General features: G+C 42.1%; 1 protein-coding gene and 1 long non-coding RNA gene across 2 annotated transcripts; one reads left to right on the forward strand and one right to left on the reverse strand.

The window, feature by feature from the left end:
• Window positions 1-43,506: 43,506 nt before the first annotated feature.
• On the reverse strand, window positions 43,507-53,038 carry ADAMTS1 (ADAM metallopeptidase with thrombospondin type 1 motif 1). Its single transcript, XM_047876036.1, has 9 exons — window positions 51,827-53,038; window positions 49,814-50,160; window positions 49,344-49,476; window positions 48,894-49,061; window positions 47,927-48,213; window positions 47,492-47,678; window positions 47,226-47,401; window positions 46,121-46,296; window positions 43,507-45,959 (listed from the first exon to the last, which is right to left on the reverse strand). Exons 1-9 carry the CDS (start codon window positions 52,512-52,514, stop codon window positions 45,260-45,262), a joined length of 2,862 nt encoding a protein of 953 aa, XP_047731992.1. The 5' UTR covers window positions 52,515-53,038; the 3' UTR covers window positions 43,507-45,259.
• A 151-nt stretch (window positions 53,039-53,189) lies between these two features.
• On the forward strand, window positions 53,190-57,813 carry LOC125175310 (uncharacterized). The gene is made up of 3 exons (XR_007155751.1): window positions 53,190-53,300; window positions 55,215-55,314; window positions 57,030-57,813. It is a non-coding gene; the product is annotated as an uncharacterized LOC125175310 (long non-coding RNA).
• The last annotated feature ends 14,276 nt before the right edge of the window (window positions 57,814-72,089 follow it).

Consider the following 72,089-nt stretch of genomic DNA (forward strand, 5'->3'; position numbering starts at 1 on the left):
ACACATTTTTCTCCTGTTATTGTCCCTTCCCCTCACTTCCCACCCTTGACCTCTTTGTAGCATCCACCATGTTGACTGACCCCTTCTGGTTGAAATCACTTTTAGGACACCAAGCTCGCAAGGTTGCCTCCTACCTCTCAGCCACAGCCCTTTATTTCTTATTGCCATTGCTGCTTTCTCCCACTTCCTCAAGGAAGGTGTAATACAAAGCGCAGTCTTTAGAATTCCTGTTTGTCTTTTCCATCACGATGACAATTCATTCACCCTCACACTTCTGTTTCTATCCCTCCAGAAACCCGTCTGGAGAGGGTGATTCCTCCAGAAAATACATCTCTAATCCTAAACTTCTCTAACAGCTCTTCTATTTTTTCTTTCATCTCTACTCCAGTATCACCTGTCCATGTACAGCCATACCAGGCCTGGTATTTAGGACATAAAGAATGATTGTGTGGTTAGTTCCCAAACAGCTCTTTTCTTTTTGCTTTGTGGAAAGATGTCAATATTTTATTTTCTTTAGAGAAGCTAATTATAATAAAATTTCATTTGGATATTTCTTAGAGGGAAGCAGTATGTTAAATGCACTGTTTGCTAAAAGTCCTGAAATAAAGATTATAATAGGAACCTTCACTTTCCAACAGACTCACTATCTGGTGGAGGAATATGAAGTACAAGCTTATTGCCTTGAAGAAATGAATGGTCATTTGAGGGAGTTTGCTTTGCAAACCTCACTCTTTTGCTTGTTTTTAAACTCTATTTTGGAGAGTTCAAACCGTGCAACGTATAAAAAATTAATGTAATGAATTCAATGTACCTGTTAGTGACTTTAACAATTATGGACACTTAACTAAGCTTGTTGCAATTCTATTCCTTCCTACTTCCCTTGCACCCCAAACTAGTATTCTGATCTGTTTGTACCTCCCTTGTTTTCTGTGTTCACTTTGCCCTGGCCCCTTTAATGTGATGCAATTATTGCTTATTTTATTAGCTTCTTGGCTTCCAACTTCCAATTTCAGTCACTGTTTCTTCCATCTGTACTGATGTTACATCTAATAATAGACCCCACTTAGGCACAATCCTTGTATCAATTAGGTCTTCTTTGTAACAAGCCATCCCAGAACTTAGGAGGCTTCGATCACAGCCATTTTATTTAGCTCTTGATCGTGTTCTTTCTCAAATCTGGGATACACCTCTCTCAGTCACTATCCTGCTCATTGCACAAAATTAAAATGTAATTTCACTTTCCAGACATGGGATGGTGAGATCAAGGACATCAGAGTTACAGTCCTCTCTGTTAGGAATTTTGTCTGAGAGTGGAAAGAATTACTTGATCATCTGGGATGATTTTGTCTAATACAAATTTCTGGGACTTCAGAAAAATGAAAGCCACAATGCTCTCAAATTATCTCTTAACTTTGAAATTGATGCCTTGAGTTTCAAAGCAATGAAATTTTAATCGCTACATTTCCAAGCCACTTATCCCGGTGTGCCCATTTCCTTTTCCTTCTCTTGTCTTCCAGGTTTTGTCATCCACTTCTTTCCTTGCTCTACCCAAGAGCTCCGGTGATGAGTTTCCTGTTGACGTAAGCTTACACGTGTTCCCATATGTAATGAGGATGATGGTCTCTTACAAGAATCAAAGATTAAATGGAGTTTAACACAGTTAGGTGCAGAGCTTCGGGTGCCATGTTGGAAGAAGAGGCAAGATAAAGGTATGTTCCTGCTCAGCTCTGTTCTGTCCCTGGTGTGGTAAGGTGGAGTTATGTTTGCTTTGGGCACAAGAGGACTCTTGTCTTAACAGAATTCTTTAGGGCATGGCGGGACGTGGGGCAAGGGGTACAAGAACTGGTTCTCCATGCCTGAATACCATCTAGCCTTTAAACAAGGATATTTTTATAATTAACCATTGTCCTCTCTAGCCTGTTCATCGGGTTGAGAAGCAAAAATATAAGGGGGGGGGGGGGGAGATCATACATTCTATCCAGAAGTAGTACGTGTGTGCTAATCTTGTTTCCTGATTTGTTTGTTTTTCTCAACACTCAATAAATATTTTTGAGTTCCTACCAAAATGGTTTGTAAATGAACCAGGTAATGGGACCAGCGCAAAATTTAGAGTACAACAGTCCATGAGAGTCAAAAGTGTATTCTTGGGGCACCTGGGTGGCTCAAGCAGTTAGGCGTCTGACTCTTGATTTCTGCTTGGGTCACATCTCACATTTCACGAATTAGATCCTGGCATTGGGCTCTGTGCTGACAGTGCAGAGCCTTGTGTGGGATTCTCTGTCTCCTTCTCTTTCTGCCCACCTCTCTCCAATAAACAAATAAACATTAAAAGTGTATTCTCTAATGAATACATTTTAAGGTAGTTTGAGCATATAATTCTTAATGGCAACGATTGCTAAAGAAAATACAAAAGCACAAAGCAGGGCACGGAGGAGGGATTTCATAATGCTAGTTAAGATACCTGAGAACATGGCATATAAACAAAGAACTAAAGAAGTGAAGGAATTAGTCATGCAGATATCTGGGGGTGATAGAGGAAGAAGCAGGGGCAAAAGACCTGAGGGAGGAACATGCTTGGCTCCTTAAAGGAAGAGAAACTAAAGTGGTAGCGGAGTGAATAAGGAGACAAAGTACAGAAGGTGAGGTTAGAAGAGTGATGAGAATTCTGATCAAATCAGGAGAAGCCTTGTTAGGTATTATAAGAACTTTGGCTTTTCCTCTGAATGAATCAGAAAGGAGGATTTTGAACAAAGAAGTGACAGGATTCGATTTGGGCTTTAACAGGATCATGCTGATTTCAAAACTGAGAATTGAGTGGGGGTCAGGGAGAACAGAGGTAGAGACAGGGAGACCCATATGGAGACTATTGCCGTAACCCGGGTGAGAGAGAATGCGGGCTTAGAACAGAATGGGGTCAGTATACATCGTAACTGTGGTTGGGAATGGAAACATTTGAAGGCAGCGAACGTAGAATTCGCTGATGGTCAATCACATGTGGAGTGTGTGAAAAAAGAGAGAAGTGAAAGTTGACTCCGTTGATTTTAGACTGAGGATGTGGAGAATGGAACTGCCATTTTCTGAGATGGGGGAGACTGTAGAGCAAGGAGTCTTTGTCTTTTTTTTTTTTTTTTTTCTTTAAGGAAGGATGGTGGTGATGAGGGTAAGGAGATAAGAACTCAGTTTTGGACATACTACGCTGGAAATGCTTTTAGACATTCAAATGGAAGTATCTAAGTGGTAATTGGATATAGGAGTCTGGAGTTCAGAGGACAGCTCTACCCTGCAGATGTAAATTTTAGAGTCCTCAACATAATGATGGTATTTGAAGACAAAATAAAACCAGGGAGAGAGGTAGTGAAGACACAAAAGAGGAAAGACACAATTTTTATAGACTAGGGATGGGAGAATGAGAAAGGGCAGCCATTAGGTAGGAGAAAAATCAGGAGCGTGGTTTTCCGGAAGCCGAGTGAAGACATACTTTCAAGAAGAGGGGAGTGATCGAATGTGTGAAATTGTTCCTGATGAATAAGGAAAACAGGAACAATGAAGTGATCATTGGCTTGTCTTTCGGGTCACGTCTCTAAGAGTGCTTAATTAAGGGTCACGTAGAGGAATAGAGATTTGCAAGATGAAGGTAATTTGACTGTGCATCTCTCTCTTCTCTTCTGTTGTAGATTTGCCTCATAAGGCTGCATGAAACTACAGTGAGACCTCCTTTCTCCCTCACAATTCCATGAGGGACCTTCCAAATTTTGGCTCAGGAGGATGGCTTTCTCCTGAAAAGAACTGTCCTCTGGGATTAATGCTTCTCCATTAGTGTCTCATGATTTCGAGGGATGCGTTTTTTTTCCCCAAGACTTCTATCTTGGGAATGCAAGCTGGTGCAGCCACTCTGGAAAACAGTATGGAGGTTCCTCAAAAACTAAAAATAGAACTACCCTACGACCCAGCAATTGCACTAGTAGGCATTTATCCACGGGATACACGTGTGCTGTTTCAAAGGGATACGTGCACCCATATGTTTATAGCAGCACTATCAACAATAGCCAAAGTATGGAAAGAGCCCAAACGTCCATCGATGGATGAATGGATAAAGAAGATGTGGTATATATATACAATGGAGTCTTACTCGGCAATCAAAAAGAATGAAATCTTGCCATTTGCAACCACGTGGATGGAATTGGAGAGTATTATGCTAAGTGAAATTAGTCAGAGAAAGACAAAAATCATATGACTTCACTCATATGAGGACTTTAAGAGACAAAACAGATGAACATAAGGGAAGGGAAACAAAAATAATATAAAAGCAGGGAGGGGGACAAAACAGAAGAGACTCATAAATATGGAGAACAAACTGAGGGTTCCTGGAGGGATTGTGGAGGGGGGATGGGCTAAATATGTAAGGGGCACTAAGGAATCTACTCCTGAAATCATTGTTGCACTGGGTGCTAACTAATTCGGATGTAAATTAAAAAAAAATAAGAGATAAAATTAAAAAGAAAAGAAAAGAAAGGCTAGCGAGCCATGTTCATGTTGAATAAATTTTGTTAATAGGATTTATAATAAAAATAATTATTCTCAAAACCTAGGATGCCTACATCCAAATATTTATATCCATCATGTAAATATGTTGGGTCAGATGACAATAAGAATTAAGGTTGTACATCGAAGGGAGGTTAATAATTCTCTCACTTTAAGGTGGAGACATTTTGCCTAATTGTCAGGATTCGCCAGATGTAATCATGATGGGCCATAAATGTGGAAGGAGGAAGAGAAAATGTCACAGTATGTGATGGAAAACTCGCTTGGACATTACTGTTTCCCAATTGTTTGGTAATTCTTTTGATATTGCCATAAAATTTACAATAGTTCAAGCATACAAACACCTGTGAGTCCTTCATGTGACTATTAGCATTCTTGGCACTGACTGTGAAGGAGAAATGCAGATCAGGAGAACAAAACTTTCTAAAGAAATGTATGTACCAGAGGAGTATGGGGAATGGGTACAGTATCCTAGCATGATTGGGGATATATTGCTGAACATCTGTCTCTATCTCCCTGTGTCTCTCTGTCTCCCTCTCTCCTACCCTTCTTTCTCCCTCTTTCTCCCTATGTAGGTGATAGAAAAATGAATCGATGAAAACTAGATACGTTTGTAAATGATATACACACTGTCAAACTGGTGTAAAAATAACATGGAGTGTATTTCTAAAACTTTATACAACATCAGTTTACTGATTAATTGGTTGTAATAAAAACTGTGTCAAATAAAGACCGCGGTGTTTTGATGAGGTTGACCAAAAAAAAACAAAAAAAAAAAAACAAAAAAAAAAAACCACTTCTATCCAACCTCTCAACCATCAAAGTGGACCTCGGGACTTTGGAGAGATGAAAAATTTCTCCTTAGAAAAAGGGTTATTGTTGAAGCCGTTGTGAATATGTTTTAAGCATTTAAAAAGTGGCCAGAAAGCAATTCTAGACTGGAAGCCACCGGTTTATGAGGCAATAGCCATACCAACAAGGGAGACCTGGTAATGAGCAGGCAGCTGTCACAGTATTTGAAGGGAGTAAGGCTGGCATGGGTATAGGGGAGCAGCTGTTTTTTTTTTTAATTGTCGTTTGTTTATCTTTTGAAATTTATTTGACATATGACATTGTATAAGTTGAAAGTATACAGCATGTTGACTCGATATATTTGTATATTGCAATATGATTGCCATTCTAGCCTTAGCTACAACCTCTATTGTGTCACATAATTATTACTTCTATTTTTGTGGTGGGTAATAATTAAGAGCTGGTCTCTTAGCACGCCTGATGTTTATAACACAGTATTTTTGTCTGTAATCTCTAGGCAGTGTGCTAGATCTCCAGGACCAATTTATTACGAGTTGCAAGCTTGGGCCCTTACACACCATCTCTCCTGTTCTCCCATCTCCTGCCCCTGGTGATCACCCTTCTGCTCTCTCTTTTTACAAGTTCCATTTTCTGAGATTCCGCATGTAAGTGATATCAGACAGCCCTTGCCTTTGTTTGACATCGCACTTAGCATAAGGTCCTTGCGTGTGGGCAAGCGTGCGTAGTTGGAGGAGGCTGACGGAGAGGGTTATGAGAAAGTAGTGGGAAGGCTGCCAAAGGAATTCTTTCTCTAGAGATAGCTAGAAAGAGAACATAAATAAATAAAACAGTGATTCATTCTTTGTGATGCAGTAAACCTTGTTCGGCAGGCCTTATTTACGTAGGAGAGGGGCCTGTGATGACTTCGGTTGTTTGGAAAGCATAGAAGAACCAGTGGACTGAGTCCTAATTTGGCCCAGGTTGCCAGTCCCTAAGATCCTAAGTTTTATTCTCTTTGGGAAACTTAAAAAAGTAAACAACAGATGCTCAGGACAAACAGAAACTAATATGAAATGATGGGCAATATCCAGAAACTGGCATTTAACTTGTCAAGGAAATGCTTATCAAACTAATTCCTAAATCTGTGAAACACATGGGGTTTCTAATTGAACATTGAAGATTTCTGAATGAAGACATATGTCTTTTATTCACTCAAATAAATCATATACAAACTATATCCTAATGGACATTGTGTTTTTAATAAAATCGTCTACAATGTATTCCATCTCCCTCTCTCTCTCTTTCCCTCTCTCTCTCTGAGAGTATTTGTCAAGGACTATAGAATATTTTGAAATTTTTCTTTATAAATAAATACGGCATATATTTCCATTTGTTTAAGACAATCTCTGTGAAACTACGCCAGAAACAGATCTTGGAATTTGCGCAAATAAGAAATCGAATCATGATCGCAAATGCTTTCGTCTACTGACGTTTATTCTGTGCTTTCACGGGATGACGTTTGGAAATGGCAGCTTTCTTTCTACCAAGCTAAGCAAAAGGTGTCCTTTCTTTTCCCGAAATCCTTGCTTAGAACTATGCCAGATTCGGGGCACCTGGGTGGCGCAGTCGGTTAAGCGTCCGACTTCAGCCAGGTCGCGATCTCGCGGCCTGTGAGATCGAGCCCCACGTCGGGCTCTGGGCTGACAGCTCAGAGCCTGGAGCCTGTTTCCGATTCTGTGTCTCCCTCTCTCTCTGCCCCTCCCCCGTTCATGCTCTGTCTCTCTCTGTCCCAAAAATAAAATAAAACGTTGGAAAAAAAAAACATTAAAAAAAATTTAAAAAAAGAACTATACCGGATTTTAAGACGAAAAAAGTCACAGATGTACCCTGCTGTGCACTCACTGATACACTGATTTAGGGCTGATGGTGCACTCCTTTCCTTCCTTTGGCCAGGACTGGAAATCTGAAATTACACAGAAGTTCAAGAAAGGACTCCAGTGGTTGGAGGCAAAGGTCCTTTCCAGGAAAGAAGCACAGGAAATGCTGGCAGTGAATTCCACTCTGACTTTGTCCAGAGTTGCAATATGAGTCTATAAATATAGTGTGACTCCTATGGCCTCTTTCCACCCCAACTATAAACCGATGCTTGAAATTCCACCTTAGAGATCGTGTTAAAAAATAAAGAGCGGGGGGAGGGTGTGTTTTAAACCCTGAAAAGCCTGATGAATTTTTTTTAATTCTTTTTTTTTTTTTAATTTTTTGTCGGTCAGTCGCTACCACGATGTGCTCTGTTGCCCAAAAGGGATGTACTATTCCAACAAATAGTGACCTTGGAATCCATAAGTCATGTCCTTAAGCTTTACAAGTTGTCATTTTTTTTTTCTTTTTGTGCTTAGCACCAACCTAAGCTGACGCAGACCTACCCACAGATGCCTAGACAGCTACACAGGTAAACACACGGTTCACAGAAGCACAAATACGTAAATTCGCCACATGTGTTCACGTCCACACCCTCCACAGTAAAGGTTCAAAAACTCCTGTCTAACTCTCTGGCCGGAGTCGTCATCATCTTCCCTAAAGTCTTCCCTGGGGATGTGCGTAATCCCCAAAGTCAGACTGGGTCATTCAAAGTTCCTACCTTGTGCTTTTCTGCTATGTATTGTTAATATGAGTACATGCCCAAAAGAACTCGTAGGGGTTGGTTTAATTCATGGAGAATGTTTAGAACAGAGCCAGCGCTCAAGAAATTTACCTACCATCACTGGGGAGTGTATTAGTTTTGTATTGTTGCAGTCACAAATCACGACAAACTCAGCTGCTTAAGACAACACAAATGTTGCTATCTTACATTTTAAGAGGTCAAAACTCTGACATGGATCTCCATGGGCTAAAGTCAAGGTATCAGGAGGGCTGCCTTGCCTTCTAAAGGCTCTGGGGAAAATCCAATTCCTTGCCTTTTTCAGCTCTAGAGACCACCCACATTCTGTGGTTCGTGGTTCATGGCGCCCTTTCTTCATCGTCCAAGCCAGCAACAATGTGTCCCTCTGGCCCCTTCTCCATCTTTATCTGACCACAGCTGGTAGAGGTTCTTGAGTTTTTAAAATCTCGCGTGATTTCATTGGATCCACTTGAATAATCTCAAACAGTCTCAAGGTCCATAACCTCAATCACATCTGCAAAGTTTCTTTTGCTTTATAAGGTAACATATTCAGAGCTTGCAGGTTTAGGACATGGACATCTTGGGGAGGGAGGGTATTCTTCTGCTCACCACAGTGGGAGATGTTACTGAGTATAAATCTGAATGAAAAAAATGCATTCTCAGCACATTGACTGTCTCATATGTTTCTATCCATTCACCCTTCCTTTAATGCGATAGTAGGCCAGGCCCTGTGGTGAGCACGTCCATGCCTCACGGAGTAGGCACCCCCATGGGGCTGTGCCACCATCACAGTCAAAAAGGGACAGCCAACTATTTTAAACTAGCCTTCGCTAGAAAGTAGATAAGGACCCGCAATTATAAGATCCAAATATGCCCACTTACTTCTTGTTTTTTCAATCACTCCACAAATATTTATCAAGTGCTTAGCATGGAAAGGCCACTCCACAAAAGGAAATCGTGATTTCTGACCAGCATTCAAAGCTACGAGCTATGACATCAGCCTCTCTCAAACAAACCGGCCATTATAAACATCCCACAAGAGGCTCCACAAAGGCTTCTCTAGACAAGGGTTCTTAACCTAGGGCCGGTGCGGGGGCTTCAGGAGCCTGGGACTTCCTGGCAAGTGCATGCCAAGGTGTGCACGTTGGTGCATCTGGAAGCAGGGCAGGGGAGAGGGTGCGTGGTCTTTATCCAGTTCATAAAGGAGTCGACACTCCACCAAAGTTTAAGCACGACAGCTCCTGGGTGTCAGTTTGGGTTGTCGAAGATCTTCCTGCTCTGTTTCCACGCTTGGCACAGGCAGCTTCTCCATGGGACTGAGTGCGTGGAAGGGTCAGAAGTAGACAACGCAGAACCTGAGGATGATCTCTGGAAGCCCCTTTGCTTTTCCGACCTGGAAAATTGCCCTTGTGATAGTCCTCCATCATTATCTACCTCCACTCATTGTAAAGCACCTATGTATCCTGCATTAAAAAACAAACAAACAAACAAAAACAAAACAAAACACTGAGACAAGAAGAAAATGAAATCACATCCTTCTATGTAGACTGAGTAAAACTCACTCCCTTCCACTGCCCCTTTCCCAAAGCGGCAAATAGAGACAAGCATTACCTCTTTCAGAGAATGCACCTGATTCCTGTAGGTCAAGGCCAGCTGTGGGTGGTTTGTTCTGGGCTCACCTTTAGGAATGCCTCCAGTCCAGACTCTCCAGACCCACTGGCTGAATTGCTTATGCCTCCCTACTTCCCTCTATTTCTGAGAAGAGCGTGAGGATAGAACATGGAGTCCCTTTTCTTGTCCTACATGCCAGGGGCTGTCACTCATTTGGGGCAACCCTTCCCCCACCAGGCCTGGAAGCAGAAGCAGCAGCAGAACTGACGGCTTTTGAAGAGCCTCTCCGGCTCTTGGAGAGCTAACCCTGTGGAAATCTAGAAGGAGGCGACAGTGTGGGATGTGTTGCATAGAGGTGTGGAGGCTCATGAGCTCATACTCATAGGACAGGTGTTGTGAGCTGGGCCCATTTATGGCTTTGGTATGTAGTTTTTTGCTGCTTTACTGAAGAGTTTCCTTGTCTCTCCTTCCCAGTCTCAGGCTTTACCCCTTTGCGCATCACTCCCTCCCCTTAAAGCCAGCCCCACCCGCTTGCATTTCCTGAACATGCCATGAGCAGACACCATGTTCTTTGTCCATTCATTTTATGACTTAAAATTCACTGGACTGGTATCAGGAACAGACAGAATGAGGGTGACAAGGAAAGTTAGACGATTATTGTCAAGCTAGAGCTTGGTTTCTAATGACCTAGTTGAAGACGACGAAAACAGTTTGTAGAAGCCATGACTCTACAGTGTTATGAAAATCAAAAGATGGGTTATATCCTGAATTTTTAAATTAGGAACCGAGAGTCCATATTGGATGAATTCATTTTTATAAAGGAGTTGGGACCACTATATATGATCTCTTTTTACTATCTTTCTTCTGTCTCTGGGGTCACGTGGTCAGGCATGACGTTACTTTCATTTTAATCCATCTGGAGAGTTTCCAGAAGACTGGGAAAGAGAAAATGCTAATTCGGGAGTTTACTCAACGTCATCTAGTTTTATAATCCACAGAATATGGATCTGCGCAAATGCTACACGGCCAGGTCAAGGTCCCACGCTCTGTTCAAATTCTGTTTCCTCATTAGTGGCCTTCTCAGGACAGGGCCCTGGAGAAGAAATGCATTTGAACAAGTTTCAAACATCATAACATCTGCTGAGAGCCAGAGAGAGAATTCTGGGAGAAAACTACTGCGAAGCAAGGTTGCAATTCTCTAAAATTAAAAGCAGTTACAATGATTAATTTAGCGTCCTGCACACCACAGCCTCAGGACATCATGGAATGCTCCGGTGATTCATTACCCTTCACATGTTCCATTTGAGAGACAAAACTTTTCAGAAGAAAATGCTACGGTGTTAAATTTTAAGACACTTTTTCCTACATGTTCACTTCTTGATCTGAAATAGTAGAAGTAAAATAAAAAACAACAACAACCAGGATCTCAAGCGAAAGTGAACGCCTGGGCAAACTAGAGATTAGCAAAAGAGAGAGAAAATTATGAGTCTTTTTACAGACGCTGGTGGGGAGAATTAAGCAATCTCCCACCGTGCAAGCTTTCAGAATTGTAACTTTTGATACCTTTTAAGGAGAAAATACCATCAGCCTGCAACTTGAGAGGTTTTATGAGAACCAGGAAAGGGCTTTCCTTTCACCCTCATCTGTCTTCATTTGCTGTGTGTATGCTGTGGATTTCATGCTGGTCAGCTAAATCTAAGAAGTCAAAGACTTGCTTAAATCAAGCACATGAATAATGTACCTTAGGCTCGAAATACCAAAACAATGTGACATGAGAAGAGAGTTGCGCTGTACTGTATGGTTTTTATTATTTGTGTCCAGTGTTCCCAGTAGCAAATGAGCAGGAAGATCGACGTATGCAAATTCACAGCCATTAAGTGGGGATCTGGGTTTATTTAAGTGGGTGAGAGAAAGGATTATATTTCAAGGGATGTTGTTAGACATCTTCGCCACATTTATGTTTCTAAGTAACTGGATGAATACTGGAAAGAGTGTGTGTTTTTGTTTTTGTTTGCTTTTGTTTTCGTTTCTGGTTTTTGGTCCTTTCCATACTCAGGCAGTTAGTATTATGGAATCATAGCAACTTTGATTCTATGACGATTTCACCAGGGTCTCAAATGTGTTTTTAATAATCACTTCTTGCACATTATCATCATCACAAGCATTGTTATTTCATTTTATTTGTTTATTGACTTTTACTCACCAACTAAATTTTCTAAAGTACCAATATTTCCAATAAGAATTCATCCGTTGGGGCGCCTGTGTGGCTCAGTCGGTTAAGCATCCAACATCAGCCCAGGTCACGATCTCACAGTTCGTGAGTTCGAGCCCCGCGTCAGGCTCTGTGCTGACAGCTCAGAGCCTGGAGCCTGCTTCGGATTCTGTGTCTCCCTCTCTCTCTGTTTCACCGCTGCTCACGCTCTGTCTCTGTCTCAAAAATAAACATTAAAAAATTTAAAAAAAAAGAATTCATCTCTTAACATAGATGCATGCCAGATTCAGAAGCAGAACCATGTGATGGACACATATTGATTTATCTTTGGTGAATATTCCATAGATTTCAATCTCGCAGGTGCATTTGATTTCTTTTCCAAATTAGACTATTTAACACACTAACCGCTAGGAATGAAAATTGAAAGATTGGATCAATTACCAATCAGCCAGGTCTTGGGTACCATGAAGGCCCAATCACAGATCCTTCTGGACCGAAGACATATTTTTGTTAGAAACTAGATTACAGATTAGTGGGTAATGCTGTTTGTAAGTAGGAAGATTCTTCTCGAGGGGTTATCATTTCTTTTTTTTTTTTTAATGTTTATTTATTTATTTATTTAAATTTTTTTTTCAACTTTTTTATTTATTTTTGGGACAGAGAGAGACAGAGCATGAACGGGGGAGGGGCAGAGAGAGAGGGGGACACAGAATCGGAAACAGGCTCCAGGCTCCGAGCCATCAGCCCAGAGCCCGACGCGGGGCTCGAACTCACGGACCGCGAGATCGTGACCTGGCTGAAGTCGGACGCTTAACCGACTGCGCCACCCAGGCGCCCCTAATGTTTATTTATTTTTTGAGAGAGCGTAAGTGAGGGAGGAGGAGAGGAAAAGGAGGCCAGAGGATCCAAAGCAGGCTCCCACTAACATCAGCCAGCCTCATGTGGGGCTCGAACTCACAAACCATGAGATCATGACCTGAGCTGAAGTCCGACACTCGAGCAAGTGAGCCACCCAGGCGCCCCTCATTTCTTTGTGTAGAAATGAAGTATCATTTAACATAAAATTGGCAATGGAATCTGAGTTTTGATATTATGAATTTGTGTGCTGTTTTTGCCCTTTAACTTATGTTAGTATTTTAATTATTTATTTATTGAATTGACATGCAATGTTACAAACGTTGTATTAGTTTCAGATGTGCAATGTACTCACTCAGCCATTCTCTACTCAGCGCTCACCATGATGAGTGTAGTCACTTGGTTTTTATATTTAGTATTAACATTGTTATTCATGGTGAAGCGAAGAAATATGTGTTCAATTGGATAATATTTTAGGCAGTTCTCTGCCCTTACTCCTCTGTGAATGTCTTCTAGAAGTTGCTTTTGTGATAGTACAGGGACTCTCTTTCGTTTCCTTTCCCGCACTGTCTTACCTTACCATTTCACACTTTTCCACAAGAAATCTCCCCCCAACTTAGCAAAGAATATCTCATAGGAGAAAAACCATAAAGGAAAAGGAGAATAATGAGTTTTAGAGGTGTATGTTCCAGTCAGATATTTCTTTTCTCTGTGAGTATAACTTCTGAGATTTTTTTTTCTTCCGATCTTTAGGATCCATTCTTCCCTTTTATTTCAAATATGACATCTATTGCACTTTTTCTCCAAAATGACCGAATCAAGAGTTACCCTGTGGACTTTTGATGCCACCCAAAAGTCTTTTCACAGACCCTAAGGTGGGAACTTATGCCTCCACCTTTTTGGCTTCCTTCCTTATAGTGGGAAGCTAAGGTCCTAAGTCACACAGTTAAGAAGTCTATTTAGTTAATGGGGCCCCTGGGTGGCTCAGTCGGTTGAACACCCGACTTCAGCTCAGGTCGTGATCTCATGGTTCATGGGTTTGAGCCCCGCCTCAAGCTCTGTACTGACAGCTTGGAGCCTGGAGCCTATTTCAGATTCGGTGTCTCCTTCTCTCTCTGCCCCTCCCCTGCTCACGGTCTGTTTGCCTGTCTCTCTCTCTCTCTCTCTCTCAAATAAATAAACACTAAAAAGTTAAAAAAAGAAGTCCATTTAGTTAAGCAAATTACTGCTAAGTATTCTAAAATAGAATGGTTTAAAAGAATTAATGTACCCAGTTGTCACCCACCTAACTCATTCAACTTTAGTCCCTGGTTGAATATCAACCTGGTAGGAAGGGCTCATTACATGAATAGCAAACGAATGAACTGATTCAGAACTAGTCATGGGAATAATTGAGGGGCACATCTAAGTGGTTCTGGCACGAGAGAGCCTAAGTTCTTGGGTGATACAAAATGAAGTATTATTAACTGAATATGTAGTACCTCCTACATAGAGAGCTCCTACAAAGCTCTGTGTGGTGAGCATTCCATGAGCATTTAATGGACGAAATTCATTTCTATTCCCATCCCATTTGAGATGTTTTCAGTTTATAGATTTGACCCACCTTTGGTTTACCCTGGAAATTGAATCCATGCCAATAATTCCGGATAAAAATCAGGGGTGATATTCAAAATATTTATCAGTTGGTACAGGGAGCGCCCCAACCAGTCAGCATTGGTGATGGCTATGAACCACGTGAGAGCTGTAGTGGGGCTTGCCTGCTGCACTTGGCCATGTCCAAGTCCCACGATCTCAAATCCTTCTGGGTGCCTCACAGTCTCTAAGAGGCTGCCCTTTCTTGCCATGAGAAGATCTAGCCCCTAAACACATTTCTTTTCCTTTCCTTTCCTTTCCTTTCCTTTCCTTTCCTTTCCTTTCCTTTCCTTCCCTTCCCTTCCCTTCCCTTCCCTTCCCTTCCCTTCTCTTTCCTCCTTCCCTCTCCTCTCCTCTCCTCTCCTCTCCTCTCCTCTCCTCTCCTCTTTTTAACCAGCCATCTTAGAAAAATTCCGGGGAAATTTGTCAGAATCTATGTAATCATCATTAATTTAGCAATTCTCAAAGGTAACCCAGAGTTCATCCAGCTGCAGTTTATTCCATTGATCACAATAACCCACCCCACCCAGAACTTTCCTCATGAAAGGATTCGTCTTGGTGTGGCCATCTGGATCATATTATCCTAATCAGTGTGTGGAACATACAAGGTGCAGACACTATTTCCACTGGAGAGTCGGGCTCACTGATTCTTGGATGAGCTTTTCCTTTTATTTTACCCCTCTCTTTCTTTTATCTCTGCTGAATGGGTATTTGATGGTTTTACTGAAATTAAAAAATAAAACTGCAATAAATTTTGTTTTTCTCCAAATGGCACATACGTCTGAAAACTGCTGTCCCCATTTATGTGTGTCAGGCCTGCAGAGGAGATGGGACTACAGCTTACTACAAAAGCCTTCACTTTGGGAGATAATTCTATAATCTGGAAAAGCCTTCAGCTCAAGCTGGCAAACCGCAGATTTTTGTGTTCATATAGAATAAACAACTTTGATTAACAATAATAAATGCGAGAGTACAAAGTTACAGGCAAACAGGAACAGAAGAGTGGAGTATCAAAATAGTTTCTTGGTGTTTTTAGTTTAATATCACTAAAGCCATGGAATTTTGACTCTTTTATTTACAACTTAGATAAAAGATGAAAGCTAACATTTATCCCTTGCTAATCAATTCATGGGTTGGGATATTTTTACCTCCATTTCTATTGCCCTGCTATAAAAATGAAAAGAAATAAAAGGCAATAAAAGCAGATATGATGTTTGGTGTTTTGAATGAACACTTTGCCTTCAAAGGATCCCAAGTAATTAATGAGTATCTGATCTCTGTTCTGTACCAACAGGATGATCCAACAAATGTTGGGAGCTCTTTTTTATGTCATTCTGACTAACCATAAAACAGCAAGTTTAGTTTGTATCAGCTGAGGAACTGCTTATTTAGAATAGTAGAATATGTACCAAACAAAACAATTTAGAAGCCGATAGACTACATGTGAACAGGCAACCAAATAGTAGCGTCAGTAAGTGACTTGTTTTCTCATATGCCAAAAAGTCCAGAAATGGATAGCCTAGTGTTTTTGCCAATGTCAACTACGCCACTGAGGAACCAGGCTCCCTTGGTTGTGTCGTACTGCCTTTGACCTCATGATCACAAAATGATTCTTGCAACTCCAGCCATCACAATCCTCATTCCAGACAGGAAGAAGAGGGCAAGTGTAAATGGCCAAAGCTTTCTTCTCACAAGGTTTTGCCATTACCATTTGAGAGGAATTCTGCCAGTCTCATTGGCCATGGCTGTGACTCCTTAATAGCAAGCAAGAAGGAAAATTTTATTTTCAATTCTGGTAGGCAGGAATGAACAGAAGTTGAATAAGCTGGCTCACAGTATCCGCTGCATATTCTTCTGACCAACATAGGCAGCTCTTTAAGGGTACAGCATGTGTTTTCTCAGACTGTACAGGTTTCAGGGCAAAAATAGGGGTCATGGTAAGTCTCCTTGAGTGTCCTCTGACTTCTCCCCCTTCCAGACCTACAGGAAACCTACATTGTCCCTCCTAGATATTTCTGGATGTCTCCAGAGGATGTCTTGTGAGGACACACAAACTCAGCTCTGAAATATACCAAGCATGTCCATTTTCCTTGTGTCTTACACTGGCTTCACAGAGCAATCAGATGTTGTCTGATGTTTCTAAAGGTGCCACAAGCCAGGGCCCATGCCACTGTGTCCTACTGTTTCTTATCACTGCTGTCATTGACAAGAGTGTCCTGTGCAGCCTCTGCAGAAGCCATCCCCCAGCGTTCAAACCCGTAATCCAGCTAACAGTTACTGTTTTCCTTGGGAGTCCATGTGGGGAAGACATAACTCGGAAGTGGTGAGTATCCTCTCATCACCTGTGAGTTCCACGCGTCGTGTCTTCCTCCTTTGCGCTCTTAGTTCCTTGCAGAGTTTCAGTTGGAAGCATTCTTTCTGTTTCTCGTTTGGATCATTCCATAGAGCTCAAGTGAAATTGCATCAAGTTGGCAATTGCATCAAGTGGGACCATACAAGGAGCAGACAGCCCGCCATATTCAGATTCATTCTCCCTTTGATTCTTGGGATCATTTTCCAGGTCCAACTTCATATGCCTCAACTTTCCTCTGTGTGTGCTTTTTCATCTCAGGGAGCTCTCATAAGCTTCATGCAAACCTCCCAGACATTGAGTCCCTCTGATTTATCCAAATCAAGGGGTAAATTCAACTTAGGTTGCCAAACTGGGATTTATTACCTTTAATAAATAATTTCTATTTATGTAAAAAATTATTATTTAATAAATGCTGAGTGCAATATACCTTTCTTCTCTTTTTTAATGTTTATTATTTTTGAGAGAGAGAGAGCGCACATGGGAGTGGGAGAGAGAGTGGAGACACAGAATTTGAAGTAGGCTCCAGGCTCTGAGCTGTCTGCACAGAGCCTGATGCAGGGCTCGAACTCACAAGCCTGACTATCACCTGAGCCGAAGTCAGGCACTTACCAGACTGAGCCACCCAGGCGCCCCGCCGTGTATCCCCTTTTTATCTTAACTTCATTCTTCAAACTCCAGATGCCACGTGTATTTGTATTTGTGCTCCTTATGTCCAGTCAATATACTTATCCTCTTGAAATTAGGAGCCCAACATGTCACCAAATGTTCAGTTATACAGAAAATCACAGTTCACTGTTTTTGATATGTTTACGCCCCCCTGAGTGCAGAAGAAATTTGATGAGCTACGCAGATCATGTTCGTTTTGGAAAACCTCCTTCAAGCCAGCGCCAGGAGCTCCCACGAGGGAATATCAGTGACAAAGAGAAACTAACTACATCCTTGTTCCTCCTCCTATCCCCAAATCTGGAATTTGAAGTCCCGGATGAGATTCTGCTTGGGGTGGGGACAAAGTGTCATGGAGTCAAAGCTTGTCCTTCAGCGATGAGAAAGAAAGGCAAATAGAAACTAGAGTGCAGCTGTACCTAATGCAACGTAGAGCATGACTATAAAAGGGCTGGTGAAGATTAACGCTGAAAACGAACTCCTTACGGCACATTAAATCCAGACATGGGAATCTAAAATGAAGTTAAAATACACATAAGAAGCAAACTGGATACAAGTAGAACAATGTCAGTGATCAACACAACATTCAGAAAACACCCACATCCGTGCTGAAATTAGATTTTCAGGTTCTCTGGCACAAAGGAAGCTACTTGAGAAGAATTTATACCTAGAATGAGAACAAATGAGATAATACTTTTATTTCCTTTTTTTGAAGCTTATTTATTATTTTTTAAGAGAGAAAGAGAGAGAGAGAGTGCATGCAAGTGGGGGAGGGACAAGGGGGGGGGGGGGGGCGGTCAGAGGCTCCGAAGCAGGCTCCACGCTGACAGCAGCCAGCCTGCTATGAGGCTTGAACTCACCAACCTTGAGATCGTGACCTGAGCCAAAGTTAGACGCTCAGCCGACTGAACCACGCAGGCGCCCTGAGATAATAGTTTTAAACTGACCATGCCAATAAATACCCTTGAGTAAGCTGAGTGTTCCGTCTCCATAAACGATTACCTCCAGAAAGATCAGATAGTGTGTGATCTGGGAAAGTGTGCCCACGTTGAGTTTTGTGAGGGTGTGCATTTTAGGCTAACGCTTTTTAAACTAGCCCTTTTTAAAATCAGAAGAGTCTTCAAATGGAACACTATAAATAGAAAGCAGTGGCTTTAGACCTTACAATGTGATTTCAGTATTGGACTGTTGAGGTCCATTCAGTAATCAAGATCCCAAGCCTGGGTTGGAGACCTTGCTGAGTCAAGAGCTTTGCTCCATTTCCGCCTGAAGTAAATTATTTCTTCCAAGAAATGGCTTTTCTTTTTTTGGCAAGTAACTTTCGGAGATGCTAAAAAGAACTGGAACTTTGGAAGAGATAATTCACCTCAGATGGGCTCTGCCATTTATTTCCAGAAATCAGTTTAAATTTTCTCTTTACTCTGACTATTGGGTCAAGTCCTTATTAATAAAATGTGTGCTACTGGAAAGGAAAGACACCTTTGTTACTTAATACATGTGTGGTCATTTATATCTGGCGTGCATAAATGTCATGGAGAACAGGAAAAAATATAATTCATGAACAAAATGCATTTTTATGCTACTGTCCCCCTTGCCAAATTAAGTATTATGGTTGGAAATTCAGGGTGGAGGCTCACTTTGGAAAAAAGGAATCAAATTGTCCTGGGAGTTCGCTTTCATCATCAAAGGGTTTTTATGCCTTTGGAGGGATCATCAGTTCCTGATTTGGTAGTAGAGAATATTCTTACTTTGCAACACTACCGCAAAATTCTACACGGCTTGGTTATAATTCCTGCTTTTGACCAGAAGCTTCTTTCACTTTTTTTTTTTCAATATTCAATTTTGAGACCATCAAAATAGGATGGAAAAATACATCATCCACATCAGAAACAAAACTTTCTTGAACTTACCTAGATGACGCTGTCCTGACAGGCTTTTCCTGTCCAAATCTATTTATGAAAGATTCATTAATCTCCAGATTTTAAAACTAAGAGGAAAATTACAATAGTTTTTTTTTTTTTTTTTAAGTGATGAAAAAAGTGCCTGAAATTCATTTGCCATTAGCCTCGCTACTGAGACAGTGCTGTTCGGGCCATAACCAGTTAGGATCTGAGCCTACATACCTATGGCCCTGTTGGAAAGTCCCACTTAGTTCAAAAGCCGAACGAACAAACAAGCAAAAAACCAACTTTGTGCTCAGATTTTTTTTTGCCTGTATCTATTAGATGTTAAATTGGATTTAAATTTTTTTTAGTATTTAGTTATTTTTGAGAGACAGGGAGAGGAAAACAGAGTGTGAGCAGGGGAGGAGCAGAGAGGGAGGGAGACACAGAATCCACGGCAGGCTCCCGGCTCTGAGCCCCGACCTGGGGCTCGAACTCACAAATCCTGAGATCATGACCTGAGCCAATGTCAGATGCCCAACCGACTGAGCCACCCAGGCGCCCCAGATGCTAAATTGGATTTTAATTGGGTAAACAAACTTACTTGTAAACCTTCCACTTTCTAAACTGAAGTTTAAAATACATGTAGAGCTAGTATCCAAAATCTATAAAGAACTCACCAAACTCCACACCCGAAAAACAAATAATCCAGTGAAGAAATGAGTAGAAAACATGAACAGACGCTTCTCTAAAGAAGACATCCAGATGGCCAACAGGCACATGAAAAGATGCTCAACGTCACTCCTCATCAGGGAAGTAAAAATCAAAACCACACTGAGATACCACCTCACGCTGGTCAGAGTGGCTAAAATGAACAAATCAGGAGACTATAGATGCTAGAGAGGATGTGGAGAAACGGGAAGCCTCTTGCACTGTTGGTGGGAATGCAAACTGATGCAGCCGCTCTGGAAAGCAGTGTGGAGGTTCCTCAAAAAATTTAAAAATTGATCTACCCTATGACCCAGCAATAGCACTGCTAGGAATTTACCCAAGGGATATAGGAGTGCTGATGCATAGGGGCACTTGTACCCCAATGTTTATAGCAGCACTTTCAACAATAGACACATTATGGAAAGAGCCTAAATGTCCATCAACTGATGAATGGATAAAGAAATTGTGGTTTATATACACAATGGCATACTACTTGGCAATGAGAAAGAATGAAATATGGCCTTTTGTAGCAACGTGGATAGAACTGGAGAGTGTTATGCTAAGTGAAATAAGTCATACAGAGAAAGATACCATATGTTTTCATTCTTATGTGGACCCTGAGAAACTTAACAGAAGACCATGAGGGAGGGGAAGGGGAAAAAATAGTTACAAACAGAGAGGGAGGGAGGTAAACCACAAGAGACTCCTAAATACAGAGAACAAACTGTGGATGGGGGTGGGGGAAAGGGGAAAGTGGGTGATGGGCATTGAGGAGGGCACCTGTTGGGATGAGCACTGGGTGTTGTATGGAAACCAATTGGACAATTAATTTCATATTAAAAATTAAATTAAACTGAATTCAATGCACGTCGAAGTAGCAATATTTCTTTGACCTGCTTAATCATCCACGGTACTGAAAGTCACTTGCTCATACCATGATATAAAGTGGGTGAGTAATAAAGGCACCTGATTTAACTTCCGTACATGCATCTTATGCTGGCACAATATGAGATAGGTCAGCAAGAAATATTTATTAGATGTAGCAGTTGTTTTTATATCTAAGTTGATAACCTCTAATAATAGTGCTTTGCTTAGAAGGTCGTAAGGAATTTTCTGTGACAGACATTCCACATCAAAGTATTTCCTTCACTCTTCATATGTATTCTTCAGATAGTCTCAGACTACTCTTCCATTTATAAGTTCTTTAAAAGGCAAAATATGGTGGGAAGACAGCAAATGAATCAGGGTTATTGTATGCTGTAGAAATTGCCTTTCAACTCCACTTACCTGTATGTCCAAGGTCAAATCCACTTTGAAACTCCAAAACCAATGGCCCAAAAACCTAAACCAACCTAAATAAACCATTTCAAGAGCTTGAAATTTGTGTTGAAAGCATCTGGCTGACACTGTCCCTTCTCCCCAGCTGTGCTCTGAACTTGTCATTTGTTATTCATATAAATTGTGGGCAAAGTGTCATGTCTCAATGTTTACTTCTAGCCCCTGTCATGTGCACATGTGATTTTTGCCCAAGGATTCATCACTGCTATCTTGTATGATATAAAAAACAAATTTAGGGGCGCCTGGGTGGCTCAGTTGGTTAAGCGTCCAAGTCTTGATTTCAGCTCGGGTCATGATCTCAGGGTTTGCGAGATGGAACCTGGGTTCAGTGCTGACAGCCCAGAGCTTGCTTGGGATTCCCCCTCTCTCTCTCTCTGTCTCTCTCTCTCTGTCTCTCTCTCTGCCCCTCCCCCACTTGTGCTATTATATATGATGATAGTATCTGCTTTACTTATCTTAGAACTTATTATGAGGGTAAAATAAAAAAAAAATTTTTTAAGGAAACCTGTGGAGAAAACTTAAAACACGAACACCAACGCATGAAGCAAATGTGTGTGCCTGGCATGCAACGTTGTAAGTGATGAGCTTGGCCGCTGATTGTGACCACGTTTTTACCACCAGAACTCTCATTGTCATGGGTAATGTAATCCAAATATTGAATTCCCAGTGAGAGAGTCAGGAATAAATAAGACAAACACTGCATGTTAATTCCGGCATGAAGCCTGAGCATAACAGAGAGCTGAATGAGGAAATCTGGTTTGGTGTTAAGCCCAATAAAATGAAGAGATGTTTGTTGATGGGCTGTGTTCCCCGCTGAGAGAGTAGTTTGAATTTGGACAAAATAATATTCAGCTTCAATTTCTCTTTGGATTCGTTATTGCTCCTGGATTCTCTCTAATTTGAACCTCGTAGGGGTCATCTGTGCCTCTGTCATCTTTAATACTCCCTTCTTCAGTGAATCATACGACACACTGCCAGGATGACCACCCAGAAATCCTGTTTATGTAGGACTTGGCTTCTGCAGAGGAGTTCATCTTAAGTCCCGAACAGCCGAGTGGGGAGTTCCACAATGGTCTCCTGTTTGTCTCTGGGCACGGGTGGAAATAGGGTCCTCTATAAGGCCCAACACCCATCTGGAACTTCATCGGTTGGAATTCTCTTCTTCTCACTGCATACATTGAACTGCACTATATATAGTAGGCATTCATTTTCCAAACTACTGTCTTGATGGAAAAGAATGTGTATGTCAGGAAAGCCAGTGTGCATATGAATGAGGACGTCGAGATGAAAGGATCTGGAAATGAACAATCTAGAAATGAACACCTTGTTGCCTGCTCTTTCTGTTCCCTCTGTCTGATTTTATGGTCTTATTATTTCTACCACTAAAGTTTTAGAAAACGAACGGGGGCCTGACTGGTTAAGTCAATAATGATGATTCTTTAAGACTTAGGGAAGATCCATGTTAGATTTTGACATGGGTAGAAGAGATTATTGAATATCCTTTCAGTGAAATGCAAGAGGCTTTGGAGATCAAGTTATCCTCTGGGGTGGGGGGGGTGGGGAGGAGGTGTGCCTTTATCTTTGATGAGGTTCTTTTACCACTCTCTAGGGACAGAAGCTAACTTGTAGAAGTGGATAGAAATGGACATAGTTCCTGTCTGTGAAATTGTGAATTGTGTCCCTTGGAGATCATAACAGATGATCATCACCCTGTGGATATTGAGCAGTTTGGCCGGTTTTGCATGCATTTATAAATTCATTTCAACATTTCTACCATAAATATGCAGTTCTTTGAGTTCTTCAAACCTGTCATAACATCTCATTTGTTCACTCATTAGTTAAGTTAAAGGAAACATTTAATAAAATATCCATTGTATATTTGTATAGGAAACATAATTTTATCTTCTTTTAAAATTCGTCCATCAAAAGATATATATACATATATACACACACACACACACATATATATATATACATAGCATTTAGATACATATATATATCTCAAGCTCTCTGTGAGTTTTCTATATTGGACGACTCATTTACTATAACAATTATTTGAAAGGTTTAAGATGAGGTTCAAAATAAGTATCAGGGAGATAATGATAATGATAAGGGAAGAATAACAAAATACTATCAGTCACGATTATCAGAAAGGCCACCTTCAGTGGCAGAGATAACGAAGCTTCTAGAATGGACATTTAGAAGAATCAAGACCTCAAGGAGAGTAGGGGAGTAGAAGGAGGGACTGGTAAACTGATAAGGTGCCAAAGGTAAACAACTTCCTAACACCGCTTTTAGGAGATCCCAGGTATGTAAGTACGGTATTCATCTTAAATTTAACTAAACTAAAATTTTTAAATTAGTATTTGGCTGTGGTTCTCCTTTATCATTTCCAATGTGGTAGGCTGTATTTTCCCAAAATGACTGCAATAATATCTATTTCATACGCTGTGCTTACACTATGGTACTGACACTTATCCCATTGAGAGGGGAGGGGGAAGTTATGTCCCTTCCTCCCTCTTTGAATCTGATGTAGGCAAACCTAAGACTAGAGCCAATTTATATTAGAGGTGATGCTGTGTGACTTCCAAGGCTACATTCTAAAAAGCCATTCTCTTGGGACCACTGCTCTCAGAATCTGACTACCACCTTGTGAGGAAGCCCAAGCAATTTGGGATTGGATCCATACGAAGAGGCACATGGAAGGAATCAACCCACAGGCTCAGATGAACTCCTCGCTGTCAGTGAGCATCAACTTCCAGGTCGTGGATGACATTTTGAGTATTTTTAATGAAATCAAGACTCCTCTCGTAAAGAAGTAGGAAATGATTATAATACATTAAATTTATCCACATGAAATGAGAAATGGTGACAAATGGGAAACCCATACAGCGCATGTTCTTACTGGGTTCAGTTGAAGCTCAATAAATGTTTTTTTGGGTTTTTTTGAACTTTAATTATATGAATGTTTCAAGAACAAATTCAGGATTGTTTGCATCACCCCTATTATTCATGAATAAATATTTAGATGGAAAGTTCTTGCGTGTGTTTTTGTGTGGGAGTGTATCCTCTGAGGGGCTCGTGCTACTCACCACTATGTGTACTTTGGCTCATTCAATTTGTACTGGCTCAAGATACAGACACCATCATTGTCTTGAGACCCTCGAGTTCACATTCAGCAGATTTCTTTGTCTCTTTCCAGTGTCAGCCCCGACCTAATTATCTTTCTCTTCCTAAACTCAGGGTGTCTCTGCCAAACTCTGATAGCTACTAATTTTTTTCAGCCCCCTTGGCAGTCTTACTCGCCTGCCTAGAAAAGAGACACTTATTTATTGTAGTAAAATATACAGCCCAGAATTGACCGTTGTAGCCATTTTTTAGTACGGTAAAACCTTGGATTGCGAATAACTTATTCTGTGGATGTCCCGCAAGATGAGCAAACATTTCTAATTAATTTTAATTTGATAAACAAGAGATGTCTTGCCATGTGAGTAGTACGTGATTCCCAATGTCACATGATCACAACTGAGCCGATGGCTCTTGAAATTCGCTTTGATATACAAGTGTTTTGGATTATAAGCATGTTTCTGGAATGGATTATGCTCCCAAAGCAAGGTTTTACTGTACACAGGGCAGGGGCATTGACATTGTTGTCCAACCATCACCACCATCCAGCTCCAGAACCTCTCATCATCTCAAACACAAACTCTGTCCTCGCTAAGCACGAGCTTCCAATCCCTCCTTCCCTCAGCCCTTAGTAACTACCATTCAACTTTCTATCTGTAAGCATTTGAGTATCCTAAGTACCTGTAAGTGGAATCCTTCATATTTGACCATTAGTCTCTGGTTTATTTCTCTTAGTATAACGTTTTCAAAGTTCACTCGTATTGTAGCATATATCAGAATTTCATTCCTCTTTGTGGCTGAGTAATATTCGCTCATATGTATACACACCATTTGTTCATTCATTCATTCACCGATGGGCATTTGGGTTATTTCTACTTTTTGGCTACCGCAAGCAACGTTGTGAATATTTGTGCACAAAGATCTGCGTGAGTCCCTGCTTTCACTTCTTTTGGGTGTATGCTCAGAAGTGGAATTGCTGGATCGCATGACAGTTCTGTGTTTAGCTCTTTGAGGAACTGCCATACTGGAAAAGGGGTCCTTTGAAGGGGGAGTATCCTCCCAGTAAATATATTATTTGGTGATATAAAAAATTATATAAGTATATATAATAAATATTTACATATACATTATATATTTGCATATATTATATATTTACATATATATTACATATATTATATATTATTTTAATTATATATTTTTATATATATTATATATAATTATAATTTTTCCTAATGGCCACATTTCATTCATGTTATGTTAATAGTTAACATTAATCATATGACTCTAGACCAGTTCACCACTACCCGTGTTATAATAGAAGAGCATTTTCTCACCGGTTTCTACTTTTAATTAACTTCATTTCCGATCATGCTTTGAAATGAATTTTCCATTCTGAGGAAAAGACAATACAGGTAACGGCCCTATAAAACACATTTGAACATCTGATAAAGTTCTCTATGTGCAGAGATTTCTTTGCTGCTTCCATCTATGTGTGTGTGTGTGTAAAGAGAGACAGAGACAGGGTCTCCTGGGTGGCGCAGCCGGTTAAGCGTCCGACTTCAGCCAGGTCACGATCTCGTGGTCCGTGAGTTCGAGCCCCGCATCAGGCTCTGGGCTGATGGCTCAGAGCCTGGAGCCTGTTTCCGATTCTGTGTCTCCCTCTCTCTCTGACCCTCCCCCGTTCATGCTCTGTCTCTCTCTGTCCCAAAAATAAATAAACGTTGAAAAAAAAAATAAATTAAAAAAAAAAAAAAAGAGAGAGACAGAGACAAAAACTTATTTTAAGGAAGTGGTTCATGTGATTGTGGAGGCTGGCAAGTCCAAAATCTGCAGGGTAGGCCAGCAGGCTGGAGACCTAAGGAAAAGCTCATCTTGTAGTTAAAGTCCAAAGACAGTCTGTAGGCAAACTACCCTCTTCCTTGACGGAGATCAGTCTTTTTTGGGGGGCCTTCAACTGATTGGATGAGGCTCACCATATTACAGAGAGTAATCTGCTTTACTCAGTCTATTGACTCAAATATTAATCTCATCTAAAAAATAGTTTCATAGCAACATCTAAGCGCATTTGAGCAAGTATCTGAGAACCGTGGCCTGCACAAGTTGACATAAAATCAACCATCATAATAATGTACTTCCTTTAAAAAAGGGATGAATTTACAGAAAGCTTAAGTTCTGCAAATTTTGGTTTCTTATTTTTTTACCCTCTGATTTCTCTTAGCCATTCATCACGTTCTATATTACTCATAAGTTATTTGTATGTGTTTCCAAATATGTTTGAACACAAATTTTATCCTGATGATTGGCTTACATTTTCCTTAAAGCTTAAGTCAAGATTTATGTTTTTTAATATCCTACCAATACCACCTGTTCTAGCACCGAGAGGAAAGTCAGTGTTTAGGCCATACTGATACTCATCCTCTGAAGCTTCAAGTTATCGCTGACTTCCTTCCTGGCATCACCAACATACCTCCCATAAAATTCATCGGGTTTTCACGGAATCCCGGTGGCTTATAGTTATTATCTCCATTCTATCCCAGGTCCGAGGGGGTGCAACAAGACTTCTTCTTCTTCTTTTTTTTCTTTAGAACACTTTTCTCCATGATTTGCTAAAAGAAACTCCTGTCCTAAGCTCATATCTACCTCTAAGATTTTGTTTCAGTTCCTGTCATACCTCTAGGAATGCCTTTCTTAGCCTATCCCAATCCCGCCCATTGTTTAGGACATAGTTCACATTCCTTTTCCTCCACAAAGTCTTTCCCAGAATCCAAGTCTATATTACTCTCTGTTCACTCTAGCGCCCATTTGATCTGTAACTTAACTGCTGGTAGTAAGGCATATACTGCCTGTGGTGGTTTGTCCTTTCATCTGAAGTTGACCTCCCAAAGGAGAATGCAAGTGCGGAGGAATTCATTCTTTTATCTGCCTCACCCTTCTCTGTACGGAGTTAATTAGTACTTATTTTCCAAACAATGAATTGAATCAAACATACTGTGATCCTGCTCTGTATAAGATCACTCCTGTCCATTTCCAAGCTTTACCTTGGGGTTGTGGTGAGTGTAGGCGTGTTGGGCAAGTGTTTTTGACTTTATGTTTATGTATGACTTTGGGAACAACGTTTTTCATTTTGAACTACAGGCATTTCAATGATCATGTCAAAACGTTACCTTATGAACATTTTTTTCCCTACCGAATTCAGAGCTGTTTCATTTGAACCCACTATTTAGCAAGCCGAATAGTGTCATTCCTCTTGGACAATCTCCAACCAGAGTTATCTATAAATGGTACCTTAGGGATCCTCTTTACAGACTCAATCTGGTTTTTGTTCTACAATGCAAATAAATAAAACCATAAATTAAAGTACATGGAAAACATATGATAGAAATTATTTTTTTTTCGTCACACTCATGCACAGCTGTTTAAATCTGTGCAGACATTTACGTACTGTTCACAGTCCTGTTATTAATATTTGGTATAACCTTCCTGTAGCCATTTCCCCTTTTCAAGTTGGTCTTATATTTCAGGGGGGTACATGGCAGCATTTATCACTTTGTTTGGGGCTAGGATTGTGACAGGGCACTGCAACACTGCTTTCATGCAGCAGCACGTCAAACAACTAAAAATGTCAAGTATTTTTAGCCTCTGCATCATCGACGCTACAGGATTCCAGACTCCCAGTGTGCACTTCATCCCCAGAGCACAAAATCTCAGTGAGTCATTTCACTAGGGAATAAAAGAGCTTTCCATCCAAACTGATGTTTTAGTTTTCAGACTGTGGGTTAAATTCCCGAAAGCATTTACAGTCAGATCAACTGGTTTTCAAACTTCTATACCTTCATTGGCACCGTTAAGTACTTAATGTAGAGATATAATGACATATTACTAACTGTTCAAGGGGTAAAGGGGTAGGTTTTAAAAGCTATTGAAAGCCCTCCATGGTTTAGGGAAGAATCTGTCCTGAGGTTAAAATAAGCCACAGCGGAACATTCCCATTTGGCCCCACTAGATGTCTCAGTTTATATTATCATTATTTTTTTTTTCTGGGAAAGCTAAGATACTGCTGTTGTGGATTCCCTGATAGCAAAATATTGCTCAAAAGAACAATTACCATGAGAGTAACAGTGCTTATTAGAATCCACCATAAATAAGAACAAGTCCTAGTACCTTTTCACAATGTTTAAACTTTTGATGCACATTTCTTCCTACAGTAACATTCAACATTTAAAAAAATGTTTAAAAAATTTTTTTAAATGTTTATTCATTTTTTTAAATTTTTTTAACCTTTATTTATTTTTGAGACAGAGAGAGACAGAGCATGAATGGAGGAGGGTCAGAGAGAGGGAGACACAGAATCCGAAACAGGCTCCAGGCTCTGAGCTGTCAGCACAGAGCCCGACGTGGGGCTCGAACTCACAGACTGCGAGATCACGACCTGAGCCGAAGTCGGACACTTAACCGACTGAGCCACCCAGGCGCCCCAAAATGTTTATTCATTTTTGAGAGAGAGAGAGAGAGAGAGAGAGAGGGAGAGAGAGAGGGAGAGAGAGAGGGAGAGAGAGAAGGAGAGAGCGTGAGTGGGGGAGGGGCACAGAGAGAAAGGATCCAGGCTCTGAGCTGTCAGCACAGAGCTTGACGTGGGGCTCCAACTCACAAACCTCGAGATCATGACCTGAATCGAAGTTGGACACCTAACCAGCTGAGCCACCCAGGCAACAGCCCCCACCTTTTTTTTTTTTTAATGTCAAGAAATGTTTTTTAAAAAGTCACGATACTCTGTGTATCTGAAGAAATAGAGACGACAATGTGTTTCTTCATGTGAAAAAAAGATCACAATAAGTGAAAAGTGTAGTTTGTGCCAACTTAAAAAAAAAACGCCTACAGACTCATTCTTTCTTGTAATTATGATTTGATATTTCTAGAAGTTCTGACTTTCCATCATTAAACTGATTGATCAACAGGGTATGCTATTTATTTCATAATTTATTCTGCAATGTGAATCAAGGAAAGGGGAAACATGGAATTTTGATTTAGAGCTCTTAGACGGTACAGTAGTAGTCCGGGACCTTGGTCATCTAGGATAGCCATCCCCATCATCACCTGGTCTCAATTATAGTGAAAATAAAATTTCTTAAAAGGACATTTATAAAGTTGGGAATTGGTTAAGTGACATCGTTGAAAAATTATTTTTACTCTTAATACTTGGAGAAATAGATTTATGATGTGTAGTAGGATTTACCACTCAGCTTGTTCTTTTTTTAAAAAAAAAATTTAAGTTTATTGATTTTGAGAGAGACAGAGACGCACAGAGAGAGAGAGAGAGAGAGAGAGAGAAAGGCAGGGAGAGAATTCCAAGCAGGCTTGATGCTGACAGCATCAGCCCCATGTGGGGCTTGAACGCATGAACTCAGATCATGACCTGAGCCCAAACCAAAAGTCAGCTGCTTAACCCACTGAGCCACCCAGGAGCCCCACTCAGACAGCTTGTTCGTTTGTAGCACCCTCAAGGGCATGGATAACTAATTTGTCTATGCTTTTGTTGGAGCTGATAAACTTGTAAGCTTCTATAAGTTTCTGAAGGGGAAGGCCAATTTAATTCAGGTCAGTTCTTATTACTGAGAAACCTTCTAAAGTAGCTGAGTTGACGTGTCCATATATCACAGTGGGATTGAGGGCCGCCCGCATCGGAGATTGGTCTCAATTAACAATAGTTATTTACGTAGAATATATCATTTATTTTAGAACAATCCTTTAGGTAGATCGTTATTTACAAAGAAGGACCTGAAACTCAAGAGATTAAGTAATTTGCAAGCTTCCAAGGAAATTTACAAGCACAGAGCTGTGGGCTTCAGCGGCTCTAAGAACACAGATTCCCCTGCAAAGTTACTTCATCCTTAGCTACTGGGAATTGTTTGAAATCATAGCTGCTCTTTGCAGGAAGCCCATGTTTGTCAATAAATAAAACTTTTATTGAGTTTCTCCTGTGTGTTGAACTACAACTCTAGGAACTCTACAAGAGGGAGAGCTATTAAAAAAAAAATGTGATTTTATTATTAAGAAAAATAAAATCCACTCATAGAGACAGCAAAAAGAGCCTAAAATCCAGATGAACACTTTTATGGGAAATGCATACCTGCTTGAGGGCTTAGCATGTGAAAAACGATACCGTCAAAAGTGAAACTCTTCAAGGGACTCTGGGCTAAGTAAAGGTCATTTAAACCAATTCTGGTGTTTCTGTTTTAGCAAACAGTTAAAATGACAGTATAATGGGGGGAAACTGAAAAAAATATGTAACGTTTTAAAGGAAATTGCCTGGGTGAAACTGGCCCTTATGTGCAACTTTGTGAGTTGAATTCCAGCATCAGAGTATAATTAATTACAACGGACAAACCAAAACGCACATTCAAAAGCACTCTGGCCCTTTTAAGGTTGTCATTCGGGAAGTGCATACACCTTTCCTGGTAATGCTGCCGCTTCTTCAATATTTTTGGAATGGATCCATTGAAATTGCCTTTGGAGCCTGCAGCTCATTCTTTGAATATCCCCTGTGGTGGCAAATCTCTCTTTGAAGGAGGATTTTATTTTGGATACAAATAAGGGTCTTTGCAGCCAAATGTGATGACTAAAGTGGGTGTCTAAGCTGGGTGATGCCATTTTTGGTCAAAAATGAAACATGGCTGGGAGGCAGTGAAACAGGTTGCTTCTCTGAGTTGGCTCTAGGACTGTTTCAAGGAAGAACTCCAGTCTTTGAAGAAATGGCTGCTCTTGGCATCATGACTGACAGTCCAAAGTCATTACGCTTGGGGGGAGGGGTTGTTAATTTAGATATGTGAGTTTCGGCATATTTATCTTCAAAGGTCGCATCACTTGCCTCTGAGACTTGTGTTTACTTATGTAAAACAAATTATACCACCCAAATATTCAATAATTCCTCTAGGTAACTTTTTGGCAAATTAAATTGGCCTATCTAGGTGAGTGAGTTGGGTTGAAGCCACCAAGGCAGAAATCATCTTCTCGGGGTCTCTCTCTCTCTCTCTCTCTCTCTGTTTTAAATTTATTTTTTTATTTTGAGAGAGAGAAAGAATTAGAATGAGGGAGGGAGGGGTAGAGCAGAGGAGGGGTAGAGAGAGAATCCCCAGCAGGCTCCTCGGTGTCAGATCAGAGTCAGACATGGGGCTCGATCTCGGGAACCCTGAGATCACCACCTGAGCTGAAATCAAGAGTCAGATGCCTAACCGCCTGAGCCACTCAGGCGCCCCGTTTCTGGGTCTCCTACGCATAGTTTTTATTCTTTGCTCCATGCCAGAAGGGATTCCCTGTGTCTCCAGTCCAACTGGTGGCATTATCTACGCATTCCACTGGTTATTAGGAGAAGCTGGGGCCATACTTGGATGGGATTAGCGCCTGTATAAAAGGGATCCTAGAGAGGGCTCTTGCCTTCTTCCTGACACGTGAGGATACGCCAAGAAGCTGGCCGTGTGTAACCTGGAAGAGAGCGCTCACCGGACCCTGAAATCTAGGATTTCCAGCCTCCAGAACTGTGGAAAATAAATGGCTTTTGTTTATAAGCCGCCTAGTCTTTCGTGCTTCATGACGTCAGCCTGAACTGACGGAGACATCACCCCATGCTAATTTTTCAGTTCTCATCAATGTGAAGTGTCATGTTTATATCTCCATTTCTTCCCTGAAATTATTTTTGACCCTTTGACCTATAGCGATTTCTCCCCTCCAGATCTCTGAGCTTACATTATGCGTACGACTCGTTGGCCTCACTTCCTCCTATTGTTAATTAACTTTTCACTGGCATCCCTTTTATTTAGTGAGCTGTATTGTAAGACTGAAGGCAAGATTGTCTCTTTCATCCCTCTCTTTCATCCTCTTATCTTTCTCTCTCACTTTCTTTTTCTTGTGGGCTCCTTCCGGGTTCCTAGGACAGGACTTTGTACAAAATAGGGGCTCAGTGATAGCAGTGGAATGATCATCTAATGGCCTGCCCTACAGATTTATCCTCTTTATTATAATTTCCTTAAGAAAGTTGATTTTTTTTTTCCTTTCTTTTGTGTCTTGAGCATATCCTTCTTGAAAGATGTGTAGTTCTATTTGGGGGAAAGGCGGTCTGAATTAAACATTTTGTATTTGTTCAAAGTGATCAAGGCCAAATATATTGGCAAGAATGACCCCATCTTGTTAACAAGTGACATTAAATGTAATGAGTCTTCTTTTGCTCCATTAAACCTTTGGGGTTGACAATTTGATTTTTCAGCAGCCTCTGTCAAAATGTTACTTAAAAGCAAGCATTTGTTTTAGCAGTGTTAATATCCTACCTTCTTTGGAATCTAAGTAAAGTAAGTGTGATATCCCATAATCTGTAGGCAAACAACTTTATTGTTATTGGTGCCCTGTAATTAACAAAACTTCACATTTTAGATAGTATCTTTTTTGTGGCTATGATAATTTAGATAAGATATGTTAGAAAGAATTAATGGTATGGTACTTTTCTACCTGAAATTCCACAACTGTGGATGGCAGAATCCCCTAGAAAAATAAATGTTTAGTTCTCTAATTCTGGACTCTCAACTCTACTACGGAATGATACCTTTTGCCTTCTCCCAGTCATGCTAGAATGGAATATTACTGTGTTTCCACTGTGCCTGCAATTTTTAGTGTAGTCCAAAGTGATGATTTTAGATGTGTTTACCACTGTATGGCATCAAAGCTTTGCCAGGTGTTCAACTTTGTTTACATTTTAATCTTTTAAGTGTTTTGCACGCACGTGGTTGTTAAAGAAAATCAAATGCAATGCTATGATGGCTTTTAGGAGAGAAACCAATAGCCTTTGTTTTAAGAAAAGAGAGGCCAAAACCGAATTTCTTTAGCAGTCTTGCACAGTTGTTTGTTCAGTGTAGGGGTCCAACCTAAAGTCTTACTCATGGTCTATACAAGGGAATTCTATTATCACTACTACCTACAAATAAGATATTAACAATGTATGTTATTAGAATAGCAGTATTAGTGTAAGAGTATTTTAATTAGAAAAACACGGGGTTTAACTAACGTCAGACTTCTAAAAGAAATTGTCCTAGTGTTATAGAGAACATTCCAGAATATCTTGTACTTTGATAACTACATATCGTCTCTGTGGATCTTTAAGAGGAGAGAGCCCTGCCCATGGACTCGAAGATCTAGCATTTGAGATTCCGTGACCTTATTGTTTGAGATGAAGGCCTCCAGCTGACTTCCATTTATTCAGAATTTGTTTATCAAGCTGATGGATGGGGTTTGCCCCAGCTCTTTTTCCCTTTCCTCTCCATTATCCTCTGGAGTGAGTCCTGTTTTCTCCATTACCTCTGGCATGCTCTGACAAGAGAGGGGACAAAAGCCAAGCCGGTTGCTTCTCTTCTAGTTAACAACTGTGGTGAAAATTTTAAAGGTGAAAGGTTCTGGAACATTCAGAACTGAGTAAACCAAGTTGAAATGAGTGAAAAGCCAGAGCAGTATAATAATGTCCCTCATCTCAGGGGGCCGCTTGGCTCTTGGGGTCTTTATTCGGTGCCCTTCCTTGCTTGTATGCGAGATGCAACAGGTAACCGGTAAAGGCTTAGCCCACTTGGAAGATGGAAAATGGAAAGAAGCTTTGCGCACAACTAACCTAATACAGCTGGTGAAGAGCTTCAGTTAGAAATCGGAGATCTTTGATCCTTGCCCATTTCTTAAATCTTTCAGCGGAGTTCCCTCGTCTGCAACTTCAAGGTTGCCAAATGTGCCTTTTGTGTGCCCACCATTGTGTTCCTGCTTCACCAAGGGTGGCCTTGCCTCCCTCACCTTTGGGAACTGAGAGTCCTTCTGAGGTTCTTCATATTCGTTCTCCTCCCCCTCCTGAGCTTTTCTTTCATATATATTTATATGGAAAAGTGACTTTCTATTTTCATTCTCTTGACTTGCTTTTCTTCCTCTGGATGCAAAATCTGTAATATAGAATAGTGATTTTTTTTATAGACTCTGATCATATTTAAATCAGGCCTCACTAGAAAAGTGATAAATTCACAGCCTATGAACACAGACCTCATTTAAGTGCTCTGTGTTTTGCAGCGCTACACGTAAGAAGAATGTCTCTCTCCTTTCTTCCTTCATTTTTCTTTTTCTTTCTTTCTTTCTTTCTTTCTTCCTTTCTTTCCTCTTTCTTTCCTTTCCTTCCCTTTCCTTTCCTTTCCTTTCCTTTCCCTCAATTTTACCCCATGATTTCTTCTTGGCTCTCTACCAAATTGGTTTTAGACAGTGTTTCTCTGTTTTTAAGCGGATATACTTTAAATACATCTATTCTCCCCTCAAAACAAGCTAAAGAGTAGGAAAGGAGACTAATATATATCTTAAATTACTTCAAAATTGACTTGATTTGTAAATTGGACAAAAGAAGTATAACTTCTCCATAGTTTTTTGGTTTTTATTTTCTTACTTTTGATCACAGAAAAAAATTAATTCACAAAAGTAGAGGACAAAGTATAATGGGTCTCTATCTATCACTCAGCATCAACAATTATCATCATTTTGCTGATCCAGTTTCATCTATCCCCGCCTTTTCTATTTTTGCTAGAAATTTTAAAAGGAAATTCCAGACATATCATTTTACTGAAGGACTTAGTTTAGTTTTCGAAATGAGATAATTTGGAAATATCTCCTTGGTTATGAGATGATAGGACCTTTCCACTGATGTGTTGTTCAAGGCAATAAACACCACTGAATTAAAAGGCCATTATTCCATCTTAACATGTTACTGTTAGTGCTTCTTGGACATTCTTTTCTTCTACTGCTGAAGGAGAAAAAAGTTCTCTGCCCCTCTGAGAGTGTCCATTAAAAAAAGATAGTTTAAGGGATTGTGTAAGTTATTTTCACAAATTTTTGTAAATAAAGAGGAAGATCGTCATCACACCTTGGCTTTATTCTTTAAGCACATGTCTATATGGAAAATTGTACTTTATTCTTTTGCTCTTAACTTTGGATGAATTCTTTTACTTCACAGGTAATCTTGGATAATTGATCATGCCAATGTGGATCTTGAGGCCAGCTTTTGACTTAATGCTAACACCTGGCTAGTTGTGCACCCTGGACAGCTTTGGAACTAAAGCCCTTCTTCATAAAACAGTGAAACTCACACCCACAGATATACAAGCCATGTGGATTTTATGCCTGATAGGAATTAGGAGTTTGAGTCTCCTGGATCTCCTCCGGCTGATAGGTACACAATTTTATTTTAAATTAAAGTGTCAGTAATTCTAGATTCTTGGGGATTTACTGTTCATTCATTCTCTTCAATGATAAATATGGACAGAGAGGAGGAACCGTATAAAATGGAGGAATACATACCCAAACAGACTGGAATTTGAAAAATTATTAAAAAAAAATTTTAGTGATATATAGTATACATCTTTGGAAAATAACATATATAGTATGTTAATATATACTATATATATTATATACTATATAGTATATATACTATATATATTATATAGTATATATAGTATATACTATACTATACTATATATACTATACTATATATACTATATACTATACTATATATACTATATATATATATATAATATATATATAGTATGTTAATAAAAAATAACATATATATAGTATACATCTTTGGAAAATAACATATATACTGAAGTTACAATATGAAGTCACTTAGTAATAAACTGACCAATTTATCTTTTTTTTTTATTTGAGAAAGAGAGAGAGAGTGCATAAGCAGGGGAGAGGGGCAAAGAGAGACAGAGAGAGAGAGAGAGAGAGAGACTCCTAAGCAGGCTCCTAGGTGCAGGGCTTGATTCCATGCCCCTGCGATCATGACCTGAGCTGAAATCAAGAGTTGGTCACAACACCAACTGAGCCACCCAGGTGCCCCAGCAATATATCTATCTTGATTTTTTGCCTCCATATCTGGCGTGGACAACACCACCCACCTACCAACAAAACTGACTTGCCTTAACATTACAGCATTGCAAAAATGTTTCAGCTTTTAAAGGGTTCTTCCTGGGGGCAATCAAAACAAAACCAGATAATACTTACGTGTCTATAAATGACTGCCTCGAATGAATTCACGCAATGAAAATCACTTGCAATTAGGGGTTTCCTACCCTTTCAAAATAACTTTTCTCATGATGATAGAAAAGATACAGTTGTGTTTTGCTAGAAAATTTGGAAAATGCAGAAAGGTACTGAGAAGAAAATAAAAATAGCCATTTAGGTTATTTTTGTGTCTACGCATTGTTAAGTGCAAGTGTGTACGTGTGTTTGTATATACAACTTGGGAGCAGTAATAGGGTTTAATGCTTGAAAGTGAAGAAGGAACAGCCTTTCGAGCTTGGATGCCTAAAGTTGGAATCCTTGCTCAGGTGCTTGGTAACTGTTCTGCCTCAATCAGGTAGTTCAATCTCTCTTTGCTTGTTTCCTTATCTATAAGATATAAATAATAATATCTACATCAGAGTTTGGGGTGTTTTTTGGCGTGGTTGGTCATTAACTGAACTAATTTATATAAAACACATAAATAACTTCCAGGAACGTTGGGCATCATTATATCTACCCACGGTTCACATTTTGTTATGTCATAAAATGTCCTCAACATACTTCTTCGATGCCTGTGCTCTGATGTATGTAACATTCATATCTAAATTTTTGTGAACTTTTTTGGTTATTTAGCACAAATAAATACAGAGTAGAAATTTCTATGTCCAGTAGTTTGACTATTTTTAAGGGTTATTCGGTGAACAGGAAATATCACACAGGTAAAATTCTAGGAACTGGGGAAATAATAGTGAGCAAAACAGACCCAGAGCCAGAAGGGTAGAGGATTTTTGCGAAAAGTGACAAGAAGGGAAGGTATAGAGTGTTTTTAGAGTGTAACCTAACCTAGGGGTTTTAGAAGGGTTTCCCTGGAAAAGTGACATTTAGTTTGACATCTGAAGGTTGATTAGCTGTTAACTGGGTGGCCATGTGGAATCATGGGGAGAAATCAATGGCCTGTGGGAAAGCTCTGATATGAGCTTGGATGTCTTTTGTGTTTATTGAAAATACACTTACATTTTTTTCCAGGATTCTTCTGAAACACAGAAGCTTAAAGTTTTTAAGCCAATCACATCAACACCTGTGAGGGCGTGTGTGTGTGTGTGTGTGTGTGTGTGTGTGTGCTCATGTGTGTGTGCGTGTTGGCTGTGTATTGTCTTCCATTGTCGAGATATCACATAAATATTTGTCTATATTTTCTAGCACTTCTTAAGGTTTCATTTAAATGTTTTAACTTTTTAGGGGCTCCTGGGTGGTTTAGTTGGTTGAGCACCTGACTCTTGATTTCAGCTCAGGTCATGCATGGTCTCACGGTTGGGGAAATCAAGCACCTTGTCGGGCTCTGTGCTCAGTGTGGAGCCTGCTTGGGATTCTCTCTCTCCCCTCTCTCTGCAACCCCCCATGCACTCATGTCCTCTCTCTCAAAATAAACAAATCAATAAACATTAAAAAATAAATACACGTTTTCACTTTTTATGAATCTGGAATTTAAGTTGATGAATGGTCCGATAGAAGGTTCTAAATTTTTTTTTTCCAAATGAATTTCTATTTTTTTTCCTCTTCTCCTGTTTCACCCACCTCCCCACCTACTTCCCCTCTGGTAATCACCAGTTTGTTCTCCATAGTTAAGAGTCTGTTTGTTGGTGGGTTTTTTTGGTCTCTTGTTTTCTTTGTTTATTTTCTATTTTTTTAAAGTAATGTTTGGAATGATCCTTATTTGCTCACAGACTTGTTACTGACTTCATCATATACTAATGTTTTGTGATAATGGTTACTGAGGTTTATTTCTGAGCTATCTTCCTCGCCCACTGATATGCTTATCAATAATCCTGTACGTATCACTTTCTTCTAATTGTAATTTTATGCACTAATATATATATTTTTTTAGTGAAGTGTAGTTGATACACAATGTTATATCAGTTTCAGGGGTAACATAGTGATTCTACAACTCTGTAAGTTATGCTACGCTCACAAGTATAGCTACCATCTGTCACTATGCGACGCCATTTTTTTAACGTTTATTTATTTTGAGACAGAGAGAGACAGAGCATGAATGGGGGAGGGTCAGAGAGAGGGAGACACAGAATCTGAAACAGGCTCCAGGCTCTGAGCTGTCAGCACAGAGCCCGACGCGGGGCTCGAACTCACGGACAACGAGATCATGACCTGAGCCGAAGTCGGACGCTTAACCGACTGAGCCACCCAGGCGCCCCAATGGTGCATTTTCAAATCAAGTCTAGCAAGTATCGTATATTACGCTTTGGTTTTTGGTTGCGTTTCTCTGTATCTTCACCAAATTTATTCCTTCAGATGAACTTTAGAATCATGTTAACCCATTTCCAAAACTTAATGAATGGCTAATGATTGGAATTTTATAATAAATCTACTCATTGTGGGAGAAAAGAAAATGTTTATGATTTAGAATAAAATAAATGTATGTCTTAGGGCACCTGGATGGCTTTGTCACTTAAGTGTCTGACTCTATTTCAGCTCAGGCCATGATCTCTAGGTTTGTCAGATTGAGCCCCGCCCCCGGGGTTCATGTTGATGGCACAGAGCCTGCCTGGGATTCTCTGTCTCCCTCTCTCTCTGCCCCTCCCTGCTCATGCCCTCTCTCTCCTTCTCAAAACAAAACAAAACAAAACAAAACAAAAATTAAAAAAAGATAAATGTACATCTCTTGTTATCTTCAAGTCTTTTTCTATGTCTTTCTAAAGTTTTGTAGTTTTTTTCTTACATATTTAGTCTGCCTTTACCTAGAGGGAGGTTTTAAAGACAATCAGAATAGTTCCTACCTGTTGATCATCCTTTGTATTTAAATCACATATAGGGATTTTATTATTTGGGACACATATTTTTATTGTAGATTCTATCTTTAATCCACAAGAAACATTATTCTCTATGTTGCTTAGTGTGTTTTTCCATCATAAATATAATTTTGGCTGATACTCTATTCTAGTCTTATTTTTTCCTACTGTTTCCCTGATAAATATTTGGACTTCTCTGAAGAAATGTCAGTTTGATTTAGACAGTTCCCTTTAATTTATCATGCCACTGGGTTTTATTTTTAAACAGGTACTGAAGATATCTGTCTTTTAACAGGACAGCTTAAACAATGTATTGTGATAATGTGGTTGGTATTCTGACACCTTATTTTTTGCTTTCCATTCTTTCCTTTATGGGTTGTGTTTTACGTGCATCCTCTCTCCACAGAGACATTTTTAGAAATTTGTTTTTCAGGAAACATCATTCATCTGTATTTGTCTAATTATAAAATTCAAAAAGAAAATGATGTCCTTTGATACCTCTACATGAACATTTCTTTTTTTTTTTAATTTTTTTTTCTCAACGTTTTTATTTATTTTTGGGACAGAGAGACAGAGCATGAAGGGGGGAGGGGCAGAGAGAGAGGGAGACACAGAATCGGAAACAGGCTCCAGGCTCCGAGCCATCAGCCCAGAGCCTGACGCGGGGCTCGAACTCACGGACCGCGAGATCGTGACCTGGCTGAAGTCGGACGCTTAACCGACTGCGCCACCCAGGCGCCCCTACATGAACATTTCTATCCAGCTGTTATGATTTGGTCAATATGACATAGGATTTCACACTTGAATTATTATTATTAACATATTCTACATTATATACCGTCTCTTTTAACTATTATTTTTTTATATTTTCTGTTAATTTGAAAAGCATATTTTCAACAATTATTTATACTTAGCTGTACGTTTAAAACTAGTTTCAATATGTACTGAAAATCTTGTATTTTTAATTTCTATTTGTCTTTAGAATTAGGAGGCAACATCCCTGTTGCAAAGAACATCCTCTCCACCACCCCTCCCCCCAAAAAAACAGACAAAAAAGAAACAAAAAACTTGGACTCATCCATGATGGTTTTTTTTTCTTCCATTTTCACATTTATATCCATCTGCAAACCTCAAAGTCTTGACCTGCAGAATTTGACCTTTTTTTCTCAGCTCTGGTATCATTTAGCTTATCCTTATCCTTCATCGTGGTCATTGCAATAATCTCTCCATCTGACTCCTATCTGGTCCCCTTCCAAGTTAAAATGTTAAGTCAAACTGTGTCTCTCCTCTGATCAGTTCTTAAAGTCCCTCTCCTTCGGTTTAAAGCAACACCCAAGCATACTTCCTACTCCCCGGGAACTAGCTCTCTCTCTGTCCTCCACCAATCTCCCCTCCTTCCCCTTTGCCCATTATTCCAGACACCGGGGCGTTTTGCTGTTCCCTCCAAGAAGCTGAGCTGACTGTCACGTGTGGTGGCCACCTCTCTATTGTAAAATCTCATCCCTCGAAGAATTATCTCCTCACCTCCCTCTGATTTCTTCCCAAATATCTCCTTATTGAAAAAGCTCTCCTGAATTAGTCAACAAAACATCACACTCCACCTCCTTCCCACCCCAGCAAGTGAATGTTTTATACTTTCTCTTAAGAGTAGTAAAACATAAAACGATAGTAATCCTAAGGAAAAAGAAACTACCATAGCCCAAAAATAATGCAAAATTAGAAACAAATCATTGTATACTAATTACAGACACTTACCCTTAGGCAATCTGACTAATACGAGGCAGCTGTAAGGAAAGGTTCAGGCTTCTGAATTAGGGAGACTGGAGCACACTGAACAAACACCACATTAAGAACTTCCAAGACTGAGACCAAATGGAGACAAGTAGAGTGAGCGGGCACTGTGCGTGGTTCTGTGCTCAAGCAGGGGAGGGGCAGAGAGAGGAAGACACAGAATCCAAAGCAGGCTCCAGGCTCTGAGCCGTCAGCACAGAGCCCGACCTGGGGTTCGAACTCACAAACTGGGAGATCATGACCTGAGCGGAAGTTGGGCGCCCAACCGACTGAGCCACCCAGGCACCCCCCGCCCCGCCCCGTTCCCATTTCTCCTCACGCCCCGTGAACTTGTCCGTGTCACAGAAGTGTGTGTATGGCAAACAGGCCAAACTTCTATAGTGAGGTAGCTTTGGTCAATTTCCTTGACAGGTCGAGCACCACCAACCCTTCCTTACATTAATAATGTTTGTTTTTCTTTCTTTTGGAAAACCAATGAGATTAGCAAATTGTGTTGTGTATTCTTCCTCAGTCACATGAAGATCTGTGATAAATTAAACAAAGAGCAAAAGTTGGAAACGATTTTTGCCAATTTTTAAGCGAAAGCTCTGGTCCAAATGTTGTGCTCGCACGGTGGTTATTGACATGCTAGAAAGAGAAAGTGCCCGTTGAATGCTTTGAAAATTAGGTGCTTGGATTAGTATTGAACATCATGCTGGCTCATCATTTACACCTGCAACGTGAGTGAGCACAAAGTTTCCTCCTCTTCAGCAGGTGCCTGGTCAAACTCATGGGAACTAGATGCATGTTTTAAACTAAACTCTCTTTGCTGCCCACATGGAGTATCTTAAACTGCTCGTTTTATTGATAAAAAGAAAATCTTACCAGCAGAGGGCTGAAAAAAATAATGTGGCAGCCTACACAGTTGTTTGGCATTGCGTTGGACAATAAAGAGAATTCTGGAAAGTCTCTTGGCGGTTTTTATCTTCATGTCCTGAATTTCAGCCTTCTGCTTATCACATCCAATCAATGTAAGCCTTATTTATTTATTTATTTATTTAGAGAGAGACAGAGAGAGCAAAAGTGCAGAGGAGAAGGGCAGACAGAGAGAGAGAGAGAAAGAGAATCTTAAGCAGGCTTCATGCTCAGTGCGGAGCCCAAAGCAGGGCTCGATCCCACAACCTTGAGATTGACCTAAGCCCCAATCAGGAGTTGGACGGTCAACCTCTGGCACCACCCAGGCACCCCTAATGCAAGCTTTTGAAAAGAAACAAACCTCATTGGTGAATTAGGCAAGATCTACAAATGACTTCTTTATATTATGGGTCGTCACTTTAGGTATATTTATAGTATTGTATCAAATAGCTTCTACAGTAATTGAGGGTAAGGGCATTTCTTGTGTGTGTGCACCCCCCCACCTCACTCACTCTGGGAATTTGCGCCATAGTAATAATCAAGGCAAGTAAATAATGATGGAAGTTGGTGCAATGACCATGTTAGGCCATTGAACTGCGTGGCCAAATTCTATGTTTAACTGAGTTCTATGGGAACAGGACTGGTTCCCCGCGTAAGAAGACTGGACTTTCACCTTTCAGTTCAGTGGCCAGTAGGTAGGAAAAAACTAAACCAGAGAAGACACGACTCTCCCCTCCCCTGCCCTACTTTCTGACCTATGCACCTGGGCCCTGAGAATCTCATATTCAGTTTGCTCAGGGGAAGAAAGAGCACCGAGTAATTCTTGAGGGCAAATGGGAAATTATCATCTGAATCTGAAATTAGCATGTTATATAGGACTATTTGAGAAAACTAAGGAAGGTGAAAAAAAGGATGAAAATGTAATGTTGGAATTGTCTGTGTGGTTAACCACATAATCGGAGTCTCCTAGTAAATAAGCCATTTCCTGAGAGAAATGTAGTTATTTTGGAAGTGGTTTCAACTTTTAAAGTCATTGATGTGCCATTTAGTATTTAAATTACAGTGATTTACAAAAGGCCACCCAGAGTGGTCTGGATGTTCCAGGCTTTCTCCAAAACACCTCATGCATTCCTGAACAGCAAGTGGAACATTTGGAGAGCTTGGCTCACCACGCATGTGTAGCCCAAATGTAACTTCTGAAGCATCATTTTCTACTCAGCAGCTTACTTTCACAAATTTTACTCACATGGTATAATGGAAGAGACACAAATTCAAAATGCTTTTAGAACCCTACCTGGTCTCATTTATAATTTTTTTTAACGTTTACTTATTTTTGAGACAGAGAGAGACAGAGCACGAGTGCGGGAGGGCCAGAGAGAGGAGGAGTCACAGAATTGGAAGCAAGCTCCAGGCTCTGAGCTATCAGCAGAGACCCACCCGGGGCGCGAACTCACGGACCTCGAGATCATGACCTGAGCCGAAGTCCGACGCTTAACCCGACTGAGCCACCCAGGCGCCCCTTATTTATGTTACACATCAGCGGTCGGAAAACTGCCCACAGAACAAATTTGGCCCAGTTTTTGTAAATAAAGTTTTATTAGAGCACCACCATGCCCATTCGTTTATGTTATGGTCTATGGCTGTTTTCACGCTACAACAGCACAGGAAAGTAGTTGTGACAGAGATGATCTGGCTCTTCGCAGAAAACATTTGCTAACCATCTGTGTATGTTATTGCATCAGTAGCAAAACCTATCAATCACTGAAGATATAATAGGGTTTTCTTTCTTTCTTTTCTTTTCTTTTTTTTTTTTTTTTTTTTTTGTAGCAATCACACACATCAAGGATCCATCAGGTACATTTCATTAGGACGAAATCTTATTTCTACACAATTTATTTTGTGCCTCGGATGTCCTTCCCGGGAGCGAATTCTCATTTAAACAAAATAGACACGCACACATTCAAAAAGTGTTCTTTTATTATTTCTAGTAACATATATTGTATAAATACTCTATTTTTATATGCCCTTTTACAAAAGCGATATAACTTAAAAGTTTTATCATTAGAAAGAAATGTATAAAAATAAATATGTTATTATAGGCATTTATTACCAACTATAGTCCTTCTTAGAAGGAACACCCAAATACTTATGAAGTACATAGAATTTATAGTAACATATTTTACTATATACATATGGGAAAAAAAAAAAAGTCCTATTCTCTTTCATAGTAGAAGAGCTGAACAGACATTCACCAGGATATGACTGTTGGGCCAGCTGCTGGGGGTGGGCCTGCTACCCCTCAGGAGCCTCCCCACTGTGAGACTAGTGATCTCCATGTCCCCAAACACTGGGGATCCCACTCTACACGCCCCATCCTTATACTGGCATTACATCCTTTTGTGTGTGTGTGTGTGTGTGTGTGTGTGTGTGTGTGAGATCACCCGGTCCTTCTTGAGCCGTGAACCGGTTTTTGTTTTCTGTTTGTGTTTTCCACCCACATTCCAAAAGTAGGCTTGCATGAGGAGGAAAGAAGGTGGAAGGTTTGAGCTTATCCTGTCTCCTCTGACTTTCACTAGCGTCTGATTCATTGCTGCCTTTTTTTTTTTTCTAACTCCTTATAGACTTAACGCATTTTCACAAACATGTGGAATTGTTTCTTTGTCAAAATGACGTCACGGATGAAGACCCAGCAGTGGCACAGGACAGCGAAGACGGCGTTCCTTTTCGGTCACTTTATGTTGCAAAGCAGTTCTCTCACGGAGGACAGTCTTGCATTCTTAACTCTCAGTAGAGATGACGGCGGAAGTGTTCTCCGAAATCGTAGCAGCCGCGATCAATCAGCGCTGGCTGAAGATGCTATGGGCCCTCCTTTCTCCCTCCGTGGTTCGCGAGGTAAAGCAAGCCCTGTCTGCAACTGAAAGTCTCCTCTTTCTCCTGCTTTTCAGTTCCCAACCCGCACGGCACAAAGTATTTAATCATTTAATCGGTACCACAGCACGGGGATCGTGTACTCCTTAAACTAATTGTGACAACTGCGTCTATTTGTTTCTTACACTTGTCATAGATGTAACAAAAGGAATAATAATAATGCCCCGGGGCTTTATCATGCTATATCATTGCTCAGAGATTAATAACCCTCATTAGCTACCCTATCAGATTCGTAACTGGCAGGATATTCTGCCGATCTAACTTCTTTTCTACCTACCTCCACACTCCCAACTCCTTACCCTCTCTGTTCATCACCGGCAAGGTACACTGGATCCCTCCAGCCTTCTTGGTATCAGTGCACCAGCCCTTCCACACCTCATCCTCCCCTCAACGCTCCCCTGCTTAACTGCATTCTGCCATCGTACAGAAATCTATGTAATGCTTCGGTTTCTTGAAAGGATCGCAGCTCTCGTGAGACAACACCCCCCCGTCGTGGGACAGACATTGCAAGGTTCTCTTTTTGTAACCTTTCCCGCAAGTCTTGGAGCATGGTGACCAATCCCCCAGCTGCCAGTGGGGGCAAGGCACGTCCGCGCAGGGTCGGGTGCTGGCTGGCTTCACCTCCTTCGCACACTCCGAGGCGGGCTGCCCATTGATGTCTCGGCACTCCACCACTCTCCTCTGCCAACCCAGTCCGCATGACTTGGAACATTCGCCCCACTCTTCAATGACCCATTCTGAGAAGGTAGGGATGGCGTTGAAAGGTTCCTTCTTCTTCTTCACAAAATAGGTGTATTTAATTTTCGGGCGAAGGGCGTTGCCCACGGTGAGGACCTGGATGGTTATTGGCTCTTTGAGCGGGCTAAAGCTGCGGATTCTTTCCAACGCGGCGGAGGAACCACTGTACCTCAAGACGGTACCTTTGTAGGTAATGTCTTGCTCTAAAGTGGACAGAGTGAAGTCGCCATTCAGGATATATGTGCCGTCAGCGGCTTTGATGGCAAGATAGCTGCCATTATTCCTGGACCCCCGGTGATTCCGTTGTTTCACCTCAATGTTTGTGGCTCCGGCAGGAATCGTGACGATGTCATGATATCCAGGTCTGCAGACAAGAAAAAACAAATATAAAACTGTCTCGGTCGCTGGCTAATTATAACACTCAGCTGGAAAACACGCAAATCGTTTGGAACGTCAGCTCTCCCAGACCTGTCAAGTTACCTCTACGTAACAAGATCTTTGGGAGTATGACGTTTCAAGACTTACTTTGCACTAGTAACCGATCCTGAGGTCTTCTTGCACGTAGATCCGTTTCCTCCACAAATACCACATTTGTCAAACTTCTTTTTGGAGTCTATGATACGATCGCAGCCAGCTTTGACACACTGTCCTTGCACGCAGACAGAGGTGGAATCGGGGCTACACGGGGTACCATCAACCACCTGGAGGAGGGAGAACACGTATCTGGTGTCACACGTGAGTCAACTCGGGAAAGAGCTGATGTTGCGATAATTACGGGAGATTTTCTCATGAACACAACGCCTCTGCTTTCCCGACCATCCTAACGAGAGGAGTGCTCTACACGTGGCACACGCGACCCTTCTGGGTGGCGTTTTCACTCCAGGAGATATAGGCGTCCGAAAATACTATACATTTTGATTACTTGTTTATTGACCTGTCTCACGTCTAGGTCAGGGCAATGAAAGCAGAGCCGGTCCACCTGCATACTGCGGTACGCTCAGTGCCTAGAATAATTCCCGCCAATTGCAGATGCTGAGTTAAGTCGGCTGTTGCCCGTTGAAGCCGCAACCGGGAAATATTTTCACAGCCTACAGTGATAATGGCACATGATAATCCAAGCAACATTCGTTTCGTTGTTCTTAAATCTCAGAACCAGATTTATCCCCGCAGCAAAACAGCAAAACGATGCTTCTACTAGTTCAACGTACGTTCTCAAACACAAGTGTTATCGACGTCAGACTTCCTTTTAATAAGTCCATTTGCACACGTTACCGCTAATCACCGGTCACAAGAACTGTGCTCCATGCTAATGCTATTTTCCAAAAGCGCTGTCAGGCTGCCATGCTAATACGCAATTTATCTGACCATAAAGGCCTTTTCTCTGCATACCAGAGTAATAACAAGCAATGCTAAGAATCCTAAGTGCCTGATTCGGGCTTCGTTCATAACTGGAAATGATGCCACACTCAAAAGAAGGCGGTGGGCAACGTGTCTAGAACAAAAAGGAGATCCGATTTGAAAATCGAACACGTTGGGATGTGAATTCATGCAACTGCATCACAGGCTGCATGAAAAGGTTGCAGCCCAAGCCCTCGTTTCTTGGGCAACAAGTATGGATCGAAGTAAGTACCTTGGGCTGCAGAACGAAGAAGAAGCCAATGCCTTTGGCTTGACAGATGAGCTTGCATCTGTCCTTCGGCGAGACGCCGGCATACTTGGGTGTCCACTCCACCGCGGGCCCGCTCCCGAAGGAAACCTTAGAAAACTCGTTGTGTGCCTCACACTGTTCCTCTCTAAATGTTTTTCCTGGGAAGAAAATGATATCATGACGTCATCGGTTTTCAACCCTCGCCTGCCTGCTCGTGGGCGCATCAGTCACGACCCGCTTCTACTCACCGTTGTTATCCGGACAGTCTTCGATGTTACAGGACCTGTAGCGCACGCGCTTGCCTTCACAGTACTTCCCTCCGTTTTTGGGGACCGGGTTGTCACATTCCCTCATGGTGTACTGAACTCCTCCGCCACAGGTTCTCGAGCAGTCTCCCCAGGGTCCCCACGGCCCCCAGCTTCCATGAACAGGAGTCTGCATGGGGACACAAATGATCAGCATTAGAACTCTTTACGGAACTCTTTTTAGGCAACGAACGAGAAAAGTTAAGAGATGAAGAATCCGTTGTAAAAACCATCTGTCTTGTGTCCTCCCCTCCCCCCCCCATCAAAGGACACAGACAGGGGTGCCTATCGTGCAACCAGATGTTTTAGCATCAGACTGCTCCTTCCAATTCCGAATCTTCAAGGCGAGACAGGCGTGCGGTGACAGGCAAAACTCACATGGAAATGCATCTTGTCCGTCTTGTTCACACACTTGCCGTTCAGACACCATTTGCCTTCTCCACAGCTGGTGCCGTCCGCCCAAGGGAAGTGTTTCGTTTGGCACACCAGCAACCCGCCAGAGGTGCCCGTGCACCACAGGGTCGTACAAGTGCTGGCTGCATCCAGGCAGTGCTTGGACTCTTCCCCAAACGTAAACTGGCACTGCCGGTTGGCATCGTACAAGGTCCCCGGGAGATCGGAGGGAAGCTGGAGGGGGCTCTGGGGCTTGTCCATCAAACATTCCCCTGCAAAGGAAATGCCGGCCAATATTAAAGAGCGGTGACTGCAAACAGACAGAAGGTAGATCAGTTTCAGAACACGGTTACCGTAAGAAATCACAGAGAGCAGAGTGATTTGAAAACTAGAGCTCCTGGGGAAAACGCCAGCGAGAGTTAAATAATTTGTAAGATACTGTCCTCCAAAGGGGATTTCTGCATTAACAGTGACAGGAAATTACCGTTCTGCTAAAAAGCTCAAATTAATGCACTTTTAGGAGCTACTCGGCCAGAAGCACTGTCATTTACTGGGAATTAAGATCCAAAAATGTATGCTCATGGGGCGCCTGGGTGGCTCAGTCGGTTAAGCACCCGACTTCGGCTCAGGTCCTGATCTCACAGTTTGTGAGTTCCGAGCCCGGCGTCGGGCTCTGTGCTGACAGCTCAGAGCCTGGAGCCTGCTTCGGATTCCGCGCCTCCCTCTTCTCTGTCTGCCCTGCTCATGCTCTCCTTCCCCCTCTCGCCCCAAAAATAAATAAAAATTAAAAAAAAATAAAAAGTAAAATAAAAATGTATGCTCTTGACAACGAAAGCAATTTGGAAGAAGGGGAAATAAAAAAGCACACAAAAGAAAGAAGGGACTGGTTTAACTAGAATCTTACATGTGGAAGGCTGGATAACATCTAGAAAGAGTAGCTGCAGCATCTTACCATGACCATTATCTAGGAATGATGTAATCATGTAGGCACTGCAGGGAGACCAAGGCTGGTTGTGGTTCAAGTTGGAAAGCATTGACGCCATCATGTGGGAATTCTGGTCGACGCCATTCATGCTGGCACACTGCTTTGCATCATCGTGTGGCATGTTAAACACGTGGCCTAAGAAGCAATCCAAAACCCACATCAAAATACAGCACTTCCCCCCCCGCCCCCCCCAATCAGGGATTCACTTGTCCTGAAGTGATTATTTCTAGAAGAAGAAATGTATTTTGGAAACAATCGAGCTTGGGCCCGATACGTCTATGTCTTACAAGGCGCAGACAAATAGGTAAATTTCCAAATGTCAGGATCTCATACTATGTTATTTTGAAACCTGTTAAGGCTGGCCACGGTCCGAAGAGTGGGAAAAGAGGACTTAACTCCCACCCTGAAACGACTTACCTAGTTCATGAGCCGTGGTGAAGGCAGCTTGCAAGCCATCGTCTTCTATGACCGAACAGCTTCTGGTGGGATCACATATAGTTCCGACATCAGCCATCCCAAGGGTGTCACATGTCTGCGCCCCACACAAGTCCTAAAAGAAGCAAACGTAGGTCCTTATGCCTAGGAACAGAGAGCGCGAACCTTGCGACCTAACTTTTGGCAACAGGTATCTTCCCGTTCGTATTGGGAGCATTTACATTCGCCGCCACCCAGCTGTCCAAATCTGGGGACTCCTCTGAAGATTTTTCTCTACTGCTATTCAAACAGGACTGTGGGACTTGAGCTAGTAAAATTATGGAGGCCGTAAGGAAAACTGACCACGTTAGCCAATTAAAAGAATGCAAGTCAAGGGCACTGGCGAAATGCCTCATCCTCGTCTCTAGGTTCCGGTGCTGCCCCCCCCCCCCCGCCCCGGAGGGCAGTCATACCTGTCTGGTGAAGAGAATAGCGGTGTCATAGTGCTCCCCGTGCCGGTCACTGGGCGGGTTGTGCTGCTTCTGCCAGTTACAGAAGTTCCGCAGAGTGAGGGCAGCATTGGAAGTCACCTCGGGCCCCTTCTGTTCCTCGTAGATGACCAGGATCTTCACTACCACCAGACTCACGGAGTTCCGGATGCTGGGGTGTTTGTAGAGCCTGGCTGCTACCGAGAACAAGGTGAGAAGGTAGTGCTTCAGACCATTGCCGTGGAACTCTGCCATGGACTGGTCGGCCACCAGCATAGTTTCCACGTAGCGGTGACTGGACACAAATCGCTTCTTTCTCACGCTCCCAGCGCCTGTAAAGAAACAGAAAAGGTAGTTTGCTCAGGGCCATTCTGGCCGGGAATAGCTACCATCCCAGAGTATATAAGGAAAGCCTAAGCAGTCAAAGCAAACAAAATAAAAATATACCTGGGACCACAATAACAAAAATAGTTGCATCTCTTTTCGCTGCAAATGTTATTTTTAAGGCTTTCTCCTTTACTTTATTTTCTCTCTTTCTCTTTTCTGTTCCCCTGCCTCTTAAATAAAAAAGGCCATGTGAGCCACTCAGGGTTCAGGCTTTTTTTTGGGGGGGGGCGGTGAGGAGGATTTCTTTTGTCCTCCTGGAAGTCCTACAGTCTGCACAAGGCAGTATGGACATCATCCTACCCAGCTGCAGTAAAAACTTGGAGCAAAGGCAGCAGGCAGAGAGCCCCTGAGTCACTCTTTCACAGGCCAGGACTCAAATCCTGAATGAGATCATCGGACTCCACGTGGAAGGCCCAGGGCAGGGCTGAACTGCACTGCTCTGCTGTCTCATTCCAGGGGTCCTGGGGGGGGGGGGGGAGGGGGAGTGTTCTGCTCTTGCCAAATCCGGGCACGAGGACCACCCACTCTGCCCAGCAGCCTGTCGTCCCATTCCCACTGCCCCAGGGAAATAAGTCCCTGCCTTGACCCGGGGGGGGGGGGGGGGGGGGACATTTGATTATTTAGAAAAGAGCCTTCTGACTCCTGACGGAAAGCCGGACCCCAGGGAAGTCCCAAACTGGACGCCGACCACGTAACTGCTTCAAGGAGCAGATGTCCAGGGGGAAAGCGGAAAATTCGAAAACAAGCCACGTGAGAAAGTTAAGGAAGAAAAAAAAAAGGCACCAAAGTGACAGGATGAAGAGAAGGAGACAGTAAGCACCGCACACAACTCAAGAGCCAGGGTGAAGCGTAGCAGGAAGGATCAGCAGTGACTAACACGCAAGAGTGCAAGAGAGCAGAATTTTGGCCGCGAGAGGGAGCGCAAACTGGGAGGCCGGGTGGGAGGCGCGGGGAGGCGGGACCAGCTGGGCAAAGACCTCCCAAGCAGGTTCTGCAGAGGGGCCGGGCCGCCGCCAGCCGGTCGGGGTCAGCCTCTTTAAGAGGGAAGGGGGAGCAGGCCGAGGCCAGCAGGACAGAGATCCCAGCGCAGCTGTCCAGGCGTGCGGGTTGCGCACTGCTAGGTCACCGTCGCTCCTCCACCCTCCATCTCCGCCCTCCCCCCGGCGCAGGGCGCGCGCACAGGCAGCGGTTGCAAAACTCAGCGCAAAGTTGCAACCCGACCAAAGAACACATGCCCAGTCGTTAAAAAGAAACGATCAGGATGGAAAGAAGTCACACACGCTCACACTAGACTAAGGTGGAAAGGAGTTGGGGTACCAACTCTTCCCTTCCCCGTCGAGACGCTTCGCCTTAGCAGAAAATCGCTGCTCTGCCCGGCCTCTCTTGACCATTCATTATTCGGGCCAACGGGATTCGGTTCTAGCCGGGTTGGATTCGTTCACCAACCCAAACCTCAAGCCACATTCCTCCACACCAGGCCCGCGTCCAGTCCGCAGACGCATGTTCCTGCCTGCGAACAGGAGTTGACCCACCACACGCGCCGCTCAGAGACAGTGGGGAGAGGGGGATGAATGGAGAGGCGAGTGAGAGCACCTCTTCTGCGACTGATACCTGTCGGCTGTCCCGCCCGCTGCGGCGCGGGGTCCCGCGGCGGCCACTGCGTCCCGGCGTCCTCGTCCTCTGGCCCCGCGCCCCCGGCGAGCTGGGTCTCGTCGTCCGTGACCCCGCACTTGGCGCCGTCGCCGCCCCGCTGCCTCCGCCGCAGGAGATGGAACTGGGGCCGCTCCGGCGGCTCCTCCCCGGCAGCGGCGGCGGCGGCGGCGGGGGCCAGGCCCACGGTGGCGGCGGCGGGCGCGGGCTGGATGAAGTACTCCTCGCCCTGCAGGTAGAAGGCGCCGCTCACGCCCTCGCAGAGGCTGAGAGCGGCGGCCGAGCCGGAGTCGCCGTTCACGGTGCCGGAGTAGAAGCAGTGCGTCAGGTCGCCGGCGGGGTCCGGACGCAGCGCGTCGGGCCCGGGCCTGCGCCCCACGGTCTGCAGCGTGAAACCCGGCGCCAGGAAGCCGCGGTCGGGCTGCAGCTCTAGGTGCAGCTGCCGGCCGAAGGCGTCCAGGCGGAGGTGCGTGGTCGCGTGTCCCGGCGCGCGCTCCAAGTCCGGCAGCACCAGCTCCTCGTCTTCCTCGGCGGGGCGCCCGCGCGCACCCGGCACGAGCAGCAGCAGCGCCGAGGCCGCCGCGAGCAGTAGCAGCGCGGGCGCAGGCTGGGTGCCCCGAGGCCGCCGCGCCAGCTTCGCGTTCCCCATGTCGCTGCCTCCCGTGCGCCTTCGGAACCCCGCGGGGACGGCTCGCTGCACCCGAGTCCCGGGAGGCACCGCGCGCCTCAGTGGACGGAGAGAGAGGGCTATTGTTCGGGTCGGGAGCGCGGAGCCTTGCTGGCTTCGCTCTGGGTTGTTACAGTGACTGTTATTCTTTGAAAGTGAGCGCAGAGCCGGCGGTGGACAGGACTCGCGGAGTCCCCGGGAAGGAGGCGCTGCAGTTCTGCGGGAGCGCGGGAAGTTTTTCTTCTAGCCCAGAGTTGGAGGCACCGCGCGGCAGGGGCTGGCCGGGAGGCTGCTGCAGGGACAAGAAGTGCCCCGGGACGCCTCCGGGCCAGGGGGGCAACGGGCAACGCGAGGACCGGTGCCTGGAGCCCCTCTTCGGTCTCCGCCTTGGCCGCGGGGCTTGGCTCTGCGCACCACAAGGTCCTCTCGGCCCTACAGCGCGCCCTGGCTTTGCAGTGGCCCCTGACTTGGAGCCGCTCTCCAGCGAGTGCAAGAACCAGGCAACCCGGGTTGCCCTTTTATAGTCTCCAACATGTCTCCACCTCCCTTCCCCCTTCTTCCTCCCTCTTGGCCGCCTTTCCATCCCAGAGACACCGCCCCCTAAACTCTGTCGGTGCTAAACCGCGCTCAGCGCCGCAGGCCGGGGCGGGGGAGGGGGACTGCCTCCGCGTTGGCTGGGCGCCAAGGGCTCGTCAATCTGGGGGCGGAAGACGCAGGAGGGGCGCTGTGACCAGCACTTTGTGCGTCTGGGGTTGCTGCGGGGAGAAGGTACTCCCTTCCATTGCGCCTTCCCCCTCGCTAGCTTCCCGGACCACCCTCCCTTCTCGCTGCCCTTGTGCGGGAGCGCAGCTCGCGCGCTGGGCTGCAGTTCCCAGAAGGGACGGTGGGGGTGGAGGGCAGAGTCCCTTCTCCAAGATTTCCCTGCCCGGGGGCTGTCACTGGGCCGCCTCCCTTTGCCAACCCCTCCCGCAGCCCATTACTCCCCAGTTTGTACGATGAGCCGGGACTGCCCTTTCTAGAAAAATACCTCACCCCACCTCCACCTCCCTGGCCCTCCTGGGCGGGTTTATGCTGTTTGCTCTCTCTTCGCCCCAACATTTCTCGGGTAAGCTTGTTTGGGTCAGTGCCAACCTGGAAAGCATGCCTGGGGTCAGGGGGACACTTCCCAAGCCCTAGATTTTAAAATGCGTTCGCATTGACCTTTATCTCTACCCTGCCATCCCCTGCCTTAGCGACTTCTCTTTGGGGACCAGGCTCACACTTCCGGAATAGGTGATCTGGAACGCGTTTCAATTCCCTGGAGCCTTAAGGGAGGGACTTGGGCTTTCTCTTCTTCATTCCACAAATAATCAACTCCCGCCCAGTCTGCCTTCTTTTCCCTAATAGCTGCTGCCGAACGTAGGCCGGGCTGGCGGAAACGTCAAGGAACCCCACTTTTCCACCCAGGGGCCAGCGGGACCGCCGGGGCTACAAAGTGTGCTGTGGGGAAATTAGGAAGTTGGCTCTCTTCCCTGACCCCCTCCCTCCTCTTCCCACCAGGAAGGGAACAGGCTGCATTCGTGTTCTGAAAGCAAGCGCTGCAGAGCCCTTCCACCTCCTTAGGTCCCAAGGAAAAGCTGAGCCTCTCTTCCATCGATAACGAGGGAGGGAGGGGCTCAATGACACAGAGGAAGGAAATGTTTCATAATGCTTCCACAGGCGGAAAACCAGGGGACAATGGTGAGAACGGCCGCCGCAGTCCCGGGGCAGACCCGTGTCCCTCTCGCGCGCGCTCCCACTTCCTCGCCCGGTGTCCTGTCTGGCCGCCCCTGCCCCTCGATTTTCACCAAGTTTTGTGTCAGCTCCTTCCTCACTCCTCCCCAGACCTTCCCAATTTCATTCTGCCCCAGCCAGAAGCGCCCCCCACCCCCCAGTCCTCCAACACACCCCTCTTCCAACTTTTGCTTTCAGAATTCTTTCCAACTTCCTCTACTCTCCGAGTTCTAGATTGCCTGCTGGAAAAACACACACACACACACACACACACACACACACACACACACAAACACAAACACAAAAACCCTGCTTGCCACTCTTTAGGAAAGATCACATGAGAAAGAAAGGCAAGGAGAAGCAGAAACACTTCACTCTTAGAGGGTAATAACCGCTGGCCCTACACCCTTAGGAATGTTTGCATTCTGGAATGTAATTTTCCTTTCCTAAGGTCAGGGTCACAGTTACATGCTGAATGGTCAACTCAAGAATTACATGTTTTATTAGCAGCTTAAAGTATGTCAATGGCCAATTTCCACCCTGTCTTTGCTCTTCCATTTTCCCACCAGCTGACAATGTGACAGTGTTTTCTGCCTGCTTCCTTTCACCCAGCCTCCCTTCCCAGCCCTCTCTCCCTCCATCCCATTTCTCCTTCAAAGTTAGTGTCCACCTATACTCATGAGCGGCCTCATTCATTTCTCCTTTGTGTAGCCTGACTTTCTGTTCACCTTGGAACTAAGCAATTCACTTCACTCTGCTTCAGGAGGTCATTTCCCATTCAAACATCCCTACTCTCTGGTTTGGTGTCTAGACTTTCTTCCTCTTCTCCTTCTTCTCTTTCTTCTTCTCCTACATTTCCCTCCTCTGTTCCAGTAGTTGTTAAATGTGCCCTCCTTTAATGATTTCAACTCACTTGTTCTTTCATTCTAGGCAGAAGAAAGGTAAGATACTTGAGAGAACATTTGAAGAAAAGTCATTTTACACTTGCAAGATATTGACTATGGAATCATGAAAACATGATGGCAAAGCCGTGAGTAAATTTTGATACCCCTTGCATAGAGGAGGGTTCTGGAAACAATATATGGTGATCAGAAGGTGGGGCCTCAAACTGGTTTTGAGATGAAAATTTCAGATACTTGAGGTGGCCCAGGAATAAAAGACGCACAAGAGCTGTCAGGTTCAGTGTGATTCCCTTGAACTGGGGCAGGATGGGAAATGTGTCTTTTTTTTTTTTTATAAAAAATCATGTAATGCATTTCCAACTTTTAACTCTCTTACATAAAACTTGGCTTTTAAAATATATTTGTGCAAGCTTGGCCTTTGGTTTCTTTCTGCCTCCAGTGGGGTTCTCGTTGGAAGTCTGTTTAATTCAAGGCATACATTTCTAATCTTGAATGGTTTACTTCAAATCCACTACAATTTTTGCAGATTTCATGTTGTATATACAAATAGAGCTGAAAAAACAGAGAGCTAGCGGCAGAAGAATGGCCAGGAACATGGCTTTTTTATTCACTGGGTCTCTCTCCAGATTTCTGTTCTTTTGCATAATGACTCCAATCTGTTGTGCACCTGTAGTTCTGGGAAATGATTCTTTTTTAATCGCTTCAACAGAGGCATGGATGTAGATGTTGCCAATTACTAAGCTTGAAAAACTCCATCCATGCTCAGGAGAACATTTAATCTACTTGCTTTTTTGTTTTTAAAGACCAGAACTCTGTTCAGGCCTTTGTGGTGTTACACAAACATGCACATATAACACAGAAGCATGCTTATAAACAAAACTGTGGATTGAAAAAATACTTTACTATAGAAATAAGACCAAAGGAATCAAATTTGTACACGGCACTAGTAAAAGCGACATGTGATTGTGGATCCTTGTCAGTAAGCTTTGCACCACCACCCGTAAAATGTTTGCTCCTTAATTTGAACATGCACCCAACGCTTACGTACCGAATTCACTCTTACCGTTTATCTGGTTTTGTCTTTATGAAATATGTATGCGCCTGTAGAAACATAAATCTTGGTATGTCCTAATTTATAGACCTTAACCAGTTTTTATTATTTGCAGAGATGACCCCCAAGAGTTAAAATATTTGACATAAAAATATTTTTTACAATTAACAGTTTGACCTTTTCAAAGCATTCACGTCTTCTATTAACAGAGAAAAAAAAAAGTTTCGTGCATTTTAAAGTAAAAGAAATACACAAGTATTAATTTTATTTATACTTTACATGTTTGTATGTATTTCATTTTTTCATGTACTCCAGGCACAATAGTCTATTCATAATTTTCAAGAAGTCTATACCAAATTAAGTATTCCACAAGTAGCCATGAAATGAAGGAATCTGGTAAAATACATGAGCTGTTAGCGTTGTTTTAGTGGAAATGTTGTGTACAGAAAAAATTAATGTACGTAGCTCATAAACATGTAATGCTGTTCATATTTTCATACCACAGGATTTACCAAGTAGAAAAGGAAAGATGTTTAGCATTCGTGCTTTTGGGGGGAACATATGGCCTAAAGTAATATTGGACAAATGGATATTTTAGGTGATCATAAATGAGAAAATAGATAGAAAACATCTATTTTAAGCCGGTTATATACCCAGAAATACAACACTATTGAAAACAGAAAAATTACTGTAAATTGCATTTGGACTTAAAATAGCTATGACCTCAAAGCCATGCATTTGCAAGAACTGAAAAGAGTGTGCTGTGTCTAATCCACTCCCCTTGTTTGACAGATGTGGAACTTTGCCTCCGAGAGGTTAAGTGACTGGCCTTACATTGTAGCCAACTGAGGACCTAGAAATAACTCTGGCTCATAATTTTTCATCAAATGCCTTTTGGAATTGTAACTAACTAGTTGCTCTGGTAGGTAAGTATGCTGTCAGATCCGTGATTGCTGTTGTTTCCAATGATTAAATTTTAACCATTCTAACTAGGAATTTTCTGGCAATAAAAAATGTCCACCTTAAGAGATCCCCGGCCTTTAGTACTTCATTTTTGGTCCACGAGGTGGCGACGTTCTACAACAAATGATGTTTTCAGCTGTTTTGTTTGTTTTTTGTTTTTTGTTTTTTTCTTAATAGCTCAAGGCTGGAATGTGTAGTTTTTACATCTTTCCAATCCTATTTGATAATTTTTCATACAATTTTCTCTTACCTTTTGGCATCATGGAAAATATCTTTTAAATATTGTAACTTAAATGTATTTACATCTTTAAAATAATAATAAAATGCCTTTTTATTTTTAATCAATGGCTTTTAATGGCTTTTTAATCAATGTAGCTCTATTAGCTTAAACCAAAAACCAGTGAGCCTTTAAAAAAAGAAACCTACTTCTGAGAAGATAATACCATAGGTCACTTTCATTCGTCACATTTGAGGACTTTTTTCAGTTCAAATGAAAAGAGCGTAGACATTGCAATTTACTAAAATAAAAATTCATTTATTCATTAAGCAAAAGTTAAGTGCCTAAGTCTGGTCAGTATACGTTAATACTTGACTATCAATACTAAAGTTGAATACTTGCTAAAGTTAAATGCTAAAGTTAACTCATTTGCTTGGTTTAGAGATTTTCCTTGGCAACAAAAAAGAACGTCAAGTGCAAAAGTCTAAGAAAATAAGAAAATGTTCTACCACCAGGTGGTGATAAACGATAAAATTTAAAATCACTCAAGTGTGAGTACTTCAAGCAGATGTTTGACTACCCCAAATACAAGTGACTTCCAAATGTCACATAAATTTAGAATTGTATTATGAGGATATTTTATGACTTGAAATAAATTAATATTAACATAATATTTCTAGTTGAATAAATTCTGGAATTAGAAGCAGACAATTTTAGTCAGCAGGAGGCACATGAGACCACAGAATAAGAAATTTTAAACTAAATATTTTTCCCCACTCAGCTCACAATTTATTGATTAGATGATTGAGATAGAAGCTTTTTGGAAAAGTGTCTACTCATGTCTTCTGCCCTTTTCTTCACTGGATTATTTGTTCTTTGGGTGTTGAGTTTGGTAAATTCTTTATAGATTTTTGGATACTCACCCTTTATCTGATATGTCATTTGCAAATATCTTTTCCCATTTCATCGGTTGCCTTTTAGTTTTGTTGATTATTTCCTTTGCAGGGCAAAAGTGTTTTATCTTGATGAGGTCCCCATAGTGCAATTTTGCTTTTAATTCTCTTGCCTTTTGGAGATGTGTCGAGTATGAAATTGCTGCGTCTGAGGTCAAAGAGGTTGTTGCCTGCTTTCTCCTCTAGGATTTTGATAGTTTCCGATCTCACATTTAGGTATTTCCATCCATTTTGAGTTTATTTTTGTGTATGGTGTAAGAAAGTGGTCTAGTTTGATTCTTCTGCATGACGCTGTCCAGTTCTCCCAGCACCATTTGCTAAAGAGACTGTCTTTTTTCCATGGCATGCTCTTTTCTGCTTTGTCAAAGATTAGTTGGCCATACATTTGTGGGTCCAATTCTGGGTTCATTTTTCTATTCCATTGGCCCATGTGTCTGTTTTTGTGCCAATACCATACTGTCTTGATGATTATAGCTTTGTGGTAGAGGCTAACGTCTGGGATTGTGATGCCTCCCCCTTTGGTCTTCTTCTTCAACATTACTTTGGCTATTCGGGGTCTTTTGTGGTTCCATACAAATTTTAGGATTGATGGCCAACAGACACATGAAAAGATACTCAATGTCACTCATCCTCCGGGACATACAAATCAAAGCCACAGTGAGATATCACCTCACACCTCACGGTTCACCTGACGGTGAACAAGTCTCCTGAATGCTGGTGAGGATGTGGAGAAAGGGGAACCCTCTTGCACTGTTGGTGGGAATGCAAACTGGTGCAGCCGCTCTGGAAGACAGTGTGGAGCTTCCTCAAAAAATTAAAAATGGAACTACCCTTCGACACAGCAATAGCACTGCTAGAAATTTACCCAAGGGATACAAGAGTGCTGATGCATAGGGGTGCGTGTACCCCAATATTTATAGAAGCACTTTCAACAATAGCCAAATTATGGAAGGAGCCTAACTGTCCATCAACTGATGAATGGATAAAGAAGATGTGGTTTATATATCCAATGGAATGCTACTGGCAAGGAGAAAGAATGCAGTCTGGCCATCTGCAGTGACGTGGATGGAACTGGAAGGTACTATGCTGAGTGAAATAAGTCAGTGAGAGAAGACAGATATCTATGTTTTCACTCATGTGTGGATCTTGAGAAACTTAACAGAAGACCATGGGGGGAGGGGAGGGGGAAAAAGAGTTACAAACAGAGAGGGAGGGAGGCGAACCACAAGAGACTCTTAAATACAGAGAACAAACTGTGGATGGGGGTGGGGGAGAGGGGAAAGTGGGTGATGGGCATTGAGGAGGGCACTTGTTGGGATGAATGCTGGGTGTTGTATGGAAACCAATTTAACAATAAATTATATTTAGAAAAGAGAGTGAGATGGAAAGTTTTTTTTATTGTTGTTGTTGTGTTATTGTTGTTGTTGTTGTCCCTGCCCCCCCCCCCCCCCCAACTACAGCTATTGAAGCCAAGGCTAGAAATCAATTGTCCAGATATTTTGGAAGTGATTTTTGCCACGTGGTGGTTTCTAAGCTTTTTTTCCTACAAGAAGGATTTAAGACTTTACAATGCTCCTTTGTAATTTATTGATAACCAGTGACTGGACTGTGAAGTTCTATGGTTTATTGGCAATTCACTATGGCAGTTCGAATGAATAGCTAAGGTTACTGCCACTTGAATAGATTCAAAGTCCTAGAATTGCTGTCTGCCTCCCATTTTCCTGGCCGTCGTTCTGGGCCCTCAACTCTGGCCATTGCTGCACTAAACACTTCTGGGGCTGGTGTAACCTCCCTGCATCCCATGTGCCACATGCTTTCTCACCTGGGGCCCATCCAACTTGCAGGATGACGGTCTCGCAGTGAGTGCAGCTGGGAAGCTTAGCAGGGTTAACCCTTGACCAGAAAAGGAGCCAGTGGGAAATGGGTCCTCGTCCTGAGCGCACCGTGAAAGCACGCACGCAAGTTGCGTCTTTCCGCAGCGTCAGCTCTGCGCAGCCACAAAGCAAAGTTAACGTAATAGCACGACAAAGCAGTTTCCGGATTCTGAACCCAGTGACACTTCACCACGTGTTTAACTAGTTACAGATCACACGGAGCAAAGCACACGTCACGCACAAACGGGATAGAACAGGGGTCAGGAAGTTAATGAACCAAATGTGAAGTCCATTTGTGGACGCTCAGTCGAGTGGAGGCTCCGTCGTCCGGTCCTGGTCGGCTCTCGGCACTTACCTCTGGTTATGTGCGAGCAGTGGAGGATCTCTGTTCCGTTCAGAGATCAATCTGCAGAACCTTTGGTGGCAGCTGCCTTTTTGAAATGGTCGTACACGGAGGAGCCAGTGTCTGGAGAATCTGACAGTTTGCTGCAAAAATCCTCCCCTTTTAAAGGGATTTAATCCGTCTTGGGCCGTTACAGACCTCCCCGGCTCTGCTGGTTATCAGTTCTGTGTTACCCACCACCACTGGCCTCAGCGATATCGGGTCTTGGCTGCAACGCCCTTAGCTGCTTGAGTCACCGCTTGACGTAGGCCAGTGCTTGACACGAGTGACTCCATCTTGTTCTCTGTAGTTTTCTTCTTTTCCTTGGGAGACAGTATAGAAGCCCATTCTCCATGCCTCTTCAGAGGGGCCTGTTAGAACTAAGCTCCTGCTGGGGCGCCTGGGTGGCGCAGTCGGTTAAGCGTCTGACTTCAGCCAGGTCACGATCTCGCGGTCCGGGAGTTCGAGCCCCGCGTCGGGCTCTGGGCTGATGGCTCGGAGCCTGGAGCCTGTTTCCGATTCTGTGTCTCCCTCTCTCTCTGCCCCTCCCCCGTTCATGCTCTGTCTCTCTCTGTCCCAAAAATAAATAAACGTTGAAAAAAAAAAAAAAAAAAAAGAAGCCCATTCTCCATGCCTCTTCAGAGGGGCCTGTTAGAACTAAGCTCCTGCTGGGGCGCCTGGGTGGCGTAGTCGGTTAAGCGTCAGACTTCAGCCAGGTCACGATCTCGCGGTCCGTGAGTTCGAGCCCCGCGTCAGGCTCTGGGCTGATGGCTCAGAGTCTGGAGGCTGTTTCCGATTCTGTGTCTCCCTCTCTCTCTGCCCCTCCCCCGTTCATGCTCTTTCTCTGTCCCAAAAATAAATAAACATTGAAAAAAAAAAAAAAAGAACTAAGCTCCTGCTGTCCCCAACACTCCCATGCATCAGCTTTGGCCCTTCTCCATCTTATTCTTGTTTGTCTCCCTCCCCTGCTTCCTAAACTAGCTGACCGGCTCCTTGCACTTCCTACCTCCTCAAGGACTCCATGCACACAAACGTTTTTCTGAGGCTGCTTTCTGGGGCCCAAGTAAATCTCAAACAATGAATATCAGAAGATGCGTTAGACACTCCCTCATGGATCAGACGGTGATAAACAGCCTTTGGTGGTGGTAAGTGGGGTGGTGTAGCCTGGGGCGGTCAGGGCACTTAAACAGAATGGGGAAAAGAGTAATTAAAAAAGCGTGTGTGATCAGATGGCTTCTGGTAGTTGCTTCAGAGCAGGGGTTGGTAAACTACAGCCTGTGGGCTGACCACCTCTTTTGTAAATCAAGTTTTATTGGAACAAAGCCACTGTCATTTGTTCGCGTGTTGCTTATGACTGGTTTTGGAGGACAAGGTGGAATTGAACAAGTACAAAAGGGACCGCGTGGCCCGCGAGTCCCAAATAATCGTTACCTGCCCCCTTATGAAAAGTTTGTTAACCCATGCTTTAGAAGCCTTGAAAACAATTTTAAAGAGATTTTTTTTTCCTAAGTCTTAATTGCATGTCGTGAAAGTTCTCTTTCTCTCCTGCAGCCAGAGGGGCAGATGGTACTGAAAATCTGAAAATGCATCACCTTATAGTTGCCCTATGCCGAAGTCAGGGTCCTAAGAGAAAAATGTGGGAGCCTGAGACGTGATGTGGAGACATCTGGGGGGATTAGCCTGAGTATCTTGAACTTCCACATTCTCCTGAGCCCTCCAGATTGTCAGAGGCAGATATCACCTCTCTGTGACAGCCGGCCCTTGCCAAGAGACCCTAAAGTTCTCAGCAGAGACAAGTGCTTCTCCAAAGGACCCTTCCCCACCTTAACGTCTGCCCCACCTCCTGCATTTCTATCCTCTTATTTCCTGGAGAAATTGTTTGAAGAAACACTGGCCACACGAATTATGGTTCCCAAATATTTTCTAAATTCTGAGAGTAGAAGCAATGTTAGTCAAAAGCCCTGCACTAATAACAGTAATACCATCCAATTATATTTGGTTAAGACAAGAAGAAGACAACTTGGTTATTCTTATGACATTATAGAACAGTTGATCGTTCTGTTGTGAAAAGTTTGCCATCGTGCACAAAAACTCCACAGAGAAAATGCACAATTGTATTATTTTGAGGTTAATAATATGGCCTGTTGGAGGACATGCAGTTAGCTAGCAAGAAATTCTGGGGATCTGGAAGTGATAAGCAAACAGACTAGTCCCAAGTACTCTATGAGAATTGGTTGTGGTTGTCCACTATGGATTAATATCAGTGGAGATGGTTCCTGTCTGGCATCTGTCTGAGATTTCTAGGCTAAGCTAGCAGCAATGATTCCAGAAAACTTTGTTTGCCTATCTGATCTAGGGAGATTGAGCTAGTTAAACACTGAGGGCGTGTGTGTGTGTGTGTGTGTGTGTGTGTGTGTGTAGAGGGGTGACTCATCTATATCCAGTTCCCTGTTTTCTGAGCAGCGGCTGCCTGCTGTTCCCTGCTAGGCTGTGCCTTCTTTTTCATGCCGCTCCTCAATTTAAAACTCCAGTCTGCTCAAGCAAACTAGGCAGGAGAAAGGAGCCCGTTGTAAATGAAACTATATCTGAATTCATGTTTTCTCAGGTTTTACCATGACAATAATGTCTGCTATTTCTTTAGTGTTCGTTGTATGCCGTGCATACTTTACGTATATAAGCTAATTAAGCCTCACATGTCATTTTATTGTTATTACTATCTCTGTTTCCCAGATGATATCATGGAGGCACAGAGAAACTAAGAAATTTGGCCGAGTTCACACAGCTAATGGTTGATAGAGTCAGGTAATCTGTTCTTTTAACCTTTAATGCAGCCAAGCACAGTAGGTATACAACTCTATTTAAAACTTGTTAAGGGTGGTGAGACTATGCAAGGAAGAGGACTGGGTTAAGAGTCAGGGCAACCGGGGTGCCGGGGTGGTTCAGTTGGTACGGTGCGCAACTTTGGCTCATGTCACGATCTTGCAGTTTGCGAACCCCGTGCTGACAGCTCAGAGCCCGGAGCCCGCTTCAGATTCCGCGTCTCCCTCTCTCTCTGCCCCTCCCCCACTCGTGCTCTCTGTCTCTCTCTCAAAAAAAAAATAAACATTAAAAAAAATTTTAAAAATAAGAGAACAACCAATTTCAGATGTGCAACCACTTGCCCAATGACCTGAATCACAGGCTCTTTGGAGCTTAGTTTCTAAATCTGTAAAATGGGCAGGTTAGACAGTGCGGGCTTAAATATTCTGTGACTTTTAAGGTAATTTTAGTACTTTGAATGACAATGGATGTCCGAAGTGCTGTATATTTGTTTTAATGGTATAGCTCTGTTGTATAATCAATTTATTATATGCTATGTCCTTGATGATGTAATTATTCCTCATTAAAATCTTGGCGTGATTAAAATGTTGTTCAGATTAGAAAGTCAGACACACTTTTTTCTTGTTCTATGAAGCCCCCGTGGCTAATGGTATTATTATCACCAGTGTCAGGAACCAACTAAGTAAAACATCGAATAAGACTATTTTGTCTTACATAATTAAGCCGATGAAAGAACTGGAAAATCTGATGGCATAAAGGAATGTAATTTCCAAAGGCTTCAGTGCTACACTTTGTGGATTATATGACTTAATGAAAATATAATTAAAATATAATATTTTAATAATATATATATATGCATTGCATAAATGTAAATATTTTATATATATATATATATATATATATATGTATTTACATATCAGGAAGAAGAAATAGATTCCAAATTCCCATATTGTATCCCTGAGGTAGGAAATATAAAATAAAGACTTCAGGACTTTGTAACTCTTTAGTAAGTATATTGGACTCTGAGCATGTAAATATAGTGTGTTTTTCTGGAATTCGCCAACATCCTCCTCCTCTCTAGTATGTATAACTACTCGGCACAGACAATAATCTGTGTATTTCACTTGTCTTACAACTTGGCCAAAAAGCCATTCCTCAATTTATAAGGGAAGGTTGCAGCTAAGAAGGGAGACATCTATGCTAACCTTTTCATTAGGATAAATCGACTTGTCTGCTTAGAAGAAGAATGTGACCCTCGCTCAGACTTGCTCAGCAACTGACGTTCATCCGAACTCCAGGCAACTGCACAAGCTATATATACTTCTCATTCGAAATCAGAGATCAAATGAAAGGAAGCAGGTGAAACCCAAGAGAACGTGGCAAGAGAGCGGCAGAAGCACACCTGTTAAGCACAAGCGCCGGTCGGGACACCTGATCAGCGACTGCCGACAAGAGCAGGTGCCCGGGGGAGCTGAGCACGACCACAGCCACAGAGAAGGCAGGAGCCAAGCATTTGTTCCCATCTTGGCAAAAACTAGGAGTTAAAACGAAAGGGGATTAGTGACATTGCATGGAACAAGCCGAAAGTATAGAGCAAACGCACATCTTAGAGAATTTAGCCTTGTCCCCCGCATGTCATTTCTGAATAGCTGGGATCTCTGGATATCGCTTTTGACAGCACCTGCAGACTGTCACCCATTCCTTGTCGTGAGCCCACGTGCAAGGAGGGAAAGCAATTCTTACCTGAGGTTTGAGAATAGACCTGGTGATTTTAGGGGCAGTATAAAACTCATATCATAAAAGCAAAAGACGGAAAAAAATGAGGTTCTTCCCCAGCAGCAGTGTGTCAAATCAGAGACATCTCTGTTTACTTGATTGGCACATCAGAAATCAGGGCACAATGTGAAAACCTCCCTTACGTTGATAATGTGAGTCTTGAGCCATTTCTTTCCTAAGATTTTGGATTTTATGTTGCTATCTTTTTCTTTTCCTCTTCGCATTTTACTCTTGATTCTGTTTCTTTTTTAATTTTTTAATGTTTATTTTTGAGAGAGAGAGACAGAGAAGTGATGGAGGGGAGGAGAGAGAGAGAGAGAGAGAGAGAGAGACACAGAATCCGAAGAAAGCTCCAGTCTCTGAGCTGTCAGCGCAGAGCCTGACGTGGGGCTTAAACTCACGAACCGTGTGATCATGACCTGAGCCGAAATTAAGAGTAGGGATGCTTCACCAACGGAGCCACCCAGTTGCCCCTCAAATGACTTTTTTAAACAATTGTATCAAGGTTTTCTTCTGGGGCTTTGTCAATCTTCCCTCCCACTCCTCATCCCTTTCTCCTTTTTGTTTCTCCTTTTTAAATGTTTAATGTTTGTTACATATCTACTTGTGTCAGTTGCTATACTGGGCATTGATGATATTTACCCTGCCCCCTGAAATTTCACAGTCTTTTACAGGATGATTTAAAAAATTGCTGTTGAGACTCTTACCCAATATATTTAAACAGTTGTTCTCCAGTGTAGTTAGGGGCTACACAGGGGATACAGATAAGGTGGAGGGCGTGGCATAAAAATGGAAGTGTTAACCTTGTGCAGGGGCAGGTGGAAAGGGACAGCAGTGAAAGTTTCACACAAAAAAAAGAGTTATTCAATCTGATTTTTTCTTTTCAGTTTTTTGAGACTTCATAAAAATACCTTGTATGTGAATACTACTGTCATTTATGTTCCTTTTCCAAGAAGGTAAGAATACAGGGAAATTTTCAGGGTGCCCTGGGTGGCTCTGTGGATAAAGCTTCTGACTTCAGCTTAGGTCATGATCTCGCAATTCATGAGTTCGAGTCCCATGCCTGGAGCCGACTTTGGATTTTGTGTGTGTGTGTCTCTCTCTACCCCTGCCTGCTCCCACTTTGTCTCTCTCAAAAATAAATAAACATTAAAAAAAAAAAAGGATCATTTTCCACCTTTAAAAAATATGGGAAAATTCTCTAATTTTTTGTCACTGGGCTTAGCACATTTTATGCTATATGGCTTAGTTTCTATATTCTATATTAATCATTCTGTATAGAAACAACATAGAATTGGTATGATAGCTCATAGGTATTCACAGATGAAAGGGATTACTTACTGAGAAATTCAGTTTATGTCCATTTAGCAGTATCAGGAAATGAGAAAGAAAATTGTGCTAAATCTAATTTTGAGTTTAATGAATGGTTTGTACTATTTAACTCTTTCTGCATTTCTGCAAAAACCTTCCTTTAGTATCATTTAGGAATTTTATCAATGTTTTTATATGTTTTTTTTTTGAAGAAAAATTATGGATGCCTATAAAACTAAAATACTAAAATATTATTCATTATTTAGTATAAAGAATGACTGGGGCATTGTAAAAGAAAAAAAATACTTAAGCCTTAAGTCTTCAAGTTAATATTAAAAAATTAATGTTTTAAATATTCTAGTATTTTCTCCTTTATATATGATTTATTTGTTCTTTTTTTTAAAGCATTTATTTATTTTTAAGAGAGATAGAGAGCTCGAACAGGAGAGGGGCAGAGAGAGGGAGACAGAGGATCTGAAGCGGGCTCTGGGCTGACAGCAAAGAGCTCGATGCAGGGCTCGAACTCATGAACTTCGAGATCATGACCTGGGCTGAAGTTGGATGCTTAAGTTTTATATGTTCTTTTAAAAAGGATTGAGTATAAATAATAGGAATAGGAATAGGAATAGGCCTCCTTACGTGGAAGTTTCGTTACTTTTCTAATGATTCTTGGTAACAGTGGTACAAAATAGTGAAGCTATGAGGGTAATCTTATATTCTTAAGAAAAATAGATTCCTTGGGGCGCCTGGGTGGCTCCTTCCGTCAAGCATCCGATTCTTGATTTCTACTCAGGCCCTGATCTCAACGGTTCCTGAGTTTGAGGCCCACGTCAGGCTCCAGGCTGACAGTGCAGAGCCTGCTTGGAATTCTCTCTCTCCTTCTCTCTCTGTCCCTCCCCCATGCTCTTTCTCTCGAAATAAGTAAACTTAAAAAGAAAAAAGAAAAAAGAAAAATAGATATATTTGCATTCGGTTTTTGGGTTAAAGGGGAAATGCTTATATTAAGAACCAAAATAATTTAATTTTTATCCTATAACAATTTCTGGTAAGATATTATGCACGCACACACACACACATATAGATACATGCACACACACACACACACACACACACACACATATGTATTAGAGAAATCAATATATGCCTTCAATTATGTTTTTACAAATACTGCAATTTTGAGTACATTGTCTGAACTGGCACTTTCAATAATATACTATGTTTTTAAACATGCATCTTTCGAAGAATTAAAAGCACCATTTAAATGAAACATATAAAACATGACTCCTTTTTTCTCATTCACTCTCTGGTAGATACTGAAGTAAACATTAATGTACAGGCCCAACATGGTTCCCAGGCAATCACAAAGAATTCAGAAAATGATCATAGTCAAATCTAAGGTTTTCAGGTCAGTGAAGGAGTCAAAGACATAAACAACTCAAAATATTGGGTAATCCAAGATAAATATATGTAAAATATTTTTTAATTACTTCAATGAAATTGACTTGGATATAAGTGATAACAGTAATGATGGTGATGGTGGTAAAGGTAATGGTAACTCACATTTATTGACAACGATTTGATTGCCAAGTACTGCTCTAAAGACTTCGCTTGTAAGATAGCCCTATGAAGTATACCCTGTTACCATTGGAAGCTTAGAGAGATCAAGTGACCTGCTCAAGGCCAGAGCTAAGAGAGCGTTTATGTAGTCATTGGTGTTGCCCATCAATGCATGTTAATACTGTACTTCCCTCCCCACCCAGTTAGATGTGTCTGTGTGACTTCCTTTAATATACTGTGAGCAAAGTGCTTTGCTTTGGCCAACGATATGAGAGCAGAGTGTAACTTCCAGTTGGAAACTCTCAGAGTCACTGAGTGATTTGCCATGCTCTCTTTCTTTCTCCTCTGTAATGCCAGCGGCTGTATTAAATAACTGGCTGCTCCATCAGCTTGGGTTCTGGAGAAGTGATAACGACGATGAGGCAGCCAATGATAACAGACATCTAGTATAAGTAAGAGTTAACTTCTGGTTTTCAGCCTCTGAGATTTGGAGATACACAGCCAAATAATTTGAACAGATAAAATGGTAGAAGTAAGGTAACCTTAAGTTGGTGACAATAAAAAGTCAAATTATTACTCTGAGAAGCTATATTACAATTATTAGCCATCTGTCCTTGATGGTCTTTTTCTATATAAGGTACCGGGCCAAGCTGATTCATTAGTGTATATCTTAAAAGCTGGGAAAAATACTTAAAATAAGAGTTATTTTTATTCTGGGATTAAAAGAGTGGTTCACTATAGATATTTATTAAGACACCTAAACATATCAATAAATAAAAATAAAAATCATAGAAGAATTTTTATCGATGCTAAAAATAAATTTCAAAATATTTTAAGCATCCATTTTTGAACTGCAATCAATTTAATCCTCTTTTCCTCTAGAAACAAAATAAAACTCTCTTAATGAGATGAAGAATAACAAAGTCTGTATCAAATTCATTTGAAAAGGTCTAGAGTATTCCCATAAAAATAAGGACAAAGATAGCTATTATTAACATTATCATTCAACATTGTTGTGGAAATGATAGTAAATGCCTTAAGAAGAAAGTATTAGAAAGAAGAATGTAGAAGATAGGAGAAAAATCTGTTTTATTTATTTATTTATTTATTTATTTATTTGAGTATGGCAGACATACAATGTTACTTTAGTTTCAGGTGAACAACATAGTGCTGAATGAGAGAAAATACTTGCAAATGACATATCTGATAAGAGAATAATATCCAAAATATATTTTTTTTTCAAAATATATATATTTTTTTTAATTTTTTTTTCAACGTTTATTTATTTTTGGGACAGAGAGAGACAGAGCATGAACGGGGGAGGGGCAGAGAGAGAGAGGGAGACACAGAATCGGAAACAGGCTCCAGGCTCTGAGCCATCAGCCCAGAGCCTGACATGGGGCTCGAACTCATGGACGGCAAGATCGTGACCTGGCTGAAGTCGGACGCTTAACCGACTGCACCACTCAGGCGCCCTCAAAATATATTTTAAAACTCATAAGAGTCAACACCAAAAAAGCGAACAGTCTTATTAAAACATGGGCAGAGCACCTGAATAGACATTTTTCCAAAGAAGATATCTAGATGGCCAACAGACACATGCAAAGATGCCCCACATCATTAATCATCAAGAAATGCCAATCAAAACCGCAATGAGATATCACCTTACACCTGTCAGAATGGCTAAAATAAAACAGACAAGAAGTAACAAATGTTGATGAGGATGTGGAGAAAAAGGAACACTTGTGCACTGTTGGTGGGAATGTAAATTGGGGCAGCCACTGTGGAAAACAGTATGGAGGTTCCTGAAAAAATTAAAGAAAGAACTACCATGAGACGCATATTTTATTTAAATGTTCAGGAAAAAAAAACTTCCTATAAACTGCAGTCTGGGTTTTCCACATATGTAGTATGCCTGGATCATTTATTCTGGAAAATTAATCTTAAATTCCTCCAGGTTCTTGGTAAGAATGTCCTGGGGCATTTAACAGAAGTTGCATCTGATAAACAGGCATACACATAACACAGAGTCTCTAACAGTTGAGAGGAGGCAGAAGGGTACATTTGACACCCTAGTCCCCACAGATTGTCAATGAGAATAGCCCAAGGAACTTCTCAAAGACTGGTAGGCTAATCTTACCAAACCGTGCTGTATCGTCAGCTGCTGATCACATCACAGAAATGGAAAGGCCAGTTAAACTTGCCTGTCTGTGTGTAATAAGTCATGACATTTTCTTATGTTGTGGTAAATTGTATCCAATGCTGGGAGTGTGCACAATTTTCTTTAAATTATACCCCCGTTCCACTGTGACAGTCACAATATGATATGCTACTTGGAAAACCCAAGAGAACAAAATGGAAAATATCATGATTATCAAGAGAGTTTCATGAAAAAGATTAGGGTAACAAAATGATTACAAAATTATCAAGAAGTTTTATATAACCCCCAACATAAAATGTAATGGAAAAATTTTAGTCTCAATCGCAACAAAAATATAAGCACCTTGAACTGTGTAAAATCATATATAAATAAATACAACCTAAAATCTTTTATTCAGGGACATAAAATAAAACTTAATAACAGGCTTAAAAGCAGTAGTCTAGAACAATTCAATATTGTAATCACAAGGATACTTTACAAATTAATTTACATAATAGATGTAATTCCAATAAAATGTCTACAGTACATAATGTAAATCCTCAAACATATAGATATTAAAATGGAAAGAAATACAAACAATTTTGGGGTCAGAAAGGATACACAAAGTGAAATTATAGGATATCTAGGATATATTGATGGTGAAAGACCATGTTAGCAGAACCTATGTATGAATGATTGAAAACCTAGGAGTAAGCCTCTATTTAGATTTTTTTATAAAAGAAGAAAATAACCCAAAATACAGAAGGAAGAATGCATTTTAGCAGAGATTAATGGGAAAAAGGGAAATATTTAGATAAATAAATAAATAACATAAACATTTAGATAAATAAACAATTGAGGTAAATGAAATTTAGATAAAAAACATTAAATAACAAATAAACAAACATAAAAGCTGACTCACTGAAGAAAAAAATAATGATAAAGATGTACCACCAACTAACCTAAGGAGAAAGAAATACCCATAAAATAACAGGGGTGGAAATAACTGCAGGTAAAAGCGAATTAAGTTTTCTAAAATTTATCCCAAAATATTTGAAAATCTGACATCATTGAAAATTTACCAAAAAGTGACTAGAGAGGAAATAGAAAATTTTAATACTGGTTACTACCAAAGAAATGAAAGATTGTGATTAAAGAGGATCCACAAGGGGGGAATTCACTGTGGCAGAGAAGTAGGGGGACCCAAAGTTCCTTCCTCCCTCAAACACAGTGTTTAGGCCAGAGGACTTTGAACTCCAAGATTCTGGGCGACCAGGGGCCCACAGGGACAACCTGGAAGGCCATAGGTGCGTGATTGCAAACTGGGGAAAATAAAATGGGCAGTGGAGGAACGGAGGGGAGGGATCCCCTTCTGGGGAGAGACAAGAGGAAGAGAAAGAGAGGCTGGGGAAGTATAGGATTATGTTTGCACAAGAGAAAAACCACGGATGGGGAGGGGGATCAGAAAAAGAAACAGAGAAGGATCGAAATCTCTAACCACGGGTCTTTCTCCAACTGGGGCCGGCTGACCTGGGGAGGAGGGGAGCTGCCCCCGCCCCCCCCCCCCTCCCCCCCCCCCCGGGCTCGGTAGCTAGCCCAGAGGCTCAGTTTGCACGGGGAGAAAGCAATCCCCTCCCTTGAGTGCTGTGAGAAAATATATAGCTTTTCCAAAGACAGAGATCCCTGCCTGCACCCGCCAGTCAGATGCCCTTTAACCGCTGGGTGGAGCCGAACTTCCCCGGTACCAGGAGTGTGGGGCGGGATCCTTTAAGACATCGAGGTTTGGATCCCAGAGGAGCACCAGGGAGGCACAGCAGACTGTGAAGCGGAAAAAAAAAAACAAAACAAAAGCACCTGCT

Source organism: Prionailurus viverrinus, chromosome C2 (genome assembly GCF_022837055.1).
Source record: "Prionailurus viverrinus isolate Anna chromosome C2, UM_Priviv_1.0, whole genome shotgun sequence".
Classification (NCBI taxonomy): domain Eukaryota; kingdom Metazoa; phylum Chordata; class Mammalia; order Carnivora; family Felidae; genus Prionailurus; species Prionailurus viverrinus.

What these genes read in the sequence shown, in the direction of transcription:
- ADAMTS1 (XM_047876036.1), bottom strand. Translation starts at nt 52,514, where the DNA reads ATGGGGAACGCGAAGCTGGCGCGGCGGCCTCGGGGCACCCAGCCTGCG. An exon ending in GCGGGCGGGACAGCCGACAG is followed by an intron (nt 50,161 to 51,826) that starts GTATCAGTCGCA and finishes GTTTCTTTACAG; the next exon opens with GCGCTGGGAGCGTGAGAAAG. An exon ending in ATTCCTAGATAATGGTCATG is followed by an intron (nt 48,214 to 48,893) that starts GTAAGATGCTGC and finishes TTTCCTTTGCAG; the next exon opens with GGGAATGTTTGATGGACAAG.